Source organism: Nicotiana sylvestris, chromosome 10 (genome assembly GCF_000393655.2).
Source record: "Nicotiana sylvestris chromosome 10, ASM39365v2, whole genome shotgun sequence".
Classification (NCBI taxonomy): domain Eukaryota; kingdom Viridiplantae; phylum Streptophyta; class Magnoliopsida; order Solanales; family Solanaceae; genus Nicotiana; species Nicotiana sylvestris.
Window position 1 is genome coordinate 110,796,343 of NC_091066.1, and position 72,089 is coordinate 110,868,431.

General features: G+C 39.1%; 1 protein-coding gene across 1 annotated transcript; it reads left to right on the forward strand.

The window, feature by feature from the left end:
* The first annotated feature begins 20,897 nt into the window (after positions 1-20,897).
* Positions 20,898-28,357, forward strand: LOC104247011 (mevalonate kinase-like). Its single transcript, XM_009802943.2, has 5 exons — positions 20,898-21,122; positions 23,864-24,107; positions 24,199-24,452; positions 26,405-26,818; positions 27,917-28,357. Exons 1-5 carry the CDS (start codon positions 20,990-20,992, stop codon positions 28,033-28,035), a joined length of 1,164 nt encoding a protein of 387 aa, XP_009801245.1. The 5' UTR covers positions 20,898-20,989; the 3' UTR covers positions 28,036-28,357.
* Positions 28,358-72,089: the final 43,732 nt, after the last annotated feature.

Below are 72,089 nucleotides of genomic sequence, written 5' to 3' on the forward strand. Positions count from 1 at the left end.
CATAACTGTCGTGGCTTGACTAGAATCTATACATCTCAGCAATCCCAAATCTGGTGTTCTTTTGTACAACACTCCTCCACTGAGGACAAATCTATTTGCCAGTCGCCGAATGGCTCTCTTTTGATCTCCAGTGGCCTTCTCCAGGTATATCCCCATCCTAAGGTATTCCTTGACATCATAGAACCATGATTCTCCATCCAGCTCTTCCTCTAACATGTTGCAATAAGCATGCTGATCACGAACCTGAATATGCAACGGGTCAACATGAATTTTGTCTGGGTGGTGCAACATTGATGCTAAGGTGGCCAAAGCATCGACAATCTCATTATGAACTCTTGGGATGTGTCTGAACTCCACTGATCGAAATCGATTGCTCAGATCATGCAAACATTGTCGATATAGTATGAGCTTCAAATCCCTTGTTTCCCATTCACCCTGAATCTGATGCACTAGGAGGTCCGAGTCTCCCAAGACCAAGACGTCCTGGACATCCATGTCTGCAGCTAGTCGTAGACCCAAAATGCATGCCTCATACTCAGCCATGTTGTTGGTACAATAGAAACGCAGCTGAGCCGTAACAGGATAATGATGTCCTGTTTCAGAAATAAGTACCGCTCCTATTCCAACTCCCTTCGCATTTGCGGCTCCATCAAAAAAAAAATCTTCCATCCTGGTTCCTTGGTCATTTCCAACTCATCTATATGCATCACTTCTTCATCAGGAAAATACGTCCTCAAGGGATCGTATTCTTCATCAACAGGATTCTCGGCCAAGTGATCAGCCAATGCTTGGGCCTTCATGGCCATCCTCATCACATAGACGATGTTGAATTCTGTGAGTAATATCTGCCATTTCGCCAATCTCCCTGTGGGCATAGGCTTCTGGAAAATATACTTCAGTGGATCCAAGCGTGAAATGAGATAAGTAGTATATGATGACAGATAATGCTTCAATTTCTGGGCCACCCAAGTTAGGGCGCAACATGTCTTCTCGAGTTGAGTGTACTTAACCTCATAGCCTGTAAACTTCTTGCTGAGATAATAGATGGCTTGCTCCTTCCTTCCTGTAATGTCGTGTTGCCCCAGTACACAACCAAATGAATTCTCCAGGACCGTTAGATAAAGAATTAACAGTCTTCCCGGCTCAGGTGGAACCAACACAGGTGGATTTGATAAATATCCTTTGATTTGGTCAAATGCTTCCTGACATCTGCCGTCCATTCTACCGCAACATCTTTCTTCAGTAGCCGAAAAATAGGTTCACAAGTTGGTGTGAGTTGAGCAATAAACCTGCTGATATAATTCAACCTTCCCAACAGACTCATTACTTCTGTCTTGTTCTTCGGCGGTGGCAAATCTTGGATGGATTTGATCTTTGACGGGTCCAACTCAATGCCTCGCCGACTAACGATGAATCCCAATAGCTTTCCAGATGGAACACCAAATGCACATTTGGCCGGGTTGATCTTAATATCGTACCTTCGAAGTCTTTGGAAAAACTTCCTTAGGTCTGCTACGTGGTCTTCCTGATGCTTGGATTTTATGATCATATCGTCCACGTACCCCTAAATCTCTTTGTGTATCATGTCATGAAACACAGTAGTCATTGCTCTCATGTACGTTGTCCTAGCATTCTTCAAACCAAATGGCATTACCCGGTAGCAATAAGTCCCCCACGGCGTAATGAAAGCCATCTTTTCCGCATTTTCTTCATCCATCAGAATCTGATGATACCCAGCATAGCAATCCACAAAAGACTCGATCTCACGTACGGCACAATTATCGATCAATATATGGATATTGGGTAATGGAAAGTTATCCTTTGGGCTTGCCCTGTTCATATTGTGGTAATCGACACACACCCTGATCTTCCCATCTTTCTTCGGCACTGGCACCACATTAGCCAACCAATCAGGATATCGAGTGACCCGAATAACCTTTGCTTGCAGCTGCTTGGTTACTTCCTCTTTAATCTTCACACTCATGTCTATTTTGAACTTCCTCAATTTCTGCTTGACGGGAGGGCATACCGGGTTAATGGGCAATTTGTGAACCACTAAATCCGTGCTTAACCCCGGCATGTCATCATATGACCATGCAAAAACGTCTTTGAACTCAATAAGTGCTTTGATTAGTTCTTCCCTGATATTCGGTGCAATGTGGATGCTTATTTTAGTTTCCCTGATATCATCTGCATCCCCAAAATTGATGGCTTCTGTGTCATTTAAGTTGGGCTTGGATTTCTCTTCAAACTGGCTTAACTTTCTGTTTATCTCTTCGAAGGCTTCATCCTCATCGTATTCCGATTCATCATCATAATCGACCTCTTGTACAATTAGTTCGGAATCAGATTGATTTTTTTGACTAGGTTGAAGATCCGTTGTACATGCCATGTCATTAGAACCAATATAAAGAGAACTGTTCAGAAAGAGAAAAGAAGAAAACAAAATTAGAACAAAATAAGAAGAAGAAAAAAGCTTTCACTTTACTAAAATACGGGATAACAGAGTTTCACACTTTGCCGAATACAAAACAAAATTGGATTACAACCCTGGAATAATCCAAAAAAAACAAGAAAGAAAAATCAGAGCCCACTACCAAGACTCCCTCCGGGTAGGAAGGGGAGTAGCCATCCAATTGTTGATATTTGCCCTAGGCCCCACAAACTGTACATCTAACCTACTGGACCCTTCTCCAGCTTCTATCATGTTGACATCGGCGAACAGCCTTTCAAAGCCCTCATTCAAATCTCCATCTGGCCCAATCAGTGGTCCGAGAACTTTCGGGACCGACAACTTTCTGATACCTGCTCTAACAAATGATCTGGATAGGCGCGAGATTGGCTTGGGAAGGACCCAGACTCTTTTCTTCAACTTGCGGGCCCGTCTCACATCTGCCACTGTAGGCTTGAACCCCAACCCAAAGGTATCCAGATTTTTGGGCAAAGAAACCGGCTGAACAATAACCTGAAGATAGCCCCTAAACCTTTGCCTGGCACAAACCCGTTCTTCAACATCTCCGAGGCTACCATGACAGTTGCAGCTGCTATTTTGGGAAGTGGGATGCTTTTACCTTCGGGAACTATGTCCACTAAAACCGTATCGAAAACCTGGTAAACCCACGGTCCCTTATCATCATCAGTCTCTATGAAGGGTACAATGGCATTACTTACGGCGCTTGCATTGTCTTCCCCATGTACTACAATCTCTTGCCTATCCCACTCGAATTTGACCATCTGATGTAATGTAGAAGGCATTGCTTTGGCAGCGTGGATCCAGGGTCGCCCCAATAGAAGATTATATGATACTGCCACGTCTAACACTTGAAACTCCATGGTGAACTCTACTGGACCAATTGTTAATTCAAGTATGATGCCACCCACTATGTCTGTACCACCACCATCAAACCCTCAAACATAGATGTTGTTCTTGTGAATCCTGTCACCATTGACCTTCACTTTGTTCAATGTGGCCAAAGGACAAATATTGGCACTGGACCCATTATCAATCAGTACTCGAGTGACTACCGAGTCTTTGCACTTTACGGTCAAATAAAGGGCTCTATTATGTTCTGTACCCTCCACTGGCAACTCGTCGTCTGAAAAAGTGACCCTGTTGACCTCGAAAATCTTGTTTGCTATTTTCTCCAGATGATTCACAGAGATCTTATCCGGAACATGGGTTTCGTTCAGAATTTTCATCAATACATGGCGATGCTCATCTGAATGGATCAACAACGATAACAATGAGATCTGTGCCGGGGTCTTCCTCAACTGCTCCACAATAGAGTAATCTTGCACCTTCATTTTCTTTAAAAATTCTTCTGCCTCTTCCTCGGTAACTGGATTCTTTGTCGCTACTGGATTGACCCTTCTTAACTCTGTGGGAGCAAAACACCTTCCCGAACGAGTTAACCCCTGTGCCTCACATATTTCCTCCACAACTTCCTTCCCCTTATGCATTACCATTACTTGACTGTAGCTCCATGGCACAACTTTCTCGCTGATTATCGGCAACTGCATTACTGGCCTGATAACAACTGGTCCTATGCATGCCCCCTTCATGGCTACTGGCTTGCTTAATATCCCTTGCACCGTTACTTTGACCGACTCTGGATTCTTGGCAACATCAGACGAACTCTCCCCATCACCACCACTGGCTTGCCTTCTACCCTTTTCGACTGTACTACCGCTTTTCCACTGATCAACTTTTCTTTCGGACTGGAACGGATCATCATTACCATTTGTGAGGGCTTCTTGAGCTTCCCTCCTTCGTGCACTAGTTCGATCATGTGGGCTTCACGGTGTGCCGGCAACGGGTTCTGATTGATGTTAGGTGCCTCTGGCTCCTTGACCTTGATCCCATTTGTGTCAATAAGATCTTGTACGACAGTCTTCAACTTCCAACACTTCTCAGTATCATGCCCGGGATCCCCCAAACAATATTCACAGCTTACCGAGTGGTCCAGATTTTTGGGAAGGGGATTTGGCAATTTGGGCTCCACAGGACTCCATAGGCCTAACTGCCTCAATTTGTGGAACAGAGTAGTATAGGTTTCTCCCAGCGGAGTGAATGTTCTCTGCCTCTGCACCCTTTCATTCCTGAAAGTCTAATTCCCACGGAATCCTGGTCCCGAAGGATTCCTGTAGACCCTTGGTGGTGGATATGTGTTTTGTGGAGGTGGATATGTATTTTGTAGAGGTGGATATGTGTTTTGTGGAGGTGGATATGTATTTTGGGGAGCCAGCGCACGCCATTGCGGGCAAGCCGGGGGCTGGGTATAAGTTTGGGCGTGATGGACAGCGAAATGTGGCTCTTGTGGTGGGTAGTAGGGCTGTGGAGGGCTGTATGGAATGTATGGGTAATTTGAGTGATGGGGTCTAGGTTGGTAGTGAGGGGGGGGGGACCTCTGGATCTGGACCAAGTACCTGCCTCAACTGTTGCGACATCTTCCCTTTTCTTCTTTCTGAGCGCACCTCCCGTGCCGCTCAGGATGACCTAAGTGGCTGCTTTAATCGCCAAATAGATCAGGATTTTGTTGGACTTAAGTCCCTCTTCAATCATACCGCCCATTTTTACTACTTCGTTGAAAGATTTTCCAACTGACGTCACTAGGTGACCGAAGTAAGTTGGCTCCAGAGTCTACAGAAAGTAGTCCACCATTTCCCCCTCTCTCATCGGAGGATCAACTCTTGCCGCCTACTCTCTCCAGCGGAACCCAAATTCTCGGAAGCTTTCCCCGGGCTTCTTCTCAAGTTTCAGCAATGTGAGACGGTCAGGGACGATCTCAAGGTTGTACTGGAAGTGGCCTGCAAAGGCTTGTTCCAAATCATCCCAGGTGTACCACCTGTTAGGATCCTGTCTTGTGTACCATTCCAGTGCAGACCCGCATAGACTTTGACCAAAATGAGCTATCAACAGCTCGTCTTTTCCCCCGACCCCTCTCATCTTACTGCAAAAACCTCGCAGATATGCCATTGGATCACTGTGCCCCTCGTATAGATCAAACTTTGGCTAAAAGCCGGCAATTGAATGTCGGGGAATGGGCACAAATCTTTGTAGGCCACACTGACTTGGTTGCCTAACCCGTGGATATTCTTGAAGGATTGCTCCAGGCTTTTAAACTTTCGAAGCACTTTGTCTTGCTCTAGGCTCTTAGCCGGCTTTTCAGTCTCTACCGGGATCTCGAAGTGAGTATTATAAGTATGAGGCTCGGGTTCTTTGAAGGTTGGTTTAGGGGGGTAATATTGGTTATCGTGAGCCTGAAACAACGGCTCGCTGGATGATCTTTGCAGCGTGGCTGGTGGGGGTGCCACGAAAACAGGAACATTTGGTGGAGGAGGGTTCTGATTGGGTTGTGAAGCTTGGGGATCATAGGCATTTCTTCCCTGATAGTATTGGTGACTGGGGAAGCTTGTCGAAGGGCCGGGGGAGGGTATTCCGGCGCATGTCCTGGTGGGAGAGTGGGAGTAACGGGAGGGTCAGGCACTTTTTGTACCCTAGCTAAGGCCAGCTACATTTCTTTCATCTCCTATCTCATCTTATCCATTTCCTCCTTCAGCATTTGACTCTCTGGCCTTTCATCCTCGACACTTTGGTCTGAACTAGTCATGCTTTTTAGTATGGGCCCTTTGGATCTTGTTTGGTAATGGTAATCTTCCAGAACGTTCTAACAAACTAACTAGTTCGAAATCTCTGGAAACAACAAACTTGTTAGCGTTAGAGTTTAACACGTATTGCAATTTCACGTTGGGGGATGCAATGTTCCTAGGCAGTTTAACCATTTCTAACATATCTTTACTTCGACTGCATGCGTCATTCCGGCTTTCTTTGTTTGTGCCTTGTTTAAGTGTTTCTGAAACTTTCTTTATCTCTCTTTTGATTTCTTTCTTTTCCTTTCTTTTATTCACTTTGCCTTTTCTCTTTTTCTTTTTAGTGGTGGTCGAATCTTATGTGGATTGCCTATGTATCACGTCCCCGCATGAATCAGACCGCGCGTAGTTCTGCCACAAGTGCGGAAAATAAAGACACCATTTTTGGATTTTTCAACCTTTACTAGCAAAACGTTTTATTACAAGGCAAAACATTTTTGAAAGGAAATTGACAGACTTGATACAGACTACAAACTTTATGCCAAAAAGGGAAATACAAACTCCGAAGGACAACAGACTCTGAAGACAAGGAAAATACAGACTCAAACTATGAATGTTTCAGAGTTTTGAATTTTGGCGCCCGCGAGGCGTCGTTCGGCCTCGCCACGGGCTTTGGTGCAAGGCCCCTTTGCAGATCTTTCAAATCTTCCATGATCTGGTGGACATAAATCATTATTGAAGCAAAGAAGGTGGTACATGACATATCCTCACAAGCTAGGCACTTTATGGTGATGTAGTGCCCGATATCGTCGATTCTTCCCTTGATTCTGTCCTTTTCCATAAGAAATCGCTCTATTTGTTGATTCTGCGTCCCCAGCATTTGAGCGTTGTAAAGGAGTTGATCCTGAAACTCATTCATCTGTTTCTCCATTCGGGCCATTAGATCAAAGTAGCGCTTCCTATCTGCTCTGGAATCTTGGGCTTGTCTGAAGATCCGCTCTTTGAGAGTGGATATTGTTCCTCTCAATATAGCGATGTTCCTTTCGTAGTACCTCTTCATTTGTTGCATAGACCGTGCTCGCTCTTCTGCCTTCTTTATCCATTTCACCTGGATTCTTGCTAGATCAGCTTTAGATTTTTCCAGGTCTTCTTGATACTCGAGGACTTTCTTCTTTAGACCGTTTATGAGCCTTTCGTCTGCCCGGCTTCTCTTTGGGTTTCTGGTAGCTATTTTCATTTCCTGGATTTGAGCTTTGAGGAACTCGTTTTCCTGAGCTAGTTTTCTCTTTTCTCCCTCATCTACAGCGATATGCAAATCTTTCTCAAATTTCAAATCTATAACTTGCTTCTCCAACTTGCCTATTGTAACCCTGTACTCGTGCTCTTTAGCCAACCAATCCCACTGTTCTTGCGACGCCTTGACGAATTCCTGGAGGTGCGGTCTTTTAGCCGGCCTTTCGTGCTCAAGTTCTCTCATGTACCAAGCAAGGTATCCTGGCACCACTTCGCCTTTGGCCTGATCCTACACGCAAGTATCCGCTTTTAAATATTGGCATTCACTCTAGATCTGACGGACTCTTGCTTCAGGGAACTGTTCGTTAGGGCTAATCTCAATTACTTAAGCACAAAGATCTTCCTCCTGTGGCACTGTTTGGCATCTCCCGAGTTGTCTCAAAACCCGATATGGCGCGTAAGGCTGAATGCTCTTGAGCCCCATCAATAGAAAGTGGGTCCTAGCTGCCGGCATATGGATGACCTCGTCGACGGGCAACCATCCTAGTTTCCACTGTATTTGGCTGGTGGTGAGGGTCTGAAAGAATGATGTCCACGCCGTAACTCCCTCGGTAGAACTAGAAATCTAAGTAAGGAATTTTCTTAACCCGGGAGAAGGTGTTAGGCATTCTCGAGTTCCGTGGTTCTAGCACGGTCACTCAACTGTTATATTTGGCTTGAATTATCTGATTTTAACAATTATGAACTTATGTGCAAATTTTAACTCTTTACCGTTTTTATGGTTATTATTATTTTTAAGAGAATTGCAACGTCGTGAAAACACATCTCAAACCACGTCACATCAATGCACCCGTTGTTATGGACACATTTCGACTCCGTTGAGATTTGGATTTGGGTCACATAAATGTGCACCCGAGTTTAAGAAAGTAAATTATTTAAAGCGCGCCTGAAGTGACTTGTGCGTTATTATCTTTGGGAAAGGCCGTGAAATTCGCTAAATGGCCCGTCCCTAAATCTAAGTATTTTAAAACAAATATTTATTGAGGGCCCCACAATTTTGCATTTTTTATTCGGCGAGGCTCATCTCATTTTATTTAAAGGCCAATCCTAAAGAGACTATGATTTTCTACCTTTATTGTCTCTACTGATAAAAGAAAGGTCCTAATTAATTAGCATTATTAATAAACCATCATTGAAAGTATTACATCACAATATCGAATTTAGTGAGCACACTAAGGTCTTCAGCAGGTTGGGCTTCAAAGGCAGCCCAAAGGAAGGAAAAATTGTCCATTTTAAGAAAGGGGAGGGCTGACTGACGTTGGGCCTTAAGTAGAGTCAGGCCCAAGTCCGATTTGAGCAGAAGCAGTCACGTTTGGGCCCTCAATTGAGCAGTGACCTCCTACTGATTTTATTTGAATCTTGGCCTACTGATTTTATTCACAACGGCCTAATTATTGGCAAACAAATAATCACTTCTAAATTCAAATTAACATGCCAACTTTCGAGTTCAATTATCCTACGCAAGGTCATCTGAGTTGTGTAGGGTTGACCAAACATGCTGAACTCGTACTCCTAAAACCCATATCAATATCAGACCGCCACATGCTAAGGATTTCTTTGTATGTGACTTATATCCTCAAATGAACTATCTAATGCATTTAAAAAAAAGAAAGAAGGTCTAATCTTACATTAGTAGGAGCGCGTAATCCATTTTAAAATCAAGTTCCAATTAGTTATTTACTTATCAGATCTAAATCTACTTAACACTACAGCCGATATTTTATGCTAATTACTTATAATAGTTTGAATTTCCAGTTGTGAATACAAGTGAAAATCATAGATCTTAAGAGCAGTTTCCTGTTCTAGCTATTTTTAATTTTAAAAAGTTAAACTACACAAAAGCAAACTAAACTATACTAAGGCTAATGAATAATCATAGTCCAATAATCCAAACAGTCCAGTTTTAGTTACAAATAGAAAACTAGTGAAAGTCTAAGGCATACATGGATCACGAAAATTCTACTGGAATTTTATACTACATGAATCACGAAAGACATATCAACAGAGATTCATTCAGCATTTTACTTCATGTCTGCAAACTCGAAGTTACAGGATATGTACCTGGATTTGAAAAAAAAAACAGAACAAAGAAAGAAGAGCAGTCAGTAGCAACACAGCAGTAATACGAGCAGCAATACAAACAACAATCCACCAACAACCCAGTAACATATGCAGCAGACCCAAGTGGATTTGAAACCAGTTAAAACCAGAACACTCAAACTTAAACAACTCAAACGACCTCAGAAAGGAAATCAGAAAAACACACTACTGCAACACTACACCCAAACTCATCTTAAGCCATCTCAAAACCTGTTTAAACTTTAAACTCTTTTCTCTCTCTTTTCAGATTACTTTTCTCTTCTAAGGTCTGCCCAAAAGAAAACCCAGACCAGACTCTAAAAAAAAAAATCCCCCCTTTAACTCTGTCCAGACCCCTATTTTATACCAAACACTGACCTTGCCCCCCCCCTTCTCCAAAGCACTTAGGCAGAATCCTTAAACTAATTCTGCCCATGATCCCTTTTTCAATTCCACTAGAGTCCCTTTTTCCCATAATCCCTTGTCCTTTCCTTATTTAAATTCAAATAGGTATGGACACCAATTTCTTAATCCATTTCCTTTAAACCTTCCCATACCATTATGTTTTGTTCCCCATTAGCACTTAAACAATTCATTGGTTTAATGGTATTTTAGTACCCTACTGTCAGACTAGTCACTTAAACCATTTTCAAACCTTTTAAATCCCAAAATACCCTCCTAAAGTCCCTGAAATTACTGTCCTAGTCAATCCCTTTTAATTTGTATTAAACCTACCAATTAACTAAGCTGAATCCTAATCAACCAACAAACTACAATAGCTATAATCAATTCAACTTATCAAATCAGTCAGTAATTCAAGATAGAAACTCATATCAAATCAAATGGCATGAATACTAAGGGTTCAGGGCAGCACATATTGAGCTAACTATATTGGGGAACCAATCTTATTTAGCTCATAAACAAATGAACTGAAATCAACTAGACGAGCATACGCTTAATTACATTAGAATACAAAAGAAGAAATAGTCAGAAGAGCTTTAAGGGGATTTGATAGGTTCAGGATAACAAATGACCAATAAATTCAGTTCAATGTGATGAACTGAATATACCAACAGGCTCAGTTCTAAGTTCAAACATACCAACAAGCTCATTTCAACATAAAATTTAGAACATAAACGAAGCAGGAGGGGGAAACAGACTAGAATGAACTATGAAATCCAAACCAAATTAAACTACTATCGTGTTAAATTACCACTCAAACCTACTGGACTAATCGATGAAACTTATTCAGTTGATTAAACAATTTATAACATGTGTTAATCAACAGAAGGAAAACTGAACCAAGAAAAAGGTCCGAAAGAAAAGGAAGAACTACTTGACAAAAAAAATGACAAACTACTCAGTCAAAATAAAACAAACCATAGAAGGAAAAGGAAAACAAAAGAAAATACCTCGAAACTTCACACCAAACCCCATCCATTTCAGTTCGAACTTCGTCTTGAGACTTTGAAGCCAAAACGGACCTTAATCGAGAGTTCTCGACTGAGAACACTTGACTAAAGTCGGTTAAGACCTCAAATATTTTGGATCGATTCCTAGGTTTTGTTCTTCTAGGGCTCGTTCAGTCGATTTAGGATTCGTCCAGTTCCGGTTTGATTTGAGCAAGACTAACATGGGACTTGGGACGAGGGTGGGCTAGTGGTCAGAAGGTGTGAGTTTGGGAGGGTTTAGGTTAGGCGCCGCCACCAGGGGATCTTGTGGCGGCGCTAGGGTTCTTGGCTCAAAATCGATTTCGAGCGGCTGGGACTAGATTCGAAGGAAGGGGAGGGTGGATTTGGAGAGAAGAGGTCAGGGCGGAGCTGTGGTGTGAAATTGGGGGTCATTGGACGAACTAGGGTTCCGGCCTTATTTTCGATCTAATATTCGAAGCAAACGGCTAGGATTCGAGGGATAAGGGTTAGGGGTTATAATTGGGGAGGTCGAGGGGAATCAGTGGTGTAAAGATGGGGTCGTTTGGACCACCGGAACCGCCGTGAAGCGATTTCCGGTGGGCGGAGCACGGTGGTAAGAGGCGGAGGATCTGTTTGGTCTCTGAAGCTCAGAGACGAAGAGGTGAGGGGGGGTTGGCTTGGGGCGGCAGGGTATGGTTTGGGAATATATACTTGATGAAGGATTCGATCTAGTCCGTTAGATTAATTAAAATTAACAGACTGGATTAAACACTTAATAGAAACGACACCGTTTCTTTTAGGCGGGGGTTGGGTCGGTCTGAATGTAAAGCGGGTCGGGCTAGACCGGGTGAGGATAGGGTGATCTGGATCGTTGGATCAAGTCGTATCAACGGCTTGGATCTATTATCCAGTTCTTACTTTCTTTTACTTCTTTAAACTAATTTTTCAAAATTAAAAATCTAAAAATCCTAAATTAAATTATAAAATTGGCAATTAACTTAAGATATTAGCTCTTAATAATAATTATCACACGAAATTAAACACCAATAAAGATAAAATCACACAATTTGGACATTAAATGCTAAAAATGCAAAGTACATATTTTTGTGATTTTTCCATTTTGTAAAACAAACTTAATTGTTTAATTAATTCCTATAATTGTAAAATTAAATCCTAAATGCACATGCAACACATATTTTTGTATTTTTCTTAATTAAAGTAGAAATAAACATGCACAGACAAAATACAAATAAATCACAAACAACACAAAACTATTTTATTTTAAATTTTTGGGAGTAGTTCTCATAGGGCAAAAATCACGTGCTCACAAATAATGATAATCTTTATTAACTAGGTACCTCGTACCCTTCTTCACCTTGCTTCTTTTACTTGCTGAAACTTGTGTCTTCCTTCCGATTCTATTATTCCTTTTTACCGTAAGAGTGGATAAGTATTCTTGCCTTAAAACTCCTTATCAAGAACCTTACACCTTTTAGTACATACATGGTCTGCTGAAGATTTCACATTTACTCATCATAAGCATGATGTAAAATCGAGTTCTTCTGACTTAACACTTCCACGACTATATCTCTTACCGACCATCTTATTGAATATAGGCATCATTGTATTACGAATAAGATAGAGTTTAGGAAATTGAGTTCTTAAAACTGAGCTCTACCACACGATCTAGAGTAAGAAGAAAGAGTGACAATCCTAAATGCCCTGTAACCTCCTGCTTATAAGTGTGGTTTACGACACACACATAAACAAAACTCTACTAGACATGGCTTGTAGACTCCCTAGGACAGAACTGCTCTGATACCACTTTTTTCACGACCCAAACCGATGGGCCCCGACGGGCACCCGGTATCTTACTCAACCGAGTATCAACATAACGTATCTTTTCATGTCATACTATCATATATAACTGAGCCGAAAAACTGCCGTGAGATAAGTAGAATACGTCATGTGATACCAACTTATACATAAGACATACGGGCCTATAAGACCAAAATAACCACTCGTGTACTAAACATAGGCCAAAAAGGTCATACAATCTTTTACATACATGACATCTGTCTACAAGCCTCTAAGAATACATAATTTCCATAAAGGTCGGGACAGAGTCCCACCATACCAAACAAATACACGTCTAAATCATACTAACAAAACAAGCGACTCCGAAGCAAATGGAGCGCACCAACATCTTCCGTTGAGGTTATAGCCTACTTGGAGGGCTCTTGACCTGTCTACCGAGACTTGCGGGCATGAAACGCAGCATCCCTAGGGAGAAGGGACGTTAGTACGAATAATGTACCGAGTATGTAAGGTACATAAATAAGTACATAACAGAAATAGAAGAAATATAGAGTAAATGACTCAACCTGTAAGTCTGGATAATTCTGTAAATAATGAAATACTTATAGTGTCATGCATAGGCGTATGAATATCATGTCGTGCATAGGTACATGTGTTCATAACATCATCAAGCCTCTGAGGGTATCCCATCATATCATCTTGGCCACTGTGGGCAAATCATCAACGTATACCAGCTGATCAGGTAGTGGTACGTATATAACATCGTAACCTTTTTTCATATCCCATATACATAAATACGCGCATATAACGCCATCTGGTCATAGGTCAATGTAGATGTATAAATGCATGAGATGCATAAGAAATACGTTAATAAGATTTTCTCGGATTGCCACAAAAATCAATATGCCTTTCGGGTAAACTTTATTAAATACGTATTTTTCTGAGACCCATGAACAGAAGATATAATAATTCACACGGGAAATTAAGAATATAAACACCCCTAGAATTTCTATGGATAGTCAAATATGAAAGTTATGCATTACTCATTTTGTTTATTTCGTACGAATCATGCCAAAAAGAAAGGAGGGATAACCTTAACATACCTGAGCCGATTCTCTTGACAATCCCTCTAACACACGTCTTTTGCGATGGAACACGTAACGGAGGATCAAAGTAGGGAAAAATCCGTATAACTTCGCACAAATTCCTTGTTGAATTGCTACTTGGTAGATGTAGAACATGACATTTTGGTGAATTTGATCAAACTTTGTATGGCTTCTTTGCTGGACAGTAACGTTTTTATACATCTCTTATTGAATTGTTAAAGAAAGTCACTTTTCCATCTAATCTTTGTAACGGTATAGAAAAAAGTTGTTTTGCTAAATTTTGCAAGGTCTTATACTTCTCCAATAATGATACCAATCAATATTTACGTGTAAACAAGATAAAGCTTTGCCTAGTGACTCATATTTGTATAATTTTGCCACCTTGGTTAACCTTATGCCATGCGGCAATCTCAACAAGACCCTTATCCACTTAATTCCATAATTATCTCCACCATTAATCAATTATCCATATAATTAAGGACTATCTCAAATTACTTAAAATACTATCCACTTTTAACATACTTTATACATCTTACTATCATGGCCACGTGGTACCTTGTATGGTACTAGTCTATAATTATCGGGTATTTTAGCTCGGGCCGTATTTTATCCCAAAATGTCAAACTTGGACGAAAATTTATTTTCTTTGAGTTGCTTCCCCTCTCACATTCATGAATTTGCTCATCATTTGTTTGAAATAGCATAATCCTTATAATCTCCAAATAATCTTTTCCTGGACTGATGTCAATTACCTTACGACAAATTCAATGTACAATACTACAGGATGCAACGTCGTGGTAATTTAATACTGCAAAGTGTAACATTATTGTAATATAATACTGCAGGATGTAATATCAACATAATATTACGGGGTGTAATACCACCTCAAAGAAACTTCACCTTATAAAGTAGGATAATATCACCAAGAATAGGAAGGAGGGTGGGCTAGGTTTACAAACAACCAAAAGTAAAAACCTAGTAAACCTTGCTAGTCTCTCTTGGAAACTTCTTAATAACACTCAATGACCCTAGGCCAAAACTATTTTAGGCCTCCATAGTACTAGGAAAACTACCAGGAATTCTTCCTTTAGCTGGAATAGCATAATGCAAGGCTGGGAAGTCTGTAGCAAAAGGATTATATGGTTGCCTCACAATTCTTCAAACCTAAGTGTTTGGAATAGTCGTTGGATCTATCAAAATCCTTCCCTTCGACATTGTATTCATGATCCTCTAACTCAATTGGACAATATCCTAACCATTAAGGATATCTGGAATAATAATACTTGGAATTTATCAAAACTTTCTATGATACTTGAACCTAGCCTTATTAACAAAATAAAGGCCACAAATCCTAGTACTAAAACATGTGATAACCCTCGTATGGTCTTTAAACACTAATGGTCTCTTCACTAGTAAATTGTGTTACTCCCTATTAGGTAACCAAGCTAAGAATGACAAAGACTTTACGTGGATTTGGGAGCTAAATTGCCCCAACAAGTTGAATTTTTTATTATGGAAATGTTTTCATGATAGACTCTCAACAAGAAGCTTTTTACATTTTTTACATCACATCGGCATAAACATTGACCCAATAGATTCCTATTGCAAAATTCATAGGGAAATTAGTAGGCATGTTTTTTTGGAATGCATGGCAGTGAAGCAGTTGTGGTCTCGCTTAGGGATTGATACAAATAGTTGGAATACTATGAATAGTTGGTTGACATATATTCGTGACCATAACATTACCCTAAAAATGGCACTATTAGTTGGAAAGAATTGTTTCCTTTTGTGATATGGACCATTTGGATTAACAGGAATAACAACTTATACAATAACTACACACACACGGTTGGCCTCTACATTGCTTTTAAGCTAGCGGTAGAATATAAACTTCTAATGGAAAAGGAAATTGTTACTAAGCAAAAAATCCCAATAAGTATTAACTGGATTAAACCGCCTAGTGGTCATATTAAGCTTAATAATGATGGTTCCTTTAAAGAGACATCATCTCTTTGTGGATTTGGTGAAGTCTTCCGAGACAGTAAGGGGCAATGGATAGTTGGCTTTCAAGAGTCTCTTCCAGGAACAACACCTCTTCAGGTAGAATTGTTGGCCTTGAAAATTGGCCTCTACATTGCCAAGAGACAAGGATTTACCAATTTAGAAGTGGAAACTGACTCAACGGATGTTATTACTTGTTTGGATAATAGAATGGTAATAGTAAATGACATTATTCATGAGTGCAGGTTATTAATGAGACAAGTGAAGGTTCAAGCAATGCAGCACACCTTCAGGGAGGCCAACAAACCGGCACACATGATGGCTAAGGATGCACTAAGTGGCAACAATGGCAGGGATCTTAATATTATCTACTATGCTCCTCATTTTGTAACCACTGCCTTAAAATCAGACTATGAAGGCTTGACTTATTTAGTTAAGTATGTTAACAAAGATGTTTGCTCTAGACTAGTATTTTTTGGAAACAAAAATGTCTTTCGAGACATGCTATTGGACTGTAATAGCCAAGTAGGTAATGCCCTATCAAGCACTATGAATGTTGTTAACTCTACTATAATGTGATATATATAATAAGATCCTTGTTGTCAAAAAAAAAAATCGAATACAGGAGCGGAATAGTTTTGTTATTTTTTTGAATCCTCCAATCTAAGTGGAACAATTTCCATGAGAGAAAAAGAAAAGAGATAGAGAGAGAAAATGAAAGAGAGATAAATATTGATCCGACCAAATAAAACCAATTACCCATATTTTTCCTCAACTGAAAAAAGTGTTACTACCCTATACCCAAAAGCTGTAGTAATACACCTTCCAAAAACTCATTCGGATCACAATCCTTTACTTATTAATCTAATCCCTAGGAATGTAAACCATAGTAATAAACCATTCTGGTTGGAAATAATTTGGTGTAGGCATCCGGATTTTATCAATGTAGTCAAGCACTGTTGGTCAGAAAAAGACTTTGTTGATGCCCAAAATTATTTTAGAGATGAGGTTATAAAATGGAAAAATACTACGTTTGGGGATATTTTTAAAAAGAAGAAAAAAAGTTTAGCTAGATTAAATGGAATCTAATCTTCTTTATATTACCAAAACAGTGACTTCTTACAAAATCTTGAATCCAACCTCCAATTGGAATATAATAATATTCTTCATATGGAGCATGATTTCTGAAAGTTAAGATCTAGAATTAATTGGCTTAATGAAGGTGATGCCAACACCAAATATTATCATATTATGGCATCCAATCGTAAATATCGCAACGCCATTATGTACTTCACCAAAGATAATGGAGAATGGATCTCAGAACCCAAGCAAATAATTGATCACACCCTTTCTTTCTTTATGGATTCTTTTAAGACTGCTAAAATTGCTTCTCCAAAAAACAATTCAATCATTGATCCCTCGAGTGCCAACAAGGTAGATCTAAGCTGCCTAGACAACCCCCTTACCAACATGAAAATCACTAAGGTAATTTTTTCCTTTAAGCCATTCAAAGCACCAAGCCTGAATGGCATTCACCCCTTTTTATACCAAAAATATTGACATATAATAGGAAACTCTTTTACTTCTTATTATCACAATGTTTTCAGCACTCAATCTTTACCTGGTGGCATCAATGATACATTCCTCTGTCTCATTCCAAAATTTCCTAATGCTAACAACCTCAAAAACTTTAGACCTATTGGGTTGTGTAATACTGCTTATAAGATTATCACTAAGATAATTGCTAATAGAATAAAGCCATTCATGCCCTCCTGATTAGCCCTATGCAATCCAACTTCATTAAAAATAGAAGAACTAGTGATAATGCCATCATAATTCAAGAGATTATGAATAACCTTAGTCGTTAAAAAAAAGCCAACTTTGATATGATTATTAAATTGGATTTAGAGAAAGCATTTGATAGGTTAGAATGGTCTTTTGTTCACAAGACCCTACAATACTTCAATTTTCCTCCAAAGTTATCTAGGCTCATTATGCATTGCATAACAAGAGCTCAATGGAGATTTTAGTGAATGAGACAAGAACAAAGTTCTTCCAACCTAGTAAGGGTATTCGTCAAGGAGACCCTCTCTCCCCTTATATATTCATTTTATGTATTGAACTCCTATCTAGATTAATCAATCACCAAGTTGATCTTAGAAATTGGGATCCTATTCACATTAACCATAGGGGACCTTCCCTGCCCCACATTCTATTTGCGGATGACATAACCCTAATGGGTAAAGCAAATAAAAAGACAAGTCGTTGCATCAAATATTACATGGACTTCTTCTATATGGAATCTGGTCTTGCCATCAACAAGTCTAAATCAAGAATTATCCCAAAAAAATGCCCAAAAGACCACTCAAACTTCCTAACATCTCTTTTTGGAATAAAGGCTACTAATGAATTTGGAAAATACCTTGGTTTTTCAATTCTTAATCATTCTCCAAAAGCCAAAGATTTTCAATTCGTCTTAGACAAATACATTCCAAATTATCCCATTAGAAATGCGCTTTTCTTAATATGGCTGGAAGAGCCACTTTAGCATCTAGTACCTTAGGAGCAATTCCTTATAATTCAATGCAATACACACTTCTTCCCACCAAAACCCTAAAAATAATTAACAAAATTCAAAGAGATTTTATCTGGGGCTCTACTAGTACTGCTAAAAAACTCCATCTAATTAACTGGGAAACTGTTACTAGGGAAAAGATTAAAGGAGGGTTGGGTATTCGTCAGGCAAAAGAGAAAAATTTGGTCCTTCTTTCTAGCCTAGCCTGGAGACTATTAAAAAACTCTTGCATACCTTGGTGCCATCTCATTATGACCAAATATGCTAAATCAAAATCGATCACTAACACTTCGTTCATCTAGAAATCCATTCTCAAAGGTTGGGAAGTTTGTAACAATGGTATTCTTTGGCATCCGTCACCTAATTCCTATTTCAATATCTGGTATAACAATTGGATATATAAATCCAAGTCTCTAAGATCCTCAATTGAAGGCCCTCTCAACAAGAGTGACCTTAACCTATCAATAGGAAGCCTTAATAATTGGGATTTAAAGGCCCTTTCTTTTGAATTACCTCCTGAGGTAATCAAAAACCTTAACATAACTCCAATACCTTGTAAAAATTAAAAAATTGATGAAATTAGCTGGAGCCTTAATTCTAAAGTATCTTCTCTACTCAGTCTTGCTATAATCTCCTCAGCAAACCAAATTCATACATCCAAATCCTACAAATGGATCTGGGACCTTCGTTGTCCAAACAAAATTAAATTTTTTTTTATGGAAATGCATGCATAACCATATTCCCTGTTGAGCCTACCTAACCAAAATAGGTACAAACATTGATGCCACTTGTACCGCTTGCAGAATAGGAATAGAAAAGATCCATCACATTTTTATGGAATGACCAATCTCACGCTAATGTTGGAGAAACATGGGCCTCACTTCCCTCAACATAATTAGTGATGCATACTAGCTTGTTAATCTAAGGGATATTTTTATCCTCCATAATTCAAACAAGATTTGTTGGGAAACCCTATTTCCATATTCCATATGGAAAATATGGAAAAACAGAAATCGCAACAATATTAACAACGTCAATTGCCATTTGGATGCTAATAAAACTATTCACCTTGCATGGAAATATATCTTCTTCACAGGAAAAAACCCCTTCACTAACAAAAAAGTCATAATAGAGATCAAGTGACACAAACCGCCTAAAAACATGATTAAACTAAACTGTGATTGTGCCTTTTCTACTAATAACAATGCAGCAGGAATTGGTGGTACATTCCGAAACAGCAATGGAGATTGGATCATGAATTTTCACAAGGCAATCAAGGCTTTTTCACCCACACATGCAGAATTGATGGCTCTACTAGAGAGACTCAAGATTGCAAAAGAATTTAACTTTATAAATATGGAAATCGAAACTGATAGCACGGATATCATTAAGTTTATGCATGATGATTGTAATAATTTCTATAACATTGTCTCTGAATGCAGATGGTTAATGTACCAACTGAAGCTCCCAATCCTGAAGCATAACTTTACAGAAGGAAATGAAGTGGCACACCTGATGGCAAAGGAAGCAATCAAGCTCCCGTCCTCTATCAAGTGTTTCTACCATGCTCGTCCACCTTATTTTGTTGAACAAGAAGTGTTGAGGAACACGCATGAAATATGTAATAGTGTTAAGAACATCTCTACCAGTGTATGTACTTATTTAGCAAGTATGAGCAATAATAATGCCCTAAAGACTATATCCGCGTTTTGTAATGTGTTTTAAGTAATATGAGTTTCGTTCTTTTATGTTAAAAAACTAAAGATTTGTACATTTGCGCTAATAGCTCCTGTAATTAGTTATACGAACGAAAAGTTGTAGTACAATGATTCACTCGCTTTCAATGAAATCTTTTGTTCGGTTAAATAGTTTTTGATGTACTTGTTTTACGACTAAAAAATATTTCTAACTAAAAATTTCTTACATCAAATAGTACAACAACTTGCACCATTTAACGCATTCAAATTGTTTACTATTATAACATACTTCCTCCTATCCATATTATTTGGTGTTTTGTTTTTGGTACACCTATTAAAAAACTATTTACTCCTAGAAACTAAGAAAGATTTTGACTAGTTAATCCTTAATTAAATTTGTATCTTTGTATGTGGATAAGTTGAAAGAGCATAGGGAATATAAGATATATGATAACTAATAAGAGAAAATTTGAAAACTAAAATTAATATTTCTTGATTATATAAAAACGAGTTATTTTGGACCAAATGAAAAGGTAAAAACACCAAATAATATGGAATGTTGGGATTATCAAATTATAGTGAAGTGCAAAAAATAAAATCATATTATCGTGTATATAAGTAAAAAAAATTTCTTCATATTGCCGTCGTGCCTAATTATAAAATTAGTTACGAAATAGATTCTGCAAATATGTAATGAAATTGTAGCAAAGAAGAGTAATGTTATGGACGCACAACGACAGCAACAACGAGGGATCAAAGAGAATTGGAATGTGTGCAGTTGTGCCAACACTCAGCCAAAAGCAGTCGCCACGTGATTGAGGACCAGCTCAATATGTACATAAACGCTCTCTCTCTCTCTCTCTCTCTCACACACACACACACGCATTGAACACACGCTCGATTAGTCGGAGAGAGAAAATGGAGGTGAGAACAAGAGCTCCAGGAAAAATAATATTAACAGGGGAACACGCGGTGGTTCACGGATCAACTGCCGTCGCTGCCTCTATTGATCTCTATACTTACGTCTCCCTTCGCTTCCCTACTCCTCCTGGTATATATATTATATTCCTCTCTTCTCCTTCTCCATCTCCGTATTTAAATCTTTGTTAATGTGGACGCTGTTTCTACTATGCATTGAATTTTGATTAACTATGTATATGACATGACTGAATTCTGAATTGATTTTACTGGATTGGTAAATTTTGAGATACATGCCCTGTTTAGAGACTTTTACCGTGAATAATTTCGAATTTCAGTGTCCTGGCCCAACATTCCTGCATGCTAGTTGGCAGAAGCACTTTCTAATTTTAGGCCCAAAATGTGTATTAGGCTTTTTTATAATCCCTCTTCCTCTGTCCCTTCATCACCCCTTTCTTTAGGGTTCTTAATTTTGAGGTGCTTTTGGACCTTGTTTCCTTTTGAATACTGCATTATAATGACATGTTTGATAGTGATAATCATGTCGTTTCATATAGAGGAACATGTTTTCCATGGGAAATGTTAAATACTTTATCTAAGGATATCAGTTTTTGGATCATCACACCAGTTTTTTGAGAAGGAAAGTTAAACCGTTAAAGATGATGTTATGCACAGTACAAATAGGGTAAAAATAAATTTTCGGTATATATAGATATAAATTGTTGAATCCCCTTGATAGTTAATTTATTCACTCACTATGCATGTTTGCATCTTTTCGAAATCCCTTGTTGGCTCTTCCATTGGACTTAGCAGTGTTCAGGACTAGCCTTGTATTGAATGAACTAGAAAGAAGAAAAGATGACTATTTTCGGACATTCTAAATTTGTTTCGTTATTCGTTAAGGCTCTTATATAGGGGTATCAAGCTGCTAAGCCACACTGTGAAAGTTTGGGAGAGAGTAGTGGAGGTGCGGGTGAGGAGGCATGTGTCTATTTTTGAGAGCCAATTTGGATTCACGTCGGGGCAATCTACTACAGTGGGAGAAGAATCGGGTCACTTCCCAGTCGTGATGGGGTTACACTTGGGATTAGCTCTTAGCTTGTTCTTATTTGCTTTGGCGATGGATGTATTAACGCATCACATTCAAGGAGAAGTACCATGGTGCATGTTATTTGCAGATAACATAATATTGATTGACGAGACGTAAGGTGGAGTTGACGCTAGACTAGAGGTTTGGAGAAAGAGCTTGGAGTCTAAATGTTTCAGATTTAGCACGACTAAGATAGAATATGTGGAGTGCAAGTCCAATAACGTTACTTACGAGGCTGACGTGGAAGTGAGGCTGGATTCACAAGCCATCCCTAAAAGAGGAAGTTTCAAGAATCTTCGGTCAGCAATCCAAGGCAACTGGGAGATCGATAATAATGTCACACATCGTATTGGAGCGGGGTGGATGAAATGGAGGCTAGCATCCGGTGTCTTGTGTAACAAGAATGTGCCACCAAGACTTAAAGTAAATTCTACAAAGTGGTGGTTAGACTGGCTATATTGTATGGGGTAGAGTGTTGGCTAATCAAGAACTCTCATGTCCAGAAGATGAAAGTAGCGGAGATGAGGATGCTCAGATGGATGTGTGGATATATCAGGAGAGATATGGTCAGGAATGACGATATCGGGACAAGGTAGGCATGGATTCTATGGTGGACAAGATGCGGGAAGCGTGGCTGAAATGGTTCGGGCATATGAAACGGAGATGCCCGGATGACCCAGTGAGGAGGTGTGAAAATTTGATAACAGTGGGTTTGAGGAGAGGTAGAGGTAGGCCAAAGAAGTATTGGGTAGAGGTGATTAGGCAGGATATGGCACATCTTCAGCTTATCGAGGACATGACCCTTGATATGAGGGTGTGGAGGTCAAGATCTAGGGTAGAAGGATAGTAAACAGTCGAGTGTCTTTTCTTTCATTTAAGTAGTAGTAGTGTTATCCTCGTATTTCCATATTCCTAGATTTTTATTACTACCTGGTTGCTTTTGTTCTGGTTTTTCTATTATCTTGTTGGTGTGACTGCTTCTTTGATATTTTCACTGCTGCATTTTTTTCTCTATTGTGTTGTGATTGGTTATGCATGCTTGCTTTGAGCTAAGGGTCTATCGGAATTAGTTTCTCTACCTGCACAAGGTAGGGGTAAGCTGCATAAACACTATCCTCCCAGACCTCACTTTTGGAATTACACTAGGTATGTTGTTGTTGATGTCTAACTGTTGATTAGAGGTAGAGGAAGTGATATGGAGTAAGGGTTGGGATATTTGCTAAGGAAAATGCATCCACCAAGAATTTACGAAAGTCATCTCTATCCTTTTGGTGGAAATCATTTTATTAGAGAAATTTTCCATAATTCAAGGTGACCAAATGTTGTGAAACGATTTCATCAAGGAAACTTTTCGTGGAAAACATTTTCCATCATGCCAAACGCATCAAGAAAGAAAAATGCATCGAAACTTCATCCAGGAATCTAATGACAACCTAACGAACTTCCTTTGCTAAGGGAATATGACTGATTGTTAATTGGAATAATTGTTGTGATGTTGACATACATCTATCTGCAGTTCAAACTGAAAACTCTGGGGATTGTAGCAGATGCTAAAATCCTTAATGAGAATGGTCTAATGGATATCTCAATCTGAAAATGTTCAATTAATTTAACTTCCATTTTCATTCGTATTACTTAAGTAGCTTATTGTTCTTGCACACCCGAAAGAGAATGCTTTGCCTGAACTGTTTTCCTTTTCATGGTGATCTATTGCATTTAGTTGTAGCTTCATTTTGTGCTTCACTAATTGCATTTCCTTTCTTCTTAATTTCTTCGGCAAATAGATAATGCCGAAACATTAAGACTCCAGCTTAAGGATATGTCCTTAGAATTTTCCTGGCCGGTTGCAAGAATTAAAGAGGCTTTCCCTAACTTGGATGCTCAAGTTCCTATGTCACCTTCTTCGTGCTCACTGGAGACGCTTAAAACAGTTGCTTCTCTAGTTGATGAACAAAACATTCCCGAGGCGAAGAATGGACTTGCTGGTGGTGTCTCCGCTTTTCTCTGGCTGTACACCTCAATCCACGGGTCTGAACTCTTTTCCTCTTGTTAACCTTAGCATTCTTTAGTACAGACTTCACAAATCTCATTGTTCTCTTCTCTTGACTTGCTTTATCAGGTCCAAACCAGCAAAAGCAGTTGTCAATTCTGAGCTTCCACTAGGATCAGGCTTGGGTTCATCTGCAGCTTTCTGTGTTGCAGTCTCTTCAGCCCTTCTTGCTATGTCTGATGCAGTTAGTATGGATTTCAGACACCAAGATTGGCAAATATTTGGAGAGTGTGAGTTGGAATTGCTGAACAAATGGGCTTTTGAGGGTGAGAAAATAATTCATGGGAAGCCATCTGGTATTGACAACACCGTGAGCACATATGGTATGTGACAGTCAATACTATATAGTGTGGTTTCCTTAAATAAGAAATTAGAGAGAAAGCCATTGCAATCAATCAGGTAAGGAAAAAAGTCATTAGCGCAGGGAAATATATGAAAATTATTTCCAAATTGGGTGAAATGAGTTAGCTTGTGATTGAAAAGTAAAAGCAGGTATGTAAAAGCAGGAGTTAACAAGAAATATTAAAAATATCATGCATTCTAGTAAGAAAAAGAAAGAGTAAGTTGAATTAAGACTGTAACTTAATTCTAGTAAGAAAAAGAAAGAGTAAGTTGAATTAAGAGCTTCCTAAATTAATATTGTTGTTTTAAGATAATATGTAATGGAACCATAGTAAAAGCCTAGCAATCTTCTTTTGTTCAACGAGATGAGAAATAAATTTAAGATAAATTGTTTCAAAAGAGTTCATTAGGCTTCTGAATTTTTTTCCTATAAGCCTCTTTTGTTGAATGGAGGAGTTTTCTCTAATTCTTAAATTGTTATCTGAACCTTATCTCGTCTTTTTTTTTTGAAATATATATCTCTGTTCGGGAACGAACTTATTAAATTACTGATTAGGACTCAAATATCATGCTCAACATATAAAACATATTACCATTGCTATGAAACACTGCCATACAAATCATTGGATTTTCCACTTTGCTTCATCCTATTTAAACATGAGGAGGCTGTGGAGCCAGAATATCTTCTTTCTGGGGGAAGGGGCAAGCATGTCAAACATGCTTTTGTCATCATATAAAACTTATTAGCATTCAGGAATAGTAATTGCAAATTTAAGAATATCAGTGACGTCTCATAGAAGAAAATGCAGTTTCATTGATTATTTTACCTTTTATGTTCCGGCTCACCCAAATTAGGTACTCCCTCTGTTCAACTTTATGTATCATACTTTCCTTTTATGTCTGTTCCAAAAAGACTGTCGTACTTCCTTATAGCCACACAAAAGTCTATAACTTGTTTTAGACCATAAATTTAAAAGTATTTTTTTCTTAAGCTCTGTGCCCAGTCAAACACTGCCACTTAAATTGGGGTGGAGGAAGTAGCTTTTGATTTGCACGGAGGAGAATAATAACTTCTTTGTCCTTTCTTCTTCTGTATTGGTTTACCAATTTAATTTGTTTAAATAGAAATTTCTCTTTTTTAGTCAGCATGAAATAAGATATACTTCCCCCGTCGCATCTTATGTGATGATGCTTGATGCACGAAGTTTAAGAAATAAAGGACTTTTTCACATAAGCTAAATATATGCAAGGTATAATTTACCCTTACTATTAACAATTAAATGAAAGTTGGTAAGAGTTCCACATGTCACTTCCTACTTTTCTTTCCTAATAAAATCAAGTTAAATATTGAGTGGATTCTCAATAAGTCATGTTAATAAGGGTAAAATGAGGATGTTAATATTAAATCTTTTTCAAATACAGAATTTCGTCATTCTTTTGGGGCAAGACTAATGGGGAAAGTTTATTGCATAAAATGGGATAGAGGGAATAATTAGGCCTTTTGATCATCAACAAAATTAATAATTAGGTTAGATTATCCTAGAACCTAAGTTTTCTATTTCATTAATATGATGAGCCGTACAAAAGATTATCTAATTAAAAGCACATAATAATTGGAGACCCTGAAGCCTTCTTGGCCACAGAAGATCTGTAGAGAAGGCTCGCTCCTAAATTATATTTCTTTCATTTACCTTTTCTTTCTGCTAATTTCCTTTTCCGTGGTCTCTTTTACTTTTTTCTTGGGAGGGGAAGATGGGCAATTTCCTTCTATTTATCCTAGAATCATCAAGTTATCATTACATAACTATGCTCTACTTAGTTGCTTTTACTTTTTAATTCAGAAAATATAGAATACTTAAATCCCTTGAGATGCTTCTTCAAAGAATATTTCAGGATCTGGTAACTGCACCACCTGAAAAATTTTATGCGCCAGGAAATATGATCAAGTTCAGATCTGGCGATTTGACATGCCTCAAAACAAACATGCCAATTAAAATGCTGATCACTAACACAAAGGTCAGAAGAAATACAAAGGCATTGGTAGCTAGCGTCTCGGAGAGGATCATGAGGCATCCAACCGCTATGGCTTCTGTGTTTACTGCAGTTGACTCCATCAGCAACGAGTTAGCTACTATCATTCAGTCACCTGTCTCCGATGATCTTGCCATAACTGAGAAGGAAGAGAAGCTGGGAGTGTTGATGGAGATGAACCAAGGATTGCTCCAGTGCATGGGCGTTAGCCATGCCTCTATAGAAACTGTGCTTCGAACGACTCTAAAGTACAAACTATCTTCCAAGTTAACTGGAGCTGGTGGTGGAGGCTGTGTTTTGACACTACTACCTACACGTATCCTTTATTTTTTTTCTTCTGATAGATGCCCTTCTAATCACATTGTCTCCCTATCATTACTAAAATATGTTTAGTTCTGGATATGCTTTCTCTGTTCAGTGTTGATATTCTCACATCAGATTTTGCTTCTCCTGAAGAATTGCTTTTTATTACATCTATTTTACTTCATGCATCTGCTCTCCCTCGGTTCATAAGAGGGCTGCATTGGCTGATGTGGTGGAGATGCATTAACTGATCTGTCTACTTTATATATAGCTTAGTTTTTTCGTCTGAATGTCTAGATTATAATTGAGGTTAATGCAGTTCATATAGGAATATGCTGCTTAGTAGGTTACTGAACATTACACAAAACGATTAAAAATTTCTAGTGTTTATTAGGAACGTATTTTTATATAGCTGTCAAAGCACTGACTTTTCTTATGGGCATTTCAATATGATACTGCTAGATAGTTTTGTTAACCAAGTATAGTTGCGCCAAATTGACAAGACTAACATAGTTCTACAGATAGCAAAGAGTTTGAACCCATTTAATAATTCAAAATCAGGATTGCAATTCCTCATCTTGACTACAGTAACATCAAGATTATGTACCTTTTACTGTCTACGTATTCTCTCCGTCCCCCACTGTTTCTATCTCTTCTTTTTTTAAATATTTTTTATTACATCAGGAGAGGAGGAAGGGAAGGGGAAAAGGGGAAGGGATACTACGCAACTGATGGGATTTGAATCCTCCTCCTCAACTGTGGAAGCCAGGAAGCTTATTAAGTGAGCTAGCCCTCAACCCCCACTCTTTCTATGTCAGTCTTACTGTTTGTCAAGTTTTTCCTTTTTATTTTCCTGAAACAGGGATATCTAAATCTAATGCACTTAAAAGCATTTGATTAGGTGATTGACATTACATAACTACTCTAGTATATGGATTTGTGCGGTTGTTCATGTTGTTGTATTTCTCACTTTTCTGTTGCTGTACTTGCCTTTGACATGCAGGTGATAAATTTGCTAATATTTCCCATTATATAGAATATTTCACATAAACAAAAAAAATTCCTGCTAAGTTTTGCACATTTCTCTTGTTTCCTTGACAAGAATTTCTAGTGCTATCAGGAACGGTTGTTGATCAGCTGATGGCTGAGTTAGAGACATGCGGATTCCAATGTTTTGTTGCTGGGATTGGTGGAAAAGGTGTAGAAGTTTCATTTAATGTCACTTCTTGATCATAACCAGATGCAATAGTTTGACGTCATGAGATTTGCCTGTGCATTGTTAAACGTGGATGTGGGGTAGGGGGCGGGGGGAGTGGGGTGTCACCTTCCCTTGTCATTCTTGTAGCATCTGCTTTAATTTGTAATTGATACCACAGCAATCGTTGCCTAATTATTGAATTTGGTTAGCGTTTTGCAACCCAAGAAACATGGAGCCTTGCCCTTGAGTTGTTATAGTTCAGGTGTTGATCACTTGAAGAAACTATAGAAAATAATTCATTTCTTTTTTAATGTTTGACCGGCAAAATTAATAAGATCAGTAGTTTCCAGTGAATGCTCAGTAACAAGCTCAAAATTGTGTGTTCTTGTTATCATAGCAGCAACAAGTGTGGTTAGACCTCAGGCGGTTAGTGCTGATGTGTCGTAGTGACACTAGTAAGGGCACTCTAACCATTCCAAGTTATAGAATGAGAGTCAAGGGTCGAGTAACTAGGATTGCAAGCAATTAAAATTGTGTTCATCCTGAGACGTTCATTTAAGATGTTAATGTTGGTTGTTGGTCTCATGTGAAACAACGGAAATTAATTAGGGTAAAAGAAACTAAATTTTGGAGATGCAACTGGATGGAAGCGTTAGGGCATTGATTAACATGTACGCAGTTTGAGTTTGATTTCAACAGCACGACAAAATTCCTAAAATGAAAATTTTCAACAACTAGTTAACTGTTTATTTAGTTTCTGTGTAAGAGGTTTTCATAGGAGTACAACATTCCCTGACAGCTTGGGTTTTACTCTCACAGTTAATTCTGATTCCCTTAAATTCAGCGAATCTGTTATGAGGAAGTTTCTGATATGTATTAAGCAAAGACATGACTTAAACTGACCTAAGATTCTTCGTGTTCGATTGATCTATATATATTTCTTCTCTTGCAACACTTGAAAATATAGTAGTCCCGCAATCTAATTCATGAAAAACATTAAGCAATATCGTTACAAATCTAAAAACTCAACATGATCAATAAAAGAAGTCTAGAATCCATATAAAACCAACTAAAAAATTGCCCCATTGCTGGAGTAAAAATACACACAAGGTGGTCCTAAAACGCATAATTATCCAATATATAAAATAAACAAGGAAAGAGAAAACTCTTTGAAATGCGGCGCGAAATCTTCACTTCTCTCCCCCCCCCCCCCCCGAGCTCTTTTCAAGAAAAATATTCCAGTGTCAATCCCTCAGAAGATTGTATTTCATGTGCTAATTTTGTCCTGCCTTAATTGGGCAACCACTCCAAATCGTTGTCGTTCAAATCCGTAACATGATCTATATTATTGTCCTTATGTGGCGATGTTGTAGCACTACAGGAGGGTGGTCTCATCCCAACTTTTGCCACTTGCTGGCATACTTGATGTTTGGTGCAGTATTATCCTTTTGCCACTCGCACATAGCAGTAATAGAAAGTAACAAGCTATTTTTAATGAAACCTCCTAAATTTAGTGCATACACAACTTAAAAGTAAGCTACTATAAAATTAAACTGTTTCACATTTGCTATGATCCAAGATTTGGATGCAAGTGACACTCCTAGAAAGTGAGGAACTACAAATGCTATTATTGTGCGGTCCACTAACCTTAATGTTTAACCAAAAAATGAGATTTCGGTCAAAGCTTTAATTTAGAAGAACTCGGGTTACTGATAATCAAAAGAATATATGAAAAAAGTAATTTGGCTAGCAATAAGATAATCAGAAGAAAAACAAGTAAATCAGTATATTCAGATAGTATTTCGTGTCCCTACAATTGATCCGTTCTCTCCCTTTTATAGCTATTTTGGAGATATGCGTTTTGCCTTTGTCATAATAAGGCCATTATGGACAATTAAAGATATTAAATGCTACGTCACATAATCATTATATTTGATACAGATTCTCTAACGTTTTTAGAATTTAAGGCTCATTAAATATTGTATCTATACTCCCATTAGTGTCAGATTCATTCTCTTTGATTCTTGACTTAAATAGGTACGATCGCTGAGTCTTTTGGATAACCGCTCGTGCCTCTTCCTTTGCCTCTGCTCGTATCAGTTGCAACTCGTGCCTCTTTGCCAGTTGTAACTCTTTGACCAGTCTATGTGTCATGACACGTCATCTTCACACCACTTTAATAGTAAACTCAATTTTTCCCAATACAGATAGTCCCCCCACTTGCCATTTATTCATCGATTGAATATCTGGGAAGTGAATTTTATTAAAATGAGGATTTTTGTCACCATTAATGTTATGACAGAATCGATGTTTCAATTGTCACTTCCATTTAATGCTCTTCACACGTGTCACCTTTTCATTAGTTCCGTAGTTTTGCAGCACTTTTTAAGGCTTTTTCATGGCTTCAATATTCACGAAGCGTCAGTTATCATTATTATGGTCCTTCCATCATTGCACCTTTTCCTTTGGCGGTTGCTTATCAGTATAAATATAACTTCCTTCTTTGTCTTTACCACATAAAGTTTTCTGAACATCCAATTTTCTCAAATCTCTGTTTGCTTCTTCATCGTATCATCATGTCTTCATCAAACCCTAACCCTAGAAAGGTTCCCATTATTGATACCTTCCCTAATGCCCCCAGTAGGAGCAGAAGAGGAGGTAGGCTCCGTAGTTTAGGATTTGCACGTGGTTCTTCTATTCCTTCAGCTAGTTTTGGCCCTTTTTCTAGAACTAGAGGTTCTCTTTCACAAAGATCTTCTACTAGGGGCAAAAAACCTTCTGAGCCTCTTCGTGAGCCTTCAGTAGAAGAGATAGTTCCTGCGGAACTGTCTTTTTATCATGACAAAAAGTCTCTTAGAAACCAAGTATCTTCTTTAGATCGTGCTGATATCTATCCCACTCAAATTACTGAAGGTTTGATTTCTATAGTTCGTAGAAACTGCCATTGGAGTCATGATTTTCCTATTATCATTCCCAATCCAAATCAAAGAATTACTTCCTACTTAACCGGATTTTCCTTTGTTTATACATACCCTTTCACTTTAGGATTTAAACCAGCTATTGACCCTGTTATCCTTGAGTTCTATCGTTTCTTTGATGTTTTCTTGGGTCAAATTGGCCCAATAATATGGAGGGTTGTTGCCTGTTTGAATCGTGTACTCGGCTCTCCTATCTCAACTGGAATTAAAGCTTCAGCTCCATAAACCAATGAAAATGGTGTTTCTCCTGTACTTGTTTTTGTTGTTGTGCGATATGCCCATAAAACACCAGGTAACACTTCTGGCCAATTACCTTTGGATTCCTCTAAAGGTTTCTTTAAATTGTTGATAATGACTTTGTTTGTTGACTCAGCTTGCCCATTACCCACCAGATGATAAGGTGTAGACGTAATCCTTTTAATCTACCAACTTTGAAAGAATTCTATGATTTGAGTGCCTATAAACTGAGGACCATTATCACACACGATCTCCTTTGGCACACCGAATCGACATATGATATTCCGCCAAATGAAATCTTTAACTTCCTTTTCTCGCACCTGTTTAAATGCTCATGCCTCTACCAATTTATTAAAATAATCAGTGAGTACGAGTAAAAATTTTACCTGTCCTTTTGCTTGTGGTAGTGGACCCACGATATCCATCCCCCATTTCATAAATGGCCATGGTGCAATGACCGGATGTAATAACTCCGCAGGCCTATGTATATTATTACCGTACCTTTGGCATTTATCACATTTAGCCACGAAACTTTCTGCTTCTTCTTCCATTTTGGGCCAATAATAACCTGCCCTAATTAAGGTTCTTACCAATGACCTTCCTCCTGCGTGATTCCCACAATGCCCCTTGTATATTTCTCTCATTACGTATTCCGTCTGAGAAGGTCCGAGGCATCTTGCTAAGGGACCACCGAATATTTTTCGGTAAAGATTGCCTTGCTTTAAGCAATACCGAGCAGCCTTTTTCCGAAGCGCATGAGCTTTTTTCTTATCTTCAGGGACGACACCATACTGCAAAAAAGCAACAATCTCATTCCTCCAATCCCAAGTTAAGTTATGAAAATTTATCTCATTCTTATCGAGGTCGAAAACCGAATGAAACAAATGAATAACTGAAGCATTTTCATTGCTTGCCACGTCTGTCATAGATGCAAGATTAGCTAGGGCGTCAGCTTCAAGATTTTCATCCCTTGGTATTTGTGTTACTTTCCAGGTTTGAAATTGCTTTATAAATCCTGTACCTTCTCTAAGTATTGCTGCATCCTTGCTTCCCTGGCCATATAAGTCCCCAACATTTGATTAACTATGAGCTGTGAATCGCTTTTGATTATAATCTGATTTATGCCAAGTTCTCGTGCCAGTTCTAAACCTGCAATCACAGCTTCATACTCTGCCTTATTGTTAGTTATAGAATGACATTTTATGGCTTGTCGAATGGTTTCACCCGTAGGTGGTACCAAAACAACCCCTAAACCAGCACCTTTTACGTTAGATGAACCATTAATAAACAAGGTCCAAGTTCCTGGGTTTAGCTCCATTGAACACCTACAACTCTTTTTCTGCTTCTAATTGCATCCCTTGGCTAAAATCAGCCACGAAATCAGCTAACACTTGAGATTTTATAGCAGTTCTAGGTTGGTAGGTGATATCATATTCACTTAATTCTATAGCCCATTTAGCTAACCTACCTGACAATTCATGCTTATGTAATATATTGCGTAATGGATAAGCAGTTACTACATCAATAGGATGACATTGAAAATAAAGCCTTAATTTTCTAGATGCCATGATTAATGAAAGTGCAAGCTTTTCCAATTGAGGGTACCGTGTCTCCGTATCTAACAAAGATTTGCTAACATAATAGATCAGAGATTGTTTACCTTGGTCCTCACGGACTAAAACAACACTTACTGCTACTTCTGAAACAACAAGGTAGATGAGCAGTCTTTCCCCAGCCTTTGGTTTTGCGAGCAATGGTAGATTTGATAAGTATGTCTTCAAATTTTTGAGTGTCTGCTGACATTCCTCGTTCCATTCAAAAATGATCTTGCTTTTTAAGAGCTGAAAAGAATTTAAAGCACTTTTCTGATGATTTAGAAATGAATCTTCCCAAGGCTGCAATTCTTCCTGTCAACCTCTGCACTTCTTTTTTGCTTGAAAGCATATCAGGAATTTCTTCAATGGCCTTAATCTATGCGGGATTCACTTCAATACCACAGTTAGAAACAAGAAAACCAAAACTTACCTGACGCGACACCAAATGCACATTTCTCCAGATTTAGTTTCATATTAAATTTGCGCAAAATTTGAAATGTATCAGACAAGTGTGATATATGATCTCTCGAATGCTGAGTTTTAACGAGCATATCGTCTATATAAACCTCCATGGTTTTTCCAGATGTTCTTGGAACATTTTAGTAACCAGCCTTTGATATGTTGCACCAGCATTTTTGAGACCAAAAGGCATTACCTTATAACTGTAAGTCCTCATGTCTGTTATGAATGAAGTTTTTTCCTCATCTACCGGATCCATTTTGATCTGATTGTACCCTGAATATGCATCTAAAAAACTTAATAGTTCATGACCTGCAATAACATCAATTAAGTGATCTATATTTGGTAGTGGAAAAGAATTTTTAGGAAAAAATTTATTAAGGTCTGTGTAATCCACACAAACTCGCCACTTACCATTCTTCTTTGGAACTACAACAGTATTGGCTAACCAATTAGGATACTTTACCTCTCGGATGGATCCAATCTTTAGCAATTTTTGAACCTCCTCTTGAATCACCCGATTCTTAAAAGTTCCTTGCTTTCTTTTCTTTTGTTTGACAGGAGGGTACGTTGGGTCTTTATTCAATTTGTAAGTCATTACCTCCGGTGGTATTCCTATCATGTCAGAGCAGGACCAAGCAAAACAGTCCACGTTAGTTTTCAAAAATTCAATTAACTTACCTCTCATGCCTTGGCTTAGATTGGCCCCTATGTAGACTTTCTTATCGGGCCATTGTGCAAATAACACCACAGCCTCCAATTCTTCAATTGTTGTTTTGATATTTTCATTTTCATCTAGTTCTTGAATGGTATCAGGCCTTGAATCCACATCTGTCCACCCTTGTTCAGTTGAGGTTTGTGCTGTGGTGCCCTCAACTGTCTTCTGTGATTGCTATTTTTCTTCTTTTTTCGTACTTGAATCTGCTACAGAGTTGATGCTCCTGGATGTATGTTGATCCCCGCGGATTTGACATATTCCCCATGGTTATGGAAATTTAATAACTTGATGCAAGGTTGAAGGAACGACATCCATTTCGTGGATCCATGGTCTCCCAAGGATCATATTGTAAGCCATCTCCATATCTACTACTTGAAACTTTGTATCTTTGACAACTCCTTCTGCGAATGTGGTGAGTGTTACCTCTCATTTCGTCACAACACTAGAATTGTCAAATCCAGATAAAGTATGCGCCTTTGGTATTAATTTATCCTCAGCTTGCATCTCACGTAATACTCTTAGCAAAATAATGTTCACGGAACTACCTGGATCAATCAAAACTCGTTTCACATTAGTATCATGTACAATTAAAGATATTACCATGGCATCGTTATGAGGAGATAATACGCCATCCGCATCAGCATCATCAAATGTAATGATGTCTTCCTCTAATACATGTCACACTCGTTTCCTTTGGGTAATTGTGACTTTGGAAATTTTATTAGCTACAGTGTACGTTACGCCATTGATGTCTTCACCCCCGCTTATAATGTTGACGGTCCTTTTGGGAGAAGGTGGTTTAGGGGGGTCCTGCCTATTCTTCATGTAAGCTTGCTTACCTTTCTCACTGAATAACTCGGTGAGATACCCTTATTTTAATAAATGATCAACTTCACTTTGTAAAAATATACAGTCTGATGTTTTATGCCCGTGATCATTATGAAACTCACACCAATGATCAGGGTTGCGCTTGTTTGGATTCGATCTCATCTCTTTTGTCCACCGTACCTTGTCACCCATGCTTCTCAAAACAGCTACGAGCTCAGAAGTGCTCACATTGAAATTGTAAACGCCAAATCTCGCCTTCAAATTTCTATCATCATCTCGTAATTCATGGGTGTTTCGATCATTCCTAAATCTTGATGAAGAGCCTGACTCTCTATTCCTTGATCCGTGATCATACCTTTGATTGTCCAGTTTTGACCGTGAATCTTTTCCAGTAGGTCCCATGTATGGCTCGTACCTGTTTTTACCGGACCTTTTTTCGGTTTCCGCCCGTCTCGAACTTACCTTTTCTTCTTTTTGGAGTCGTGTAAAAGTATCTTCTTCTATCCTTAGCTTCGTGCTATACCTTTTGTAAACGTCATTCCATGTTGTAGCTAGGAATTTACGAAGACTTTCCTTCAGTCGCCTCATAGCTTTTGAGCTCTTTTCATTCAAATTACTTGTGAAAGCTATAGCTTCCCAATTATCAGGTACACGTGGTAATGTCATTCTTTCACGTTGGAATCTGTCCAGGAAGTCCCTAAGAAATTCTGAGTCCCCTTGCTTGATCTTGAAAATATCTTCCATTCTTTTTTCGACTTTTTGAGCTCCCGAGTGTGCTTTGATGAAAGAATCTGCAAGCTCAGTAAAAGAATTTATAGAATTTTTGGGTAAAAGCGAATACTATGTTAATGCACCCTTGGTGAGTGTTTCACCGAATTTTTTGACTAATACTGATTCAATCTCCTGCTTGGTCAAGTCGTTGCCTTTTACGCCTGTTGTGAATGCAGTCACGTGGTTTCGTGGGTATGTTGTTCCATCATATTTTGGAATATCAGTCATTTTGAATTTCTTTGGAATTGGGAGGGGAGCAACACTTGGCTTCCAGGGTTATTGGGAATATTTATCCGTATCTCTCCCTTTGATTACGGGTGGCACCCCGGGTATTTGCTCTATGCGGTCACTTTGTTCCTTGAGCTGTTTCTGCAATGTTAGTACTAAATTTTGTAAATCAGAATTGACTAAGTTACCTAGTTCTCCCTCTTGTGATTCGCTGGGGGTTCCACCACTACCTGAATTAACAAGCCTAGAACGAGGGTTCTCCAAAGTGTTGTTATTTGGAGTGGGTGTGGGTGGTGCAGCAGGTAACTGGCCAACAAAAGCCTCAAGAGCTTTATTGACCTGTGCAGCAATTAGTTTCTACAAAGCTTCATCGATAGCTTCAACATTTTTAAATTGAGCGTTTCCATTTGTATGAGATCCATTAGGAGAGCCTTCACGATACCGCCGGGGAGAGCCTCGTGGAGAAAGGACCGGGGTTTGATTACCTTGTGGATTTCCCTGAAGTTGTTGGTTTCCTTGAATGTTGTCATTATTGTTCAACATGGTTGATGCAACAAGGAAAGTTAAGCTAAAAGAGGATAGATTACCAGATTCCCGGTAACGGAACCAATTTGTTTAACAAAAAATGGGATTTCGGTCAAAGCTTTAATTTAGAAGAACTCGAGTTACTGATAATCAAAAGAATATATGAAAGAAAGTAATTTGGCTAGCAATAAGATAATCAGAAGAATAGCAAGTAAATCGGTATATTCAGATAGTATTTCGTGTCCCTACAATTGATCAGTTCTCTCCCTTTTATAGCTATTTTGGAGATATGCATTTTGCCTTTGTCATAATAAGGCCATTATGGACAATTAAAGACATTAACTATGTTACATAATCATTATATTTAATACAGATTCTCTAACGTATTTGGTATTTAAGGCTCATTAAATACTGTATCTATACTCCCATGTAGTGTCATATTCATTCTCTTTGATTCTTGGACTTAAATAGGTACGATCGCTTAGTCTTTTGGATAATCGCTCGTGTATCTTCCTTTGCCTCTGCTCGTATCTGTTGCAACTCGTGTCTCTTTTCCAGTTGTAACTCTTTGACCAGTCTATGTGTCATGACACGTCATCTTCATACCACTTTAATATGTAAACTCAATATTTCCCAATACATTTAGCTAGAACCTTTCTTCTCCTTATGATCGATGATCTGAATAGTTGAATGTTCTCAACCTTGAGTTGTTGTAGTAGATTGGATGGAGCTGTGTTATGACCCAAACTCCCATTAAAGGTCATGTTGGCTCCTAACCCCAACTGGCTAGGTAAGCCAATAATCTTAATCAACCCAAACCAAACATAGCAAGATATAATAAGTTGTCATAACACAAATAGAGTATAATAAGTCTCACAATAATAACCCAAGTGGAAATACTACAAACAAATACCAAAATCCAGTAGTACAAGTCATGAGCAACTAAATAAAATACAACCGAGTCTCAAACATAACAATACTATCTAATCAAACAACAGTAAACTATATAGGAATGGGACTTCATAAATTCCAAAGAAGGAACGACAACTCACATGTCACGACCCGAAACCCTACCAAAGGTCGTGATGGTGCCTAACCCGCTCGCTAGGCAAGCCAACACAATAATAATCATAATTCTAAAGCAGATTAACTAAATCTTTAGGGGTGGGAGTTCAGGCAGTTCAGATTGCATATGAAAATTTAGGTTTGGATTTTGGTCTTCGGATTGAAGAAATGACAATCCAAATCCAATCCAAATAAGTTCGGATTGCATTGGATTTTTTAAGTTCGGTTTCAGATTAATTAGTTTGGATATTTTGGATTTTCTGTTTTAAGCTTATAAGTTGAGATGTTTCTTCTTTTTACAAAAATGAATATCCAAATAAATTACTCATGTTAAATTGCATGAAAAGTTCCTCATTCTCACTGCAATCATCCTAGTAAGTATTAAGTTTATCCTCAAAGAAGTAGTGGAGAGGAGTCGATACCGACACTCACTAACCGTCAAATAATATCAGTTGAAAAGATAATTCAACATGAAACTAGGCATAATATCATCAAACGAGTATAAAAGCTCAAAACACAGTTCATATGGAATTTAGGCATACTTTTAGAAATAACAGAGATTAAATAAGATATCAGCTTCCTAATCTCGAATAAGACATGATACTCGTCAACAATACTTACATCAATCCATTGAATGAATCTAAGTAAACATATATATGCATGCTAAGGATCCCTCTCAACAACTTACACCACAAATCCATGTGCCTAACACATGCTACATGTCCAACATTCATCAAAAGAATTAACGGGTGCCTACATTCATAAGGCCCAAGTTAACATGGGTAATCACATGACTTTAGAGGGGCAGATCCATAATCCAAGAGTAGATCATTTTATAATAATGATCATTAACTAAATGACCAATACCGATACCAATATCCGCTCAAGTACCCCGGGTGCCAAAATTCTCAACTTTCCTCAATAATCACTTTTTACACTCATGCATATGTGTATGAAACAATATAATAAAAGGGCACAAGACATGATAATAAAAATACGGATAAAAGCTCATATGTCTAAGAGATGGCTATGGAAAATCATGTAACTTAATTTATCACAACGGCTCAATAAGCTATTTAACATGTTCTAGCTTAATCATATTATTATCATGAGTTTATTAGGCCATGAAATCATCAAAAATCATGGAGCAAATAAAAGAAATGTATATAACTATAAATTTACAATAAAGCTCAACATGACCAAATAATTATTCATGTCAAATCAACAAATCATAACCCTAGGCATGCTCCTAAATCGTGAATATCAATTATCACATAGTCATAGAATCAATTTGAACATGGATAACAATTTTACATACTCCAACAAAGCATAATTCAAGTCAACAATACTGGATATGGTCAAGACGTACCTACGCATATACGCCGGTCACCTCGCATATACATGGCTCCTAAATCATGAATCAAGTAGCAAATATATCACCCATGGGGAGAATTCCATCTTGCAAGGATATACAAGAGACTTACCTCTGCTCGCTAAGCTAAAATCAAGAAACAATTGCCTACCATTCAAATTCAAATCCATACGATCTGAATCTAGTAACAAAAATACTCAATAACATCAAATAAAGCCATAATAAATAATCTCAAATAATAAAACTTTGATCTTTAATCAAATCCCCAAAAGTCAAGAATAGTCAACCGAGGCCCTCACGGTCAAAACTTAAGTTAATGGGTAGATCCCGATCACCCATAACCCCACGAGTCTAAATATGTGATTAGATTTCAAAACCGAGTCCAAAACGACCTTTTAATTCCCAAAATACACTTTCTTAAGTTGTAGACAAAACCCCCAAATTTTCCTTTAGGAATCTATGTTTTAGGTATAGTGATCCATGAGGAATTAAGATATAAAGTCAAATCCAAGCGAAAATTGCTTACCTCTAATGTAGTAGTGGATTTGCTCTCCGAAATCTCCACCCCTCGAAGTCTAGGGTTCAAAATATGAGAGAATTGGAAAAATTCCGAAATATAACACTTAAGTGTTCTGCCCAGTGATATGTATCGCGATCGCGACGCACATTTCGCTATTGCGAAGGACAAAAAGTCCTCACAGCTACTGCTCTTCTTCGTGAACAGGAGGCCCCCCTTGATAACGCGATGCCTGACCTGCTAAGCCTACGTGAATGTGATACTTGCTTTGCAAACGCGAAGGCAATCCTTTCGTCTGACACCACTCAATCGCGAACGCGAATCCTTGCATGCAAACGCGATGCTCCTACTCCCATCTCTTCACGAACACGGCTCCACCTACACGAACGCGAAGAGGAAAATCTTGCCTGCTAGCTCCCCTCCTCCATGATCAGGAGACAAGCTCTACGATTGCAAAGTACTACTAAACACTAGAAAACCAGCAATTCCAACCCAAAGGGAAATTGTCCGAAACCACCCCGAAACACACTCGAGTCTTTCGAGACCCTATCCAATCATTCCAACAAGTTTCAATACCTTATATAAACTTGTCCAAATGCTCAAAACACCACAACTAACATCAGAATAAAAAATTGATGATCAAAACACAAGTTGATTTTCTCTTAAGTTTATTAACTTCCAAACTTCTGACCAATCGTCCGATTCACGCTTAAGCAATCCGGATTACATTCACACTTTGCATACAAGTCCCAAATAACAAAACGAACCTATTCTAACTTCCAAGACAACCATCTGAATCTGACATCATCAAAGTCAACTCCCAGTCAAACTTAGGAACTCTCTAAATTTTCAAATTGTCAACTTTCGACGAAAAGCATCAAAATATCCTAGGAACCTCCAAAACATACGAACATATGATCAAGTTCAAAATCACCATACGAACTAATTATAATCATCAAATCAACAATCTGAAGCCGTTTACCCAAAAGTCAAACCTTGGTAACTCTTACAACTTAAGCTTCCAAATTGAGTCTGAGTGTCTCAAATCCCCCTCAAATCTTCCTGAAACCAAACCAACAATTCCTGCAAGTCATAAATCAATAAACAAAAATATACAAGAAGCATCAAATAAGGGAACATAGCTCAAATACACAGAACGATAGGCCGGGTCGTTACATCGCCATGAAGTCTCCAAATAATCTATAAGCGCCTTCCTGAATGCCGCTAGATTCAGTACCAATATATGCACAAACATATGCAGAACTGTAGTGTGAGTACACAAATAATATGTACTTAGTAAGTATCAAGTCTAGTTTCGAAGAAGTAATGGAGAGTTTTGATAAAATGTGATACTCACTTTCTCAACCTGAATAGTTTATAATAGCATGAAATCACACAAAATAACCAAGAATAGCGTATACAACAATGGGGTGCAAAATCAGATATATCATGCTTCTCAAACAAGATAGCCAAAGCGCAAAACAATTGCTAATTTCGTTTAATAAGATGATATGCACCAAGTATCATTTATATGAATGCTTCTACATGACTCTAGTATTATCATGCATGCTTAAGATTCAATCATAACCAATATTCAGTACTTCCCATGTGCTCCAATATGACCTAGCATATTCCACATGCTCAACTCGATTTGTGTATCACCTGTGCTCATAAGGCCCATTGTAACTTGGGTAATCACCAAACTCCGGAGGGATGCATCTATATCCAAGTGCCGCATGGAACACGGCAATAACATATCGATATCAAAATATCTACACAGTTTAAACCATCATGCCATAATAATATAATTTGCTCAAATATCCAAATATGCCATAATCATATGAATTCGTACCAATATGGATGTGCACATATGTTCATGGAACAACCAATAATATGCACAAGGACATAATAAATAAAGATGTAGATGTGTGCTCATGATATAGAGTATGACTACGACTAAGTCAAGTATATCAAAAAATCTCAAGAATATCCCATCGTTCCTAAATAAGATGTCATAAGCTAAAAAAATTATTTCTAACATAAATAAATAGGCTCACGTAGTTATACAATTATATAGAGCACAAGTCAAGAAGAACATACAAACAAACAATGTATAAAGAAGCCTAAAACTACCCCAAACATGGTATAGACTTAGTATTACGTATATACGCTCATCACCTCTCATATACGTCACCCCCAAATCACGTAGCATATAATGTAAGTTCAATTTGTAGAAAATTCCCTCTTATCAAGGTTAGATAAGAGACTTACCTCCTCCCAAAATTGCTTCAACCCTCAAATATCGCTTTTCCTTTGAAATTCTCCTCCAAATGACCCACATTAACCAAATAATACTTAATAGGGTCAAATAAAGTCATATAGATCAATTCCAAATAATAAAGCTTCAATCTTTAAATAAATCTAAAAATGTCAACAAAAGTAAATGTAAGGATCCGACCAGTCATTTTGGGTTCTAGCATTTCATTATGTGATTTGAGATTTTGAGTGGATTCATATGGCATATTATTACTTGTGTGCATGGTTGGTTTTGATTTTTTGAGTGGTTTGGGATGGATTGATTCTCAATTTGGAAGCTTTAAGTTGGAAGGATTGACCAAAATTTAATTCTTAAATAAACTGCTTCGGATTAGTGATATGATAATTCCAATAGTTTTGAATGGTGATTTTGGACTTGGGCATATGTTCGGATTTGAATTTGGATATTCATAGGAGGTTTTGGCTCTATTTGTTGAAAGTTGGTAATTTGAGAAATTGCAGAGTTTATCGGTTTAACTGGGAGTTGACTTTGGTATTATTGACTCCTATTGCGATTTTGAGATATCGTATAGGTTCATTTAGTTGATTGGAACTTGTGTGAAAATTTTGGTTGTGACCCGGAATGTTTAAGTGTGATTTAGATGCATTCGACGAATATTTGAAGGTTCGAAAGTTAAAAGAGATTTTAATCTTTGATTCTTGTTTTTGTTGTTATTTGTGGTATTTTGAGCCTTTGGATAAGTTTGGATATGGTATTTGGACTTGCTGTAATGATCCGATGGAGTCCCAAGGGTCTCGGGTGTGTTTCTGAATGATTTCAGAGCTTTTGGTAGCTCTTGGCAGTTCTTGTTCTGTGCATCTCACCTGCGAATGAAGGTGTGCATGTGTGACATCGCACCTGTGAGGTGCTGAGCATAGAAGTGCTTGTTTTTTCAAGTTAGAATGGACGCAAATGCGAAGGGTAGGTCGTATATGCGAGACTGCATCTACGGTGAACTGATCACAGATGCGAGGTGTGGCTAGCTCAGGTAGTAGCACAAATGCGCATAATTTGGTCGCACCTGCGGAGCCGCAGATATGGTAGATTCTTCGCAGATGCAATGGGGACTATCTTAGTGTAGATTTCAAATGCAATTCTTGGTTCACAGATGCTACGTCGCAGAAGAAACAATGTGTCCGCAAAACCGTAAATCCTTGACAATGTATTATATTTTGAGGGTTTTACTCATATTTCATTATTTTGAGTTTTGGAGTTCGGTAAAAGGCAATTTTGAAGTAGATTTTTTCTACTAATTTGTGAGTAAGTAATTTCCACTTGGATTGGGTTATATCTCTTGTTTTCCCATAGCTTTACAAACTTAAATCATGGAATTTGAAGGAAAAATTTGAAGTTTTTGCCTACACTTTAAGAGAGTGTATTTTTGGGATTTAAGTACCGACCTGGACTCAGTTTTGGAATCTAATCATATATTTTGACTCGACAGGTTTTGGGTCATCAATTTTTGGTATTGGTTTCAAATTTCAGGCACTTGGGCCTGAGTTTACTTTTGCTGACTTTTTGATAATTCTTCAAAGATTGAAAGTTTATGAATTGAAACTGTTTACTATAGCATTGTTTGACTTTCTTGATGATTATTATCTAGGATTTGCATGATTAGAGGTCTAGAGCGAGGATCCTATGCCATTTGAGGATGAAGGCTAGCACAGATGAGGTAAGTAACTTGCCTTATCCTATTAAGGGAATAACCCTTAGGGTATGACTTTATTTGTCTAATTTAAATATGTGAGAAGCAACGTACAAGCGAGGTGTTGAGCGTATATATGGGTGCTATGCATAATTCACAACTAGGGTAGTCTTTAGGTAATACTATGCGTTGATGTGGATAATGTGCTTTTTGATATCATGATTTATATGTTTTTATGACTACGTGAACTCCGTGAACCATGCTAGAGATCATGTATAGGTGTTGATTCCTTGTTAAGCATGATTTTTCTATTGTATGGTGTATCTGCCTGATGTGACTTGTAGTTGTACACTCTGCACATGAATATACCTTAGCATGCTATTTTTCTCAGTCCATGAGTATGTGATTTGACATCTGTTATTCATATAAATGTGTTCTTGGATATGCTTTTATGTGATGGACTGGATTGACAACACGTGAGTGGTCCATGCGGGTCGAGTTATTATGGCACATGAGCTGTCCGTGTAGTTGTTATTATTATGGCACGCGAATTATCCGTGCGGTAAGGCATGTGAGTTTTCCGTGAAGCTTGTAGATAAGGATCCACCCCTTAGGGTCACGCTCTTATGTTTCTCTCTTGATGGTGTACACACATGTTGTGATAAACCGACGGGTTTTCAATTGATGTGGATTTTTATAAAATTGATCATTGGTTGGACTTTGCATTTTTCTCTATTTGCAAATGGCTATGATGTATACATTATTTTGCTGCATATCTTATCTATATGTTAGATCCGGAATGTATACATGCCTTTTATGCATATCTTCTCTATATGCAATTTTACTTGATGAGATAATTCACGGTGCTTATCTTCTCTACATGTGAATCCGCGTAACTTAACTTGTTTAATCATGAATATCTTCTCTATATGCAATTGTTGATGAATTACTTGATTTTTTATGCATATCTTCTCTATATGCAAGGGTTGGCACATTATTTGATATTTCATGCATATCTTCTATATGTAAGTGTTGGCAGATTATTCGATATTTCATGCATATCTTCTCCATATACAATATTGAATGACTCAAGGATTTTAGGCGCATATCTTTTCTATATGCTGAGTTGTTAAGATGGTGTAGTACCAATACATATCTTCTCTATATCCAATGGTTGACGTGTTATCTGATATCAAGTGCATATCTCCTCTATATGTTGAATTGTTATAAGACTTACGCACATCTTCTCTATGTGCATTGGTTGGTTGTACCTATGTTTCATGCTTAGATTTCAATACTATGCTGGCACTTGTATAAGTTATTGAGCAGTATAGGTTATGTAAGTAAGTATCCTTGACCCGAGACATCGTCACTACTTCATCGAGGTTAGTCAGGAAACTTATGGAGTACATAGGATCAGTTGTACTTATACTACACTTTTTTACCTTGCATTCAAATCTAGAAGCTGCGCTGCTGCGTGTCACGCCCTAACCTAGGAGAGCAGGATCGGCGCTCAATCGGGGTAACTCGGTCAAGCAAGCCTACTTGGTGTCTACTTTCTACCCTTACCCTTGAATGATTCAAGATAAAATAATAATAAGATATTCAACTCAGGAGATAGAAAGGTGCAACATTGATTTTCATTAATTAAAGAGCTTTGTTAGTAGATAGAAAAATAATACATGTCCATAGCTTATAAGTGAAAGCAATTGACAAAACAACATTTATAGTTCCCTCCATACATACATGACCCACAAAGTGTCATGGAGCCTCTAGACTAACATGAGAGAATATGGAAGTGTCGGTGACAAGGCCCCGGGTATAGAGTAGGGATAAGCAAATCAGGTGAGAGTAGGGTACACACCTATCGAGAACATGTTCCACCTGCTGAGGTATCACCTGCATCCATAAAAAATACAGCATCCCTGGCAAAAGAGAATTAGTACATATAGAATAGTATTAGTATGTAAAGCTATGCACCCTCCCATGGAATATAATTCCAATATAAGGAGATAGAAACATGGAGGTAGTGAGAAAATTACCAATATTTAAAGTGCAAGTTAAAACATGAGAAGAAAGTGTACCAAAAATAAAATCCTCAAATAAACATTAACATTTTTGGTTGGGAGATCATTAGTTACTGACATAATATATATATATATATATATATATATATATATATATATATATATATATATATGTATGGATGACTTAGTCTATCGGGCTGAGTCAGACGTCATGCTGCACACGCGCGCGCACACACACACACATATATACATACATATATATATACCATGTGGATTGACGTGCCTATCATAACAATGCAATACATCATCCCAATATTAGGGCATAATCTCAATGTGGTGCGAAAGGGACTTGTCCCAATCGATTCCTACATCAGCACATGTAGTTTTGGGTATACGCCTTTCAACCCACACCTTCTCGATTATATAACAATACTCCAAAAAATATTTCATTAAAAGCAATTCGTATGATCTTTTCTTTTCACTGACCCTTGGGGTCATACAACATCATTTTTATTTGGCAAAATGGCTACATTTTATTATCATTCTCTTTCCATGGCTTATCATAAGACATCAAAGGTATTTGAAATATTGTAGAATCATAGGTAAGAATACATGAATACATAAGATCTAAAAATACTAAAAATATTTTCAAAAGGAGAGCATGGCAATTTCAATTGAAACGTGAATTTAATTCATAAACATTTGATAAAACGATCATATATGTGTGAGCACGTGATTTTTGCCCTATATGTATTACTCCAACAAATTCAAAACAAAATAATTTCTATTAGTGTTTGCAATTTTGTCGGATTTGTGGCATTTTCTGTTAATTGTTTGCATTTTGTTTGTGCATTTTAATTGATGAGAAAATACAAAAAATATGTTGCATTTACATTTAGGATTTAATTTTATATTTTAGGATTAATAGACAAATCAATTATTTTATAAAATAGTTTTAATGTCGAATTTTGGTAGTTTTTTCCTTTAATTTGATTTTTAATTATTGGTAGTAACAATTATTAGGGTTAATTAATTTAATGTGGTAGGATAATTTGGTTTAGAATTCAATTTAAGTTTTAATTTCAATTTAGGAAAAAGAAAAAAAATTTTGTTAAAAAAGAAAATTGAATTGAAAAAAAGGAAATAATGAAAAGGAAAGGGCCAAAATCAATCCAAATCCCCAGCCCAAACCTACATCATCAGCCTACCCACCCCAATCATGCAGAAACCCGGCCCAAACCCGCCTCTACCCGGTCCATTCCCCCCAACTAAGTGAAACGATGTCGTTTCATGGGCATCAGATAGGGACCGTCGAGGTTGATTGATCTAACGGACGAGAAGCCATGGTCATTTGATATATTAATGTCCAAATGTTACCCTCCCCCCCAGCTTTCGTCTCTCTCAAATTCCCTCAGAGAAACCCTAGAAGCCGTCGGGATTCCCCACCACCATTGATGGCGGCGCCGACGTCCAATCGCTACCAAGCTTACACCAAACACTCCCCTCCTTATCCTCTTTCTGAATCTACAAATCCCCACCCTCGAATCAACCCAAAATGGCTCGAATATGGTTTTGGAAGAAAACCCTAGCTGAGCCGCCCCCAAATCCCCGGCCTCTGGTGATGGCGCCACCTCCAAACGCCACCAATATCACACCCTATAGCCTCCTCACTCCCCTCTGTCTAAATCTCAACTTGGTTTTCTTCGAATCCCCCGGGAACTTTTCGAATCTTGATCTGAAGAGAAAAACCCTAAATCCCAAAGTCCAAATCAACGGGTCCGTTCGAAGATTTAGGACCGTAATAGGCGTTATTAGTGTGTTTTTGCATGGAAACACACGATTAAGGGCTATTCCGGTCAGGAATTTGAAAAACCCTGCAAAATATGTCGAATGGGCTCCTGGATGGTGTTAGGTATCTTCTTTGTTCGTTTGGTTTATTTATTTATCTTTTCTTTTGTGTTTCTGCTTCATCTCCTCTTCTGGGTTTGTTTAGTTGTTCCGGAGTGTTGCTATTCATGCATGATTAGTTCGGGATCCTTTCTTAATTAGTTAATCGTCTAACAGTTTAGTCAGTTCCCTTTATTTGTGTCTGTTAGTAGTAATTTAGTTTAGGGTCTTAATTTCGAAAATTGTTCCAGTACTTGGATGGTTCTGTCTCTCAGAAGCTTATAGAATTTAGGGATGTAAATGTACGAATTGGGCTTTAGTCTGCTGCTGACCCATTTGGCAAGTGTGTCCCGTTTAATTTGGTCTATGTCCTTGGGTTAATTTGACCCGTTTGGATTTCTTGAAGTAATTTTCAGAAGATAAAGGGGTAATTTGGTCAGTCTGCTTAAGGAATCTTGATGTAACTGACTAAGGGAAGCTTCCTGGAAGTTGGGGTGGGGACTAATGTAAAAAATCTGATTTTTGGCTAGGGTTTTTTAAGCTAAAACGAAAATTAGCAAAGGGGCAAAGTGCAAAGCTGAAGCTGCCCTAAGACTTGCCTATAAGGGCATCTTTTCTTCTGGGGCAAGTGGGATTTTTGAGGGATTAAAAATAAAAACAGAAAAACCAAAAAAAGCTAACAAATCAGAGATATACCAGAAAAATTTATAAGAAAATACTATTCCATTGGAATTCTGTCAAAGATCTTAAGTTGTTCTTAGACTTCAAAGCAATTTCTGGAACTTTTGAATGTAAATGGCTTAACCTTGTGCTGGAAAAGCTTTGGGGTTTAGTTTGTTTGAAGTTTTCACTGTTCCATTGATCTTTTGTTTGGGCTTCTGAAGTTTTTTTTAAAGTTTCGAAGCATTTTAGTGTATCTCAAGTCAAGTGTGAATCGATTTGGGTTTGGGAAACTAGTTCAAGGTTGGGTTCTGAGGTTGGTTGTGCGTCAACCTGTGTTGAGTTGGGATTTTACTGGTCATTACTCCAATCTGTTCTGTGCTGCTTGCTGCTAGCTACTGATTCCTTGCTATTTTGGTTTCTGTCTTATTTCCAGGTATTTCCCTCAAACTTTGGATGGAAATGAAGCCTGTTATGGCTATTTGTGTTGGAATCATGTAGTTTGAGTAGGAGAAACTGACTGTTGACCTGCTCTGTTACGCGATCATCTTGGAAGCCTATTACATTTTGTCTTCATGTTTCTTCTAGGCTCACATAAGTTATTTAGTTTCTCATCATTGTTTTTATTTTAGATTCTTTTATGGTGTTATGTAAATGTTTCCCCTCCACTGGCTTAGCTTAAATATTTGAAGGTCCTTGATCATACGTATGAGCAGTAGAGAACTACTGCAAAGAAATCTCAGTAACGTCGATATGTTTCAGATCTATTGTGCTTTGCTGAGGTCACTATTGTTGAATTGAGAACATGCTGCTCAGTTTTCTCTAGCTAGCAATACATCTCAAGTTTTGCAGATTAAGGCTTGTTTATCGTTAGGAAAGAAGATTGTACATACTATTGTTTGTTTCTAAGGAGACTCGATATCGAGTCCTAAACCCTCCAACTGTTGGCCTTGAGATCTGGCTTGAGCTCATTTGGGCCCAAAGCTCATTTTTCTTGTGATATGGTCTCATGAGCCCAAGGCAAGCGTGGATCTAAGGTGCAGGCAAGATTAGATTATAAATTTAGTTGCTTCATGTTTAAATAATTAAAGAAGCAAAGATGTTAGTTAGTCACATGCTCAACGTAGTTTTATGATCGGCGGTCAACAAATGTGTATAATTCTGAGTCCTTACGTGTGGTTTAGCGTTGGAATCTGCAGCTGGGCCATTAGCGTTGGCCTAATGTCTTCGGATGCGCTATAAATTGCGCTCAAGACCTCTGTTTCATTTGCGATTTAGGCTTATTGTTGATTTAGGCCTGCTATTAATCGGATCTTATATTAGCAAAACGCTTAGTTAACATTTAATTTTTATGAATCGAAGCACGCCGTTTAGCGAAATTTTCCATGGCCTTTACGAGGGTTATAATTTTAGATAAAAAAAATATGAAAAACGAACTTCGTAGTTTACCTTAAGCGTGTCAGTTATATAATTATCATGGTTATCAAAACCCGGGGGTGCATTTCATGTGACTCGATCCTAATTTCCAACAAGGTTAAATAGAGCGTGCTGTGAACCACGAGTGCATTTCATGTGACGTGGCTTATAATATGTTTTAAATAACCTTGAATTAATTCTTTAAATAAGTAAAAGCGGTTTTCCAAAAGTTAAAACATGCACATAGGTTTTCCAAGATGTTTTAAAATCAGATAATAAGCCATTTGTAATAGTTGAGCGACCGTGCTAGAACCACGGAACTCGGGAATACCTAACACCTTCTTCCGGGTTAACAGAATTCCTTACTCGGATTTCTGGTTCGCGAACTGTTAAACAGAGTCAATATTTTCCTCGATTCGGGATTGGAACCGGTGACTTGGGACACCATAAATCTCCCAAGTGGCGACTCTGAATCTTTTAATAAATATAATCTCGTTTCGATTGTCCTTTAATTGGAAAAACTCCTTTAGACCCTTCCAGGGGTGTAAGTAGCAAAAAGGAGGTGTGACAGCTCTGGAGACTCTGCTGGGGATCGAACCCAGAATCTCTGGTTCAGGGTTCAAGAATTCGAGCTTAGAATTATTGTTATAGTTGGATTTATTCATTGTTTGATTTTGTTACATAATTTGGGCATAATGTGCTAATTGATTGCTTTTACCGCTTTGATATTCCGTGAACTGTATATAAACTGTTGCGAAATCCCTCTTCTCTCTGAGTCTTCTAAATCATGAAGAAGTGTGCACTTCGTGTGATTTTTTTTCCTTGTTAGTCATATTCCAAATTTAGAATGAGGTTCGGACAAGTTGCAAAGCCGGTGAAACTTCTGTATTCCCGGTACGCTGCCCCCCCGGCTCGAGCTGTCTGCTCGGGTAAGCCAGGTCTAGAACAATAAACCCCAGGATTTAAACCTAGCAAAACACAGCTTCATGCCGGATCCCTAGTAGGAACGTTTGTTTGCATCATGTGCATTTTGACTTCGGAGACTCAACACAGGGGTTGGTTCTGTCTAGGACAGGTGCACCCGAAACAAAAAGACCATCCTCATGCATCCTACTTGCTACTTGTGCATTTATTTGCTTCGGACTTGCATGCTGACCGACTTATGAATATTGGGAAAGGTTGAGGAAAGAGAAATGGCAGTATGAGGTTTAAAGAGAGTTAATCACCTGTTCTGAAAAAAAAACCCAATGTCCAAATAGTGTCGAAACTCTGAGAAAATAAAAAGAGGGAAGAGAGGGAAAAAAGTTTTTTTTGGTTTTCAAAATAGATTGTTTTATACCAATGAAATGAAAAAAAAAAGAAAAAGAGAAAAGCTTTGTTTTCAAAAAATAGTTTTATTTGCCAATGAAATAAAAAAAAAGAGACTCTTGTTTTCAAAAATAGTTTGTTTTATTTGCCCGAACTACGCCAGTTTGATTCTCACAGGGTGTGAGATACATAAGAAACCCCCATCGGGTCCAACTTCCTTTTTGCAAAAATAGCCCAAAAGCCAAAAAAATTTACTTTGATTTGAAAGTAATTAGGGTTGCTCTGATGGTAAGCAACCCCCACTTCCAATCGAGAGGTTGTGAGTTCGAGTCTCCCCAAGAGCAAGGTGGGAAGTTCTTGGAGGGAAGGATGTCGGGGGTCTATTTGGAAACAGTCTCTCTACCCTAGGGTAGGGGTAAGGTCTGCGTACACACTACCCTCCCCAAACCCCACTAAGTGGGATTATACTGGGTTGTTGTTGTTGTTAAAAGTAATTCGGGTGATGCCATTCTTGTCAGAAATAGCCGAATGTCCCTAAAAGGGAACCAGAAGGCTGTTTTTGCAAGAACAACCACTTTTGTTACTTTCAAAGGTTTTGGCCAGTTAGCTGACACAGCCTTAAAATCTTCGTTTTTGAAGTGCTGAAAGGCTGTGTTGGCAAGGCCGGATGTTTTATGGAAATTTTGGAATTGGTCATTTCTCTTAAGTCAAAACGAGTCATGGTTTTCTTTTAAATTAAAATCACCTTAATAAATGTGCAGGATGAGCACAAATCAAAATGAACCTTTCTCAGTCCGTGAAGAGATCCCTTTGGAGCTACATATGCGGTGACATGATTTGGGGGACAACAACAGAAAAATTGTGACAAAAGCACTGGGCGGTCTTATTGGGCTTTTGAAGGTCAAGCCCAGAAAAGACGTGATTGCGGCCTTAATATCGTTTTGGGACCCAGCACATAATGTATTCCACTTTGCGGATTTCGAGTTAACTCCTACGCTAGAAGAGATAGCAGGATATGCCGGTTTCGAAGGGAATCTCAGAAGTCAATACCCGGTAGCACCAAAAATAGTGACCCCTCACAAATATTTGGACTTGTTAAGCATCAGTCGGGATGTCCGAGACGGAAATTTGGCCAAAGGATTTTATACCTTCTACTTTCTGTACCGACAATACGGGAATCCACGTGGCTTCGAAACACCAGATACTGGTCTTACTCATGCTGGGAATCAAGACAAGTGGGAAGCTTAGAGAGGATTAGCTTTCATAGTGGCGTTCCTGAGTATTTTGGTTTGCTCGAGAAAAGATGGGAAAATAGAGATGGGATTAGTAGGGATAGCTGACTTTATGGTGAAGAAGGCAAATGGGACTATAGTGCCGTTGATCTTGGTAGAAATTTACCGAGCACTTACTCGTTGTCGAGAAGGAGCAAAGTTCTTTGAAGGGTGCAATATGCTGTTACAAATATGGATGGAGGAACACATTTGCCACCGTCTCGAATACTTGAATTGCGATATTATTGGCCTCCAGTGCATTGAAAAACATGAAAAACGAGTAGGGGGTTATGAGTTTCCAGATGGTACGGAAGCATGGCATGCTCATTTGAGATCTTTGACCGCAAATAAGATCGAATGGATATTCGGATGGCTCTCGGTCAACGAAGTAATCTATATGTCGACTGAGGTGTATTTTTTGCTATTGATGGATTTACGGAGTATCCAGCCTTATGCTCTGCATAGAGTCTTGCGTCAGTTGGGCCGGTACCAGACCATCCCACACAATGAAGATTTGAGTCAGCAAGTCATTGAGTTAGATCCAAAAACTGCCTTCCCAAAAGAAAATGTGCATTGGGTTTGGCATCAGTGCAGATTCTTAGGACCTAACACGCGAGTACGAGACCTATCCAGTGGCGAGGTGGAGCCTAGTTACATTGCTTGGTATGGTAAAAGATCCCGAGTTCAACATGAGCCTGACAGGCCCGCAAAGAGACCTCATGTCCAGTAATTCATCGACGGAGCTCAGGTATAATGGGATTGGCTGACCAAAGAAAATGATTACAGAGCTACCATAAGCAAGTTGGAAAAGCAAGTCAGAGAACTTCAATTTGAGAATAGCTTGCAAGTGGCGGCGGATGAAGGAGAAAAGAAAAAACTAGCCAAAGAAAATGAGGCCCTTCGAGCTCAAATCCAGAAATTAAAAGTAGCAGCAGAAAATCCAGTCTGAAGTAACAGAGATGAAAAACTCATAGCTAACCTGAGGCAGAAAGTAAATGACTACAGTTTTGATTTGAATAAAGCAGAAAGTGAATTATCCAAGGCTCGAAAGCAATTGGCTAAAAACTCAGATGAACGAGTACGCTTGGTTAGGCAATTGAGAGAAAGGTACGGCGATGAGGTTGCAGGGTTAAAGAGAAGGGTCATCGCCGCAGAGAACAAAATGATCAAACAGGCAAAAGACTTCAAAATTGAAAGGGAACATTGTTATACAACATTGGCGCAATTAGAAATAGATTTGCAACAACTTCAGGAGCAAAATCATGTGGCTGAGCAAACTTTGAAAGCCAGGGCCCAGCAGATTGGGCGCTTGTTACAAGAAAAGGGCGCCATAAGAGAGAGAATTAGAAGCATTGCTGACTACATCATTATGAAGTGCCACATCTGTGAGGATATGACTCGCACTACATTCTTTGCAGCGGTGATGACCTTTGTTAAACAAATAATGAACGATTTGGACCGACTTCAAAGGGATCTTGCACATAGGCCCGTGGCGAGACCGAATGATGTCCTGCGGGCACTAGGAGCTTTGATGTATTCGTGATTTTTCGTTTGAATCTGTATTTCCTTTTCTGTCAGAGTCTGTAAGTCATGTTGAGTTTGTATTTTCTTTCTGTTTTGAGTCTGTATTTCTTCGGAGTATGACAGTCTGCTTTTGGAGTATGTATTTCATCTTTGCATCGAAATCTGTTAGTGTTTTGGAATTTGTTAGTTTTGAGTTTGTAATGGAGGCATTTGTTGTTTTATTTTATGAAAACTGAAAATCCCAAAAAAATGTGTTTTATTTCGCACTTATCTATAAGAACTACGCTTGGTCTGATTCATGCGGGGTCATGATATGTAGGCAATCTCCATAGTATTAGACCGTAACCAAATAAAAGAGAGTAAAGAGAAGAAAGAGCAGAAAAACAAAAGAGAGAGAAAATAAGAAACAAGAGAGAGTAAAGACAAAGAGAGATCAGAGGCAGGAATGAAAGGAAAGGAAAAGAAAAGAAAAGGAAAGGGGATGTTTGCAATTAAAAGAAGGAAAAGGCCGGGATGACGCATGCAACCAATCAAATACACAATAGAGACGGTTAACTGTTTAGGTGCATTCATGCCCAATGTGCGGTTACCAATCTGTTAAAAGCCTAATCACTAACAAAGTTGTTTGTTTGATGTATTAAGTCCAGGCAGGTGGTTAGTTGACTGGCATTCTGGAAACTCACTCCTACAACACCTGAACGAAAAACAGGCTGAATATGGTCGACCAGGAACCGGAAACAAGTATTGTCGACCCGTCAAAAGAGGTGGAAGAAATGGACATTAATGCAATGAGGGAACAAATGTATAAGCTGAAACAGCAGATGACTGAAATGTACCAAGCTTGGGAGAAAGGGCATCCACCACCGGTTTATCCCGTCAATCCTGCTTATATCCCACCATCAGCCCAACCTCCGGAGCCTCCCACTGTGAACTTATCTCCAGCCCTCACCCTCTACCAACAATGCCATGGCACCACTTCCCATACTTCTCAAGCTCCACCACCCAAACAAGTCCCGTACCCTCCCCCACCAATTACACCTATTTTTGTGGCACCTCCACCTGCTACATTACACAGATCTTCCAGTGAACCCCTGTTTCAAACTCACGACAACCAGTACTATCCCCCTGAACCCACCTTCAAAGTTCTAGAACCATATCCTTACACTCCTCATCTTGATATCCCGGCAGAGACCGAGAAATCACCCAAAAATCCCGAGCATGAAGAGATGATCAGAAAAGTCAAAAGCTTAAAACAATTGTTCCGAGATATTTGAAGGGGTTGGGAGGCCAAGTGAGTGTGGCCTATAAGGATTTGCGTATGTTCCCAGATGTTCAATTGCCGGCAGGGTTCAAAATGCCCAAGTTTGATCTGTACGATGGGCATGGCGACCCAGTAGCACACTTAAGAAGATTCTGTAGCAAGATGAGAGGAGCAGGTGGAAGAGACGAATTGCTGATGGAATATTTCAGCCAAAGTTTGAGTGGGTCGACGCTAGAATGGTACACCAGACAAGATCATAACAGGTGGTACACATGGGACAATTTGGCTCAAGCCTTCGCCTGTCATTTCCAGTATAATCTTGAAATCATCCCAGACCGTCAGTCACTGACGAAGATTGAGAAGAAGTCCGGTAAGAGTTTCTGAGAATATGGGTTCCATTGGAGAGAGCAAGCAGCGAGGGTTGACCCCTCAATGAAAGAGAGTGAGATGGTTGATTATTTCTTGCAGGCTTTGGAGCCCACTTATTTTGTTCATTTGGTGTCAGCAGTGGGCAAGTCCTTTGAAGTTGTGAAAATGGGAGGCATGGTTGAGGAGGGACTCAAGTCCAATAAGATTATGAGTTATTCAGCAATCAAAGCAACCACTCAGGCCATTCAAAACGGTACTGGGGGTGTGCTCGGAAAGAAGAAGAAAGAGGATGTTGCAACGATCAAGTCGGCAGCTTGGGGTGGATCCAGGAATCTTCCACCATTCTACAACCAACCTCGACCCTATCCCCAAACATACCCCCACACTCCATGTAGCCCACCACAACACTACTACCCACCGCCAAATCCCCATTTTTCTGTCTATCACGCACAAACCTATACCCAACCTCTTGCTCACGCGCAATGGCGTACGCCAGCTCCACAGAGTCCCTATCAAGCTCCACAAAATACCCATCCACCCTCAAAAGCCTACAAAAACCCTTCTGGAATAGGTTTTCGACCCAATCAAGCCTTTAAGAATGAAAGGTTGCAGAAGCAGAAGACTTTCACTCCATTGGGAGAATCATATACTAGCCTATTTCACAGACTGAGACAGTTGGGTATGTTGAATCCGGTCGAGGCCAAAATGCTGAATCCCCTTCCTAGAAATCTTTATCGCTCGGTGAGTTGTGAGTATTGTTCAGGGGCCCTAGGCCATAACACAGAGAAATGCTGGAAACTAAAAACAACTGTACAAGAGCTCATTGATACTCATCGGATCGAGGTTCAGACCCCAGAAACACCAAATATCAACCAGAATCCGCTACCAGCTCACCATGAGAGCCATATGATTGAGTTGATACACAAGGGAGGGGAGGCTAAGAAACCCTCGCAGACGGTGATGATGATCCACTCCAGTGAAAACAATCCCAAGAAAAAGATAATCAGCGGGAAATGTATGGTCCAGTTAAAAGAGGTAAACGACAAGCCAGCTGTAGTAGCCGAGAAAGGGTCGTCAAGTACTATTACAGTGAAACCAGAGAAAGCTAAAGTGGTGGTAGCAGGGGTTACAAGTAAACCTGTTGTAGTCGTGAAGAGTGCTCGCACAGAGCCAGTTATTATAAAACCAGTAACTCAATTACCGATAGTTAATAGCAAGGCGGTCCCGTGGAATTATGAACGAATGACAGTAACCTACCAGGGGAAAGAGGTTAAAGAAGAAGTGTGTGAGACTCATGGTTTGACTCGATCGGGGAGATGCTTTGCCCCTGAAGAGTTGAGAAAAGCTAAGACCTCAAAAGATAATCCAGTGTTGGTGAAGAAAGCAGTAACTGAGGAAGAAGCAGAAGAATTTCTGAGAAAGATGAAAGCGCAACACTATTCCATTGTGGAACAGTTAAGGAAGACACCAGCTCAGATCTCGCTCTTGTCATTATTGATCCATTCAGACGAGCACCATCAAGCCTTGATGAAAATCTTGAATGAAGCCCACGTTCCCGATAATATCTCAGTAAACTATTTGGAAAAGATAGCTAACAAGATATTTGAGGTAAACCGAGTCACCTTTTCCGATGATGAGTTGCCCGTGGAGGGTACTGAGAACAATAGAGCCCTCTATCTGACGGTGAAATGCAAAGACTCCATGGTTACTCGGGTACTAGTTGACAACGGGTCTAGCGCGAACATCTGTCCTCTCTCCACATTGAACAAGCTGCAAGTGGAGGATGAAAGGATTCATATGAATAGTATTTGCGTTCGGGGATTCGACAGCAGGGGGAAGGATTCAGTCGGGGACATAGTGCTTGAGCTCACAATAGGGCCAGTTGAATTTACTATGGAATTCCAGGTGCTCGATGTGGCTGTTTCGTATAATTATTGTTGGGATGACCCTGGATCCATGCTGCCAAAGCAGTCCTGTCTACTTTACATCAAGTGTTCAAGTTTGAATGGGATCGACAGAAAATTATTGTACACGGCGAAGACAATTTGTGTATGCCCAACGGTGCCATTGTTCCGTTCATAGAGATTGACGATGACAAGGGACCATGGGTTTATCAGGTTTCCGACACTGTATCGGTAGAGAAAATTCCGGAAGGAAAGTGCGTTCTGACTCCAAAGATGGCTGCGACATCAGTTATAGTAGCTGTTGAAATGTTGAAAAATGGTTTCGTACCGGGTAAGGGTTTAGGTGCATCTCTGCAAGGTATTGTGCGACTAGTTTCTCTTCAAAAGAATCTGGATACTTTTGGTCTTGGGTTCAAACCCACCGTTGCAGACGTGAGAAGAGCTAGAAAAATGAAAAAGAAAGCGTGGGCATTGCCAAAGCCAATCCCGCGTCTGTCTAGGTCATTCGTCAGGCCGAATATCAGAAAGCAACTATTGTCAAAGGTCCCTGGACCACTGATTGGTGCCGATGGAGATTTGGAGAAGGGGTTTGAAAGGTTGTTCGCCGAAGTTAACATGGTTCAGGTTGGGGAAGGGTCCAGCAGGGCAGATGTGCAATTTGTGGGACCACGTGCAAAAGTCAACAACTGGGAAGCTACTCCTCTTCCTATCCGGAGGGAGTCTTGGTAGTGGATTTTGATTTTCTTTTAGTTATCTGGATTATTCTAGGGTCTGTAATTCAGATATTATGTTCTGTCCAGTTGGATGTGTTAAAACCCTGTTATCTTTATATTCAATGAAATACAATTGTTCCTTTTCCTTCATTTTTTCTAATTTTATTTTGTTTTCTTCTTTTATACAGTTCTTTTTATGCTGATATCAATGATATGACATGCATGAGGAATCTTCCGCCCAGTTTTAAAAGCTAATCTAACTCTGAAATAATAATACAAGAAATTGAGTGTGATGACGAGTTGGAGTTTGAGGATGATGAGGCCTATGAAGAAATTAGAAAGGAACTAAGTCACTTTGAGGAAAAGCCCAAACCTAATTTGAATGACACAGAAGCAGTTAATCTAGGGGACCAAGAAAATGTCTGTGAAACTAAAATAAGTGTCCATTTGGAACCTCAACTCAGGGAAGATATAATTAAAGCACTGTTCGAATACAAAGAGGTTTTTGCATGGCCCTATGATGACATGCTAGGTCTAAGCACTGATTTGGTGGTTCACAAGTTACCCACTGACCCGGCATTCCCCCTGTCAAACAGAAGCTGAGAAAGTTCAAAACGGATATGAGTGTAAAGATTAGAGAGGAGGTCATCAAGCAGTTCGATGCGAAAGTTATTCGGGTCATGCGGTATCCCACCTAGTTAGCCAATGTTGTGCCTATGCCGAAGAAGGATGGCAAGACCAGGGTGTGTGTTGACTATCGGGATTTCAACAAAGCAAGTCCGAAGGATAATTTTCCCCTGCCAAACATCCATATATTGATTGACAATTGTGCCAAACATGAGATTGGTTCTTTTGTGGATTGTTACGCGGGTTATCATCAGATCTTAATAGATGAGGAAGATGCAGAAAAGACGGCCTTTATCACGCCGTAGGGAACGTACTGCTATGGAGTCATGCCATTCGTTTTGAAAAATGCTAGGGCAACCTACATGAGGGAAATGACAACAATATTCCATGATATGATACACCAAGAAATCGAGGTGTACGTGGATGATGTGATCGTGAAGTCTAGAAAGCAGTCTGACCATGTCAGGGATCTGAAGAAGTTTTTCCAAAGGCTTCGCAGGTACAATCTCAAGCTTAATCCTGCAAAGTGTGCTTTTGGGGTGCCGTCTAGAAAGTTGTTGGGGTTCGTAGTCAGCCGCCGGGGTATTGAATTGGACCCATCAAAAATCAAGGCCATCCAGGAATTGCCACCTCCGAAGAACAAGACCGAGGTGATGAGTTTGTTGGGGAGATTGAATTATATCAGCAGGTTCATCGCTCAGCTCACGACAACTTGTGAGCCTATCTTCAAGCTGTTAAAGAAAGACGTTGCGGTCAAGTGGACAGATGAATGTCAGGAGGTGTTTGATAAGATAAAGGGGTATTTTTTCAAATCCACCCGTGTTGGTCCCGCCGGAACCAAGGCGACCTTTGATTCTATATTTGACGGTATTGGACAATTCATTCGGCTGTGTACTGGGTCAATATGATATCACTGGCAGGAAGGAGCCGGCCATATATTATCTCAGCAAGAAATTCACACTGTACGAGATTAGTACACTCAGCTTGAGAGGACATGTTGCGCTCTAACCTGGGTGGCGCAGAAGTTGAAACATTATTTGTCATCTTACACTACCTATCTCATATCTCGCTTGGATCCATTGAAGTATATCTTTCAGAAGCCTATGCCCACTAGGAGGCTTGCAAAGTGGCAGATCCTGCTCACAGAGTTTGACATTGTCTACGTGACTCGAACTGCAAAGAAAGCGCAGGCCTTGGCAGACTATTTGGCCAAGAACCCAGTTAATGAAGATTATGAACCTTTGAAAACTTATTTCCTTGATGAAGAGGTGATGCACATTGATGAGTTGGAACAAGGCGAGAAGCCTGGATGAAAGCTTTTCTTTGATGGAGCCGCAAACATGAAGGGTGTGGGCATAGGAGCGGTACTTATTTTTGAAACAGGGCACCACTACCCTGTTACGGCTCAGCTTCGTTTTTACTGTACCAATAACATGGCTGATTACGAGGCCTGTATTCTGGGTTTGAGGTTAGATGTGGATATGGGTGTCCAGGAAGTCTTGGTCTTGGGTGACTCGGACCTCCTGGTACACCAGATTCAGGGAGAATGGGAAACACGGGATTTGAAACTCATATCGTATAGACAATGTTTGCATGATCTTTGCCAGTGGTTCTAGTCGATAGAATTCAAGCATATTCCGAGGATCCATAATGAAGTCGCTGATGCTTTGGCCACTCTGGCATCAATGTTACATCATCTAGATAAGGCTTATGTGGACCCTTTGCAGATTCAGGTCCGCGATCAGCATGCTTACTGTAATATGGTGGAAGAAGAACTGGATGGGGAGCCATGGTTCCACGATATCAAAGAATACCTCAGGATGGGGGCATACCCGTTACAGGCCACAGGTGATTAGAAAAGAGCAATTCGACGATTGGCAAGTGGAGTTTTCTTCAGTGGAGGGGTATTGTGCAAAAGAACTCCAGATCCGGGGTTGCTAAGATGCGTAAATGCTAGACAGGCCACACCTATCATGACTGAGGTACACTCCGGAGCTTGTGGACCACATATGAGTGGGTACGTTCTAGCAAAGAAGATTCTCCAAGCAGGTTGTTACTGGCTCACTATGGAACGGGATTGCATCAGTTTTGTGCTTAAATGTCATCAGTGCCAAGTACATGAGATTTGATTCATTCTCCACTATCCAAATTACATACAATGTCTGCACCATGGCCTTTTGTTGCTTGGGGCATGGATGTCATTGGGACAATCAAGCCAGCAGCATCGAACGGACACAAGTTTATTCTAGTAGCCATTGATTATTTCACCAAGTGGGTTGAAGCACAAACTTTCAAATCTGTGACCAAGAAAGCGGTGGTCGATTTTGTGCATTCAAATATCATCTGTTGGTTTGGGATTCCGAAGGTAATTATCACGAACAATGGTGCTAATCTCAACAGTCATCTGATGGCGAAGACCTGTCAGCAGTTTAAGATTGTACATCGCAATTCCACCCAATATCACCCTAAAGCGAATGGAGCAGTCGAGGCAACCAACAAGAATATAAAGAAGATACTTCGAAAAATGGTGGAAGGTTCTAGACAGTGGCATGAAAAGCTGCCATTTGCATTGCTGGGTTATCACACTACTGTCCGCACTTCGGTAGGGGCCACTCATTATTTGTTGGTGTATGGCACGGAGGCAGTGATACCCGCAAAAATCGAAATCCCATCCCTTCGGATTGTCGCTGAGGCAGACATTGATGACGTTGAATGGGTCAAAACCCGCTTGGAACAATTAAGTCTGATCGATGAAAAGAGATTGGCAGCAGTGTGTCATGGCCAATTGTACCAACAGATAATGGCGAGGGCATATAACAATAAGGTACGTCCACGAAAGTTTGAAGTGGGTCAGTTAGTGTTGAGACGTATCTTGCCTCATCAGGCTGAAGCAAAAGGAAAGTTCGCCCCAAACTGGCAAGGGCCATTTGTTGTAACTAGAGTGTTGTCCAATGGCGCATTGTATTTGATAGATATAGAGAGCAAATGTGTAGAAATGGCTATCAATTCTGATGCAGTCAAAAGATATTATGTATGATTTCTTTCTTTGATTATACTTGTTTGTATTTGGCATATTTTGAAGATTGAAATGAAAAAGGCATTTTGTTCTGCTATCTAAACACTTTATCCTTTGTCATCCCTTTTGAGCCTTATTTATTTTCTTTCATACCCCTCTTTCGGGATCAATGACACAATTCAGAAACGCAAGTGCGGAGGATAAGTAAGTGAAAAGAAAAAGAAAGAATCAACAAGAAAGGAAAAGGAGAAGAAAAATGAAAAGAGAAAAGAAAGAGAAAGAAAAGAAAAGAAAAGAAAAGAGAAAAGCAAAAAGAAAAAGAGGAAAGAAAAAAAGAAGAAGAAGAACAACAGAAGAAAAAGGGATAAAGAAAAGAAAGAGAGAAAATAAAAATCGCAACAACAAAGTAATTTCTATGACATGAACTACGTTCGACCTGATTCCTTTTAAGGATATGTAGGCAGCCTCACGGTGCGGTCTCATCAAAACAAAAGTCCAAAAGTCCCCAAGCAAGGAACTGGGGCAGAAGTTGTGGATGTTGTGAGAAAACTGATTCCGAAAGTTGTAAGTCTAACCCATTTGAATTGTTTTGAGCCTTTTATACCCTTTCTTTTTAACCCTGTCCAAAAGACCACATTACGGTCCAAAGAAAGACTTTCTGATTAGTCTTTGAGAAATGACAAGTCGAGCATGCAAAGGTAATTCATGTCAGGGGCAACACTCTGGTTCAAGCAAAAAAAAATGAGAGAGTCTTATTGGTAAAAACCTTCACAGGCACCATAAGGCGACGGGAGTTGAGAAAAATCAAAATGAGAGATCTTATCGGTGAAAACCCTCACGGGCACCGTAAGGCGAAAGTGAGTCGAGAGATGAACGAATGAAAGAGGTCTGCTGGTGAAAACCTTTCAAGGCACCGCAGGATGAACAAGGCCGAGGTTTGGGTAAAGTAATCAAGTCATGGAAATTCTGGGGCAACAAAGTACGACAACTGAAAGTTGATTGGTTGGACAGATTGGGCCGACTAATCCGAAATGCATGTCATGATCATCCGTACCAGCTGTTCCACCCAGATAAGTCTCTTTTCTTTCTCCTTTGGTAACAGTCATCTGGTTTTGGATTCTTCTTATCCTTAACCCGCAAAGTCATTGCATTTCATTTTCTTTTGGGTATTTATCTAAAGATGTTTCAATGTCAGTCTTGTTCAAATCGAGTGAAAAGGATTTCAAAGCTCACTACCAACTTTCAAAATTGCAAAGAATGGAGTGGTCAAAGCATACTAAGGATAACACGACGAATGAGGGGAATACAAGGAATCACCGGAAGCTTCATCGGTGGAATGAATTGGTAATGTCATGGGAGACACAAACGTTCAGATAAAGGGGTCATAGGTAAGACAACAACGGGAGTATAGAACACTCGGCTCGTCAAAAGTCATGGGGTTTGAAAGTCAGTCAGAAAGTCAAAGCGGTTCAGGGCCAGTTCGGAGATGCCAGTCAGAACTAACATTGTAGCAGAAAGATCTTCAGCAAGAATGCCATCAGCTAACCACCACTTTAAACTGACAAAATTTTCTTTGATTGAAATAGGGGCAAAAAATTTGTTAGATTCGGAGAAACTCTCCGTGGAGAAAGGCAGTCACCAAACAAGTTTGTTTTGATTTTCAGGACCCTCCTGGAAAATGGGACCTAGTTTAAAGATCAAAAATAGCATAATCTAGCATAAATGCATCCCAAAGGAATATAAGTTGGCTTAGAAATTTGCATGTTTGAGATAAGATTCAATTAGGAGTTTTCAGGACCCTCCTGAATAATGGGACTTAGCTTAAGATTTCGATTAGATACCAACATTTAGTGTAAACTCTACTGTAAGGTAGTATAATTCAGACATGAAAGCTGTCACCTTTAAGATAAAATTTGACCTTTGAGTTTCAGGACCCTCCTGGATATTGGGAAGTAGTTTAAAGAACCTCTTAGATAGCAAGATTTAGCAGAAGTCACACCTGTAGAAGATATAACTTAGATTTTAAATTGTCGTTTAGTTAAGAGTTGTCAGGACCCCCTGAATAATGGGACCTAGCTTTCAAATCCTTAGTAATACTTGGTAATATGATTTGGTTTTACAATCACATTTGTCCCCAGCCACCAAACTGGGGCAGAAAAGTTTCTTTGTTTTTGTCTGTTTTGTTGAAGTCAGGAGCCCGCCTGGAGAGCAGGGAATACATTTCATGTTGAAGTCAGGAGCATGCCTGGAGAGCAGGGAATACTTTCAAGCACAGCAGTCAGGAGCACGCCTGGAGAATAAGGGAGTATCATTTATGTTTAGCTTTAAAATTATTTATTTTGTCTATGTTGAAGTCAGGAGCCCTCCTGGAGAGCACGGAATACATTTCAAGTTGAAGTCAGGAGCCCGCCTGGAGAGCAGGGAATACTTTCAAGCGCAGCAGTCAGGAGCCCGCCTAGAGAACAAGGGAGTATCATTTAAGTTTAGCTTTCAAATTCTTTGCTTTCTTTATTTTGAAGTTACGAGCCCGCCTGGAGAGTAGGGAATACATTTCAAATTAAAGTCAGGAGCCTGCCTAAAGAGCAAGGAATACTTCCAAATGCAGCAGTCAGGAACCCGCCTGGAGAACAAGGGAGTACCATTTAACTTTAGCTTTCAGATTCTTTGCTTTGTTTATGTTGAAGTCAGGAGCCCGCTGAAGAGTAGGAAATACATTTCAAGTCAGCAGTCAGGAGCCCGCCTGAAGAGCATGGAATACATTTCAAGTCAGCAGTCAGGAGCCCGCCTGGATAACATGGGAATACATTCACGTTTTGAAGTCAGGAGCCCACCTGGAGAGCAGGGAATACATATCAAGTGCAGCAGTCAGGCGCCCACCTGAAGAAGGGGAAAACATCTCAGTTTACAATTCAAGGTGGCAACAAACGGACGTCTCTGAAAGAATGGAGAACAACAAGGCAACAAGAAGCACAAAATCAAGTTTGAAGATATAGATAGGACTTTTTGTAATCCATAGATCATTGTCTAGCCTAGCTTCTTGTTTTATTTTGACATGGTGTAATAAAGAGGTTCAGCAAGCAGTAGCAGCAGCAACAACAGTGAAATCACAGCTTCGTGGTAGTCCCAGCTACCAAAATTTCCCGAACTACACTGAACTGATTCCTTTTTAGCCAAGGATATGTAGGCAACCTCGGAAGTAGGGTGCGATCAAATCATTCCAAAAATGCTTCCCACAGAGTATTCAAGCGAGCAAAAATCGCTCGTATCCGCTCACTTATCTTTGCACGAAAACTCTTCGTGTTTCCGAGCAAAGAGGGGCAGCTGTGAGCACATGATTTTTTTCCTATATGTATTACTCCAACAAATTCAAAATAAAATATTCTGTTAGTGTTTGCAATTTTGTCGGATTTTGTGGCATTTTTTTTAATTGTTTGCATTTTGTTTGTGCATTTTAATTGATGAGAAAATACAAAAAATATATTGCATTTAGGATTTAATTTTACATTTTATGATTAATAGACAAATCAATTATTTTATAAAAAATGGGAAAAATCACAAAAATAGTTTATTTTGCACTTTTAATTTTAATGTCAAATTTTGGTAGTTTTTTCCTTTAATTTGATTTTTAATTATTGATAGTAACAATTATTAGGGTTAATTAATTTAATGTGGTAGGATAATTTGGTTTAGGATTCAATTTAATTTTTAATTTCAATTTAGGAAAAAGAAAAAGATTTTTGTTAAAAAAGAAAAATGAATTGGAAAAAAAGGAAATAATGAAAAGGAAATTTGGGCCAAAATCAATCCAAATTCCCAGCCCAAACCTACATCATCAGCCTACCCACCCCAATCACGCAGAAACCCGGCCCAAACCCGCCTCTACCCGGTCCATTCCCCCAACTAAGTGAAACGACGTTTTTTCATGGGCATCAGATCGGGACCATCGAGGTTGATTGATCTAACGGACGAGAAGCCGGGGTCATTTGATATATTAATGTCCAAACGTTACCCTCCCCCCCAGCTTTCTTCTCTCTCAAATCCCCTCAGAGAAACCCTAGAAGCCGCCGGGATTCCCCACCACCATTGATGGCGGAGCCGACGTCCAATCGCCACCAAACATACACCAAACACTCCCCTCCTTCTCCTCTTTCCGAATCTACAAATCCCCGCCCTCGAATCAACCCAGAACGGCTCGAATCTGGTTTTGGAAGAAAACCCTAGCTGAGCCGCCCCCAAATCCCCGGCCTCTGGTGGTGGCGCCACCTCCAAACGCCACCAAAATCACACCCTATAGCCTCCTCACTCCACTTTGTCCAAATCTCAACTTGGTTTTCTTCGAATCCCCCGGAAACTTTTCGAATCTTGATCCGAAGAGAAGAACCCTAAATCCCAAAGTCCAAATCAACGAGCCCATTTGAAGATTTAGGACTGTAATAGGCGTTATTCGTGTGTTTTTACATGGAAACACACGATTAAGGGCTATTCTGGTCAGGAATTTGAAAAGCCCTTCAAAGTTTGTCGAATCGGCTCCTGGCTGGTGTTAGGTATCTTCTTTGTTCGCTTTGGTTATTTATTTATCTTTTCTTTTGTGTTTCTGCTTCATCTCCTTTTCTGGGTTTGTTTAGTTGTTCCAGTGTGTTGTTATTCATGCATGATTAGTTCGGGATCCTTTCTTAATTAGTTAATCATCTAACAGTTTAGTTAATTCCCTTTATTTGTGTCAGTTAGTAGTAATTTAGTTTAGGGTCTTAGTTTCGAAAATTGTTCTAGTACTTGGATGGTTCTGTCTCTCAGAAGCTCATAGAATTTGGGGATGTTAATGTACGAATTGGGCTTTAGTCTGCTGCTGACCCATTTGGCAAGTGTGTCCCATTTAATTTGGTTTATGTCCTTGGGTCAATTTGACCCGTTTAGATTTCTTGAAGTAATTTTCAGAAGATAAAGGGGTAATTTGGTCAGTCTGCTCAAGGAATCTTGATGTAACTGACTAAGGGAAGCTTCCTGGAAGGTGGGGTGGGGACTAATGTAAAAAATCTGATTTTTGGCTAGGGTTTTTAAGCTAAAACGAAAATTAACAAAGGGGCAAAGTGCAAAGCTGAAGCTACCCTAAGACTTGCTTATAAGGGCATCTTTTCTTCTGGGGCAAGTGGGATTTTTGAGGGATTAAAAATAAAAACGGAAAAACCAAAAAAAGCTGAAAAATCAGAGATATACCAGAAAAATTTATAAGAAAATACTATTCCATTGGAATTCTGTCAAAGATCTTAAGTTGTTCTTAGACTTCAAAGCAATTTATGGAACTTTTGAATGTAAATGGCTTGACCTTGTGCTGGAAAAGCTTTGGGGTTTAGTTTGTTTGAATTTTTCACTGTTCCATTGATCTCTTGTTGGGCTTCTGAAGTTTTTTTTTTAAATTTTCGAAACTTTTTACTGTATCTCAAGTCAAGTGTTAATCGATTTGGGTTTGGGAAACTAGTTCAAGGTTGGGTCCTAAGGTTGGTTGTGCATCAACCTGTGTTGAGTTGGGATTTTACTGGTCATTACTCCAATCTGTTCTGTGCTGCTTGCTGCTAGCTACTGATTCCTTGCTATTTTGGTTTTTGTCTTATTTCCAGGTATTTCCCTCAAATTTGGATGGAAATGAAGCCTGTTATGGCTATTTGTGTTGGAATCATGCAGTTTGAGTAGGAGAAACTGACTGTTAACCTACTCTGTTACGTGATCATCTTGGAAGCCTATTACATTTTGTTTTCATGTTTCTTCTAGGCTCACATAAGTTATTTAGTTTCTCATCATTGTTTTTATTTTAGATTCTTTTATGGTGTTATGTAAATGCTTCCCCTCCACTGGCTTAGATTAAATATTTGAAGGTCCTTGATCATACGTATGAGCAGTAGAGAACTGCTGCAAAGAAATCTTAGTAATGTCGATATGTTTCAGATCTATTGTGGTTTGCCGAGGTCAATATTGTTGAATTGAGAGCATGCTGCTCAGTTTTCTCTAGCTAGCAATACATCTCAAGTTTTGCAGATTAAGGCTTGTTTATTGTTAGGAAGGAAGATTGTACATACTGTTGTTTGTTTCTAAGGAGACTCGATATCGAGTCCTAAACCCTCCAACTGTTGGCCTTGAGATCTGGCTTGGGCTCGTTTGGGCCCAAAGCTCATTTTCCTTGTGATATGGTCTCATGAGCCCAAGGGAAGCGTGGATCTAAGGTGCAGGCAAGATTAGATTATAAATTTAGTTGCTTCATGTTTAAATAATTAAAGAAGCAAAGATGTTAGTTAGTCACATGCTCAACGCAGGTTTATGATCGACGGTCAAAAAATGTGTATAATTCTGAGTCCTTACGTGTGGTTTAGCGTTGGAATCTTCAGCTGGGCCATTAGCGTTGCCTAATGTCTTTGGATGCGCTATAAATTGCGCTCAAGACCTCTATTTCATTTGCGATTTGGGCTTATTGTTGATTTAGGCCTGATATTTATCGGATCTTATGTTAGCAAAACGCTTAGTTAACATTTTAATCTTTATGAATTGAAGCACGTCGTTTAGCGAAATTTTCCATGGCCTTTACGAGTGTTATTATTTTAGATAAAAAAAATATGAAAAACGAACTTCATAGTTTACCTTAAGCGCGTCAGTTATATAATTATCATGGTTATCAAAACCCGGAGGTGCATTTCTTGTGACCCGGTCCTATTTCCAACAAGGTTAAATAGAGCGTGCTGTGAACCACGGGTGCATTTCATGTGACGTGACTTGCGATATGTTTTAAATAACCTTTAATTAATTCTTTAAATAAGTAAAAGCGGTTTTCCAAAAGTTAAAACATGCACATAGGTTTTCCAAGATTTTTTAAAATCAGATAATAAGCCATTTGTAAAAGTTGAGCGACCGTGCTAGAACCATGGAACTCGGGAATGCCTAACACCTTATCCCAGGTTAACAGAATTCCTTACTAGGATTTCTGGTTCGCAGACTGTTAATCAGAGTCAATATTTTCCTCGATTCGGGATTGGAACCGATGACTTGGGACATCATAACTCTCCCAAATGGCGACTCTGAATCTTTTAATAAATATAATCCCGTTTCGATTGTCCTTTAATTGGAAAAACTCCTTTAGACCCTTTCGGGGGTGTAAGTAGCAAAAAGGAGGTGTGACAATATGGAATATTCTTTAAACGGGAGCATAATTATGGTAATTTGAAACAAGACTTGAGTACTTAGGCTTTGATAAATCATACACTTAAGGCAACTTAAAACAATTGGAATAGGAACTTGAACAAACCATACTTGGAGTTCATATTGAGTTCGTGGAATCCAATTCTACGCAAGGAGTTTAGCCAACATATCTTAATCAAGATTTTCTTCGGATCCCTACAGTATTCCAATACTCTTAGCAACCTCAATTGGCTTCAACATAGGTCAATTGAACCATTATTTGTTAGAATTCTCATATTTAGGTCTTTTAGGCATTTGTCAAATACCTAATGTGCCACTTGTCTACAACTTTCTATAATGGGATTTCTTCATCCTACAACCAACTTCCATATTAACAATTCATCCACCGTCATCTACCTAGCTACCTACCTACCCTATCTACCCTATCTACCCTATCTACCCAATCTAACCTATCTATCCTATCTATATATCTATCTATCTATCTATCTATCTATCTATCTATCTATCTATCTATCTATCTATCTATCTATCTATCTATCTATCTATCTATCTATCTGTCTATCTGTCTGTCTGTCTGTCTGTCTGTCTATCTATCTGTCTATCTGTCTATCTGTCTATCTATCTATCTATCTATCTGTCTATCTGTCTATCATTAAAAAATAGAATCGGGTACAACTTTCCCAAAAATTCCCCTCCGAATCGAGCCTGTGATAGCATAATCGACCACAAAGTTCCTTTGCGGTCCGCAAAATGGTCCTCCAGATTTGAGTCATAATTGGACAGGTGTACTGAATCTGCAGTCCGCATAATGGTTTTGTTAATCGCAAACAATTTCTTTCAAAAATTTCCCTAGGTGGCCCTGCCGATTCTGCGATGTATATGCGCTCCGCATAACCCTCCGCGAAATAACCCTTTAGTTTGCTTCTGCCCCAATTTATGATGTTTCTACGGTCAGCAAACCGATTCGTGGTCAGCATAACTGACCACAGAGTTGACGTCTCGTGCCAACGCTTCTTCCCACTTAGTGAGGCATTGCCCAGTCCACTAATCCGTACCCGCAAACATTTCCCACCACCTTCCGAACATGTTAGCTTTACATCAACACCAGAAAATTCTTAAACCTTGGCGAACTTTTATGGGGTCTTACATCCCCCTCCCTCTCCCCCGCTTAGGATCATTTGTCCTTGAATGAGGGTTAGAATCTGCCAAAGACACCCAACACGACTTAGTTCCTCATTTACACACCAACATCTCAGAATTTGGCTAACTCCATAAATTTCCATCAATTTTGGCAGATTTCCTCTGTATTTGGGCCTATCCACCTGTTAGAGAGCCATAAAAACTAATCCTAACAACACAACCACAACTCAACGAAGCATCAAAAACATAGAAACAACACCAATGATAACGTTATGTGCATTACATTGCCAAAAGGGGCATCTTTACATAAGTTGTACGGGTTTAGAACATACCTCACAGAAAAGTAGACTCTTAACATTCTCCTAAACACAACCATGTGGTTCTACAAACAAGCGGGAATATTTCTTCTTCATAACTTCTGCTGCCTCCCAGTGGCCTCTTCAACTTGTTGGTTTCGCATAAGACTTTGACAAAAGGAAATCTCTATATTCCTCAACTTACGAACTTGCCTATCAGGAATAACAACTAGAATTTCCTCCTAAGTTAATTCTCCATTAACTTCAATATCCTTCACAGGGATGATGGGCGACGGATCTCCAACCACATTCTTCAACATAGACACATGAAATACATGATGCACTAAGGACAACTCTAGAGGTAACTCGAGCCTATAAGCCACTTGACCAACCTTCTGCAAAATTCTATAAGGTCAGATATACCTTGGACTCAATTTTCCTCTCTTCCCAAATCACATTATGCCTTTCATGAGGGAAACTTCGAAGAACACCCAGTCATCCTTTTGAACTCTAAATATGTGTGTTGCACATCCGAATAGGACTTCTAGTGACTCTGATAGGGCATCAACCATTCTTTGATGATCTTGATCTTCTCCATTGTTTGATGCACAAAATCTATCCCTATCAATTATACATCTCCAACTTCAAACCAACCATTGGGGGATCTACATCTTCTACCATATAGAGCTTTGAACGGCACCATTTGAATGCTAACATGATAGCTGTTGTTGTAGGCATATTCTGTGATGACAAGTGATCATTCCAGCTACCCTTAAATTCAAGGACACATTCATGCAACATATCCCCAAGTGTCTGTATAGTTCTCTCGGCTTGCTCGTCTGTCTGTGGATGAAAAGTTGTACTAAGATTCACTTGAGTACCCAAACCCTGTTGAAATTTCTGCCAAAAGTTAGAGGTGAATTGCGCCCCTCAACCTGAGATGATAGAGCTGGAATACCATGCGACCTGACTATTTCCTTGATATACAAATAAGCGTAGTGTTCTGCCCTGTCGGTGACCTTAATAGGCAAGAAGTGTGCTAAATTCGTGGGTTGATCCACAATCACCCAAATTGAGTCAAACTTACAAGGTGTGTGAGGTAGACCCACCACAAAATTCATGTTGATCAACTCCCACTTCCACATTGGAATCGTTATATTCTGTGCCAAGCCACCAGGCCTCTGGTGCTTGGCTTTCACTTGTTGGCAATTCGGACATCTAGCCACAAAGTCTGGTATATCCCTTTTCATGTCATTCCACCAGTAGACCTCCTTGAGATCATGCTGCTTCTTCGTAGAGCCTAGGTGTATGGAATAATTTGAAATGTGATTATCGATCATGATTCTCTCCCAGAGACTATCCACATTTGGAACACACAATCACCTTGGTACCTTAGCGTACCATAATTCGTGCCAAGAGAGAAGTCCATGGTCTTATGTTTATGAATCCCTTCTTTAATTGCACCAAGAACGAGTCAACATACTATTTCTCCTTAACTTCCACTACTAGCGATGAATCATCTATTTTGCATAATCACCCTACCTTCACTTGAGTCTGCGAGCCGGAAATCCAACTGGTGAACTTCCCTGACCATTAGCCTTTGCTGTGTTTCTAAGAGCATTAGCCACAACATTAGCTTTCCACGAGTGATAGAGGATGTCGATGTCGTAGTCTTTAAGTAACTCAAGCCATCTCTTTTTCCTCATATTCATCTCCTTCTGCTTGAAGATATATTGAAGACTCTTGCGGTCCGTGAATATGTCCACATGGACCACATATAGATAATGATGCCAAATCTTCAATGCCAATACCACTACTGCAAGATCTAAACCATGTGTTGTGTAATTCTTCTCATGGTTCTTGATTTTCCTCGAAGCATATGCAACCACCTTTCCATGTTGCATTAATACATACCCAAGTCCAAACCTTGAAGCATCATAATATACGACGAACCCATTTGTACCTTCCGGTAAGGTCAACACCAATGCCGCAGTTAACCTTGACTTCAACTCTTGGAATCTCCTTTTGCAAGCATATTACCATTATAATTTAGCTGGATTTTGTGTTAATTTGGTCAACAGAGAGGTAAGAGAAGAAAACTGCCCAAGGAACCTCCTGTAATACCCAGCCAACACCAAGAAACTGCAAATCTCTGTCGGAGTTGTAGTCTAGGCCAATTCTTCACAGCTTCAATTTTCTAAGGATCAACCTTGATCCTTGCACTATAGAC

Coding starts and splice junctions, on each gene's coding strand:
- LOC104247011 (XM_009802943.2), top strand. CDS start 20,990: ATGGAGGTGAGAACAAGAGCTCCAGGAAAAATAATATTAACAGGGGAA. Junction 24,108..24,198: donor CTGTACACCTCAATCCACGG/GTCTGAACTCTT, acceptor TTGCTTTATCAG/GTCCAAACCAGCAAAAGCAG. Junction 26,819..27,916: donor TTTGACACTACTACCTACAC/GTATCCTTTATT, acceptor AAGAATTTCTAG/TGCTATCAGGAACGGTTGTT.